General features: G+C 45.0%; 6 protein-coding genes across 9 annotated transcripts; 2 read left to right on the plus strand and 4 right to left on the minus strand.

Moving 5' to 3' along the window:
- Window positions 1-2,528: 2,528 nt before the first annotated feature.
- LOC129601622 (5-hydroxytryptamine receptor 6-like) lies at window positions 2,529-4,063 on the minus strand. The gene is made up of 2 exons (XM_055500482.1): window positions 3,341-4,063; window positions 2,529-2,867 (listed from the first exon to the last, which is right to left on the minus strand). The coding sequence occupies exons 1-2, from the start codon at window positions 4,061-4,063 to the stop codon at window positions 2,529-2,531; spliced, it is 1,062 nt and encodes a 353-aa protein (XP_055356457.1).
- Window positions 4,064-11,804: 7,741 nt separating this feature from the next.
- Window positions 11,805-14,105, minus strand: LOC129601623 (uncharacterized). The gene is made up of 2 exons (XM_055500483.1): window positions 13,894-14,105; window positions 11,805-12,372 (listed from the first exon to the last, which is right to left on the minus strand). The coding sequence occupies exons 1-2, from the start codon at window positions 14,103-14,105 to the stop codon at window positions 11,805-11,807; spliced, it is 780 nt and encodes a 259-aa protein (XP_055356458.1).
- A 14,179-nt stretch (window positions 14,106-28,284) lies between these two features.
- On the plus strand, window positions 28,285-29,202 carry LOC129601624 (5-hydroxytryptamine receptor 6-like). Its single transcript, XM_055500484.1, has 2 exons — window positions 28,285-28,725; window positions 29,194-29,202. Exons 1-2 carry the CDS (start codon window positions 28,285-28,287, stop codon window positions 29,200-29,202), a joined length of 450 nt encoding a protein of 149 aa, XP_055356459.1.
- A 5,848-nt stretch (window positions 29,203-35,050) lies between these two features.
- On the minus strand, window positions 35,051-37,670 carry LOC129601627 (uncharacterized). Of its 3 annotated transcripts, none has more exons than XM_055500491.1 (3): window positions 37,578-37,670; window positions 36,625-36,830; window positions 35,051-35,928 (listed from the first exon to the last, which is right to left on the minus strand). In XM_055500491.1, the coding sequence occupies exons 2-3, from the start codon at window positions 36,660-36,662 to the stop codon at window positions 35,406-35,408; spliced, it is 561 nt and encodes a 186-aa protein (XP_055356466.1). In that variant the 5' UTR covers window positions 36,663-36,830; window positions 37,578-37,670; the 3' UTR covers window positions 35,051-35,405. The 3 variants fall into 3 exon arrangements, with proteins under 3 accessions (XP_055356466.1, XP_055356465.1, XP_055356464.1); XM_055500490.1 differs by lacking the exon at window positions 37,578-37,670 and adding an exon at window positions 36,990-37,083; XM_055500489.1 differs by lacking the exon at window positions 37,578-37,670 and having other exon boundaries at window positions 36,625-37,017.
- A 341-nt stretch (window positions 37,671-38,011) lies between these two features.
- Window positions 38,012-43,413, plus strand: LOC129601625 (high-affinity choline transporter 1-like). Of its 2 annotated transcripts, XM_055500486.1 has the most exons (9): window positions 38,012-38,298; window positions 38,354-38,473; window positions 38,821-38,976; window positions 39,318-39,466; window positions 39,539-39,688; window positions 40,587-40,716; window positions 41,274-41,497; window positions 41,557-41,767; window positions 42,788-43,413. In XM_055500486.1, exons 1-9 carry the CDS (start codon window positions 38,121-38,123, stop codon window positions 43,219-43,221), a joined length of 1,752 nt encoding a protein of 583 aa, XP_055356461.1. In that variant the 5' UTR covers window positions 38,012-38,120; the 3' UTR covers window positions 43,222-43,413. The 2 variants fall into 2 exon arrangements, with proteins under 2 accessions (XP_055356461.1, XP_055356462.1); XM_055500487.1 differs by lacking the exon at window positions 38,012-38,298 and having other exon boundaries at window positions 38,370-38,473; window positions 38,813-38,976.
- A 393-nt stretch (window positions 43,414-43,806) lies between these two features.
- Window positions 43,807-49,125, minus strand: LOC129601626 (JNK1/MAPK8-associated membrane protein-like). The gene is made up of 7 exons (XM_055500488.1): window positions 48,231-49,125; window positions 47,817-47,977; window positions 47,263-47,359; window positions 46,376-46,485; window positions 45,602-45,771; window positions 45,035-45,111; window positions 43,807-44,271 (listed from the first exon to the last, which is right to left on the minus strand). Exons 1-7 carry the CDS (start codon window positions 48,381-48,383, stop codon window positions 44,050-44,052), a joined length of 990 nt encoding a protein of 329 aa, XP_055356463.1. The 5' UTR covers window positions 48,384-49,125; the 3' UTR covers window positions 43,807-44,049.
- Between the last annotated feature and the right edge of the window lie 12,782 nt (window positions 49,126-61,907).

Consider the following 61,907-nt stretch of genomic DNA (forward strand, 5'->3'; position numbering starts at 1 on the left):
AATCAAGGGAATATGACAGAATCATCTGGCGGCTTGCATCCGAACTCATACATATACGTAAGATATGTAGGGCGAATAATGAAACATACGATGAACATCGGTACACGTTCGGCACGAAGCCGCACGATACTGTTTTTTTCACGTTTTATGCGCTAGAAGGCACTTGTTCAAGGAACCCGTGCGTTGTTCTATTCGCAGTTTGATGCTGATAAGTACATACCGCTGTCGAACAGGTATAGTAATTAACGGGGAAAATGGATACACTGTTGCGCTTATTTAAAGTGCCCAAATTTTCCGATCACTTTGAAAAGGTCTACAGTGTCAGATCATGCGGCTAACGTTCCGAGAAAGTTTTAGTATAGACCCACTTCTTTGCTTGCGTTCATCCCGGTAGTCCAATGCTGTCGGCAACACATCACGAAAAACCATTAGTTATTGCGTTATCCAAATCTATTTGTATTACCAGTTGAGGGTTTCCGCCGCGGGGCATAACCGCACACGGGCGCTATCACATTTCGTTTTGTGATTGTTTCTTTGTGATTTTGTGCCGCAGTACGTCCGTTCGCGGACAATCGGTGTTGACTCATGGAACTCTCGAGTCGTGCGATCAACAATTTACCGCGAACGATTTTGGCGGATGTTCATGGAAAACCTTAGCAAAGAAAATCTTTAAACCTGGACACCTTGTTGAATTTCGTTCTGCTGATTTTCTTTAGTTTTCCTACTTTTCTTAATTTTCCGAGTTTTCTTTGTATCATGACGTACCTCATATTTTTTTCCAACTTTCGTAAGTTTATCCATTTTCGACCGAAGCGTAGCGAAGGTCCTCTATGTTCAGCGTTCATGAAAAATGTGGTGTCTGTCGATCACCGCCACCTAATGCACACATGCGCGGTCTTCCTACTATCACATGCACACATGCGCGCTGGCCGTATATACTCAAAGCGCTTGCAAACTGTGGTGTCTGTCGGTCACCACCACGTAATGCACACATGAGCGGCCTCCCTACTATCAGATGCACCCATGCGCGCATACAGACATACTCAGGGCGCTTGCAGACCGCGGTGTCCGTCGGTGAACGCCACGAACGTCGGTGTAAAATGTGATATGTGGCATCCATAGGCCACCGTCCCTCTTTATAAAGTGTCCGAAGGCGCGGTAGCTGTATGCAGATGCAATTGCTGTTTTGCCTATTGACGTTTCAGAGATATATTTCTCTGAAATATGTAATTCTAAGTTTTCATTTTGCGTTCCTGTTTTTACACCATACCGGTCCATACGTAAACGATTGCATTGGCTCATCGGTCACCACCACCCTACTTGAAAACCTTAAAGGTGCAAGTCAGTTTATACTTGTGGCTTGCGACAACCATGAGTTCTTTTTTTGGTTACCTATACAGCAGTATCCTTCTACCATTACACAATTTGCTGCTAAAATAACTCTGAATGCTTGAACCGCTCCATGAATTTGAATACACAGCCCGGAAGTACGTAACAACTGCTCAGTGGCACAAGCGCAATACCGGCATGGGCAAGCTATCAAACCGCATTACAATCACTTGGTGTAGAAAACTAGCTGTGGTTGTTAACCACATTATGGCACGAGCGCGGGCGCCAATACCACTGATTAGTGGTACTGGGTTTGTGGAATTGGAAAAGTAAGCCGTGACGCTCTTCGTGGCGTCAGACAAATTTATGCTCTTGACGATCAGTTAATTGCAGCAACTCGCGCTTCGCGCTCGGTGCAAACGAGCAAGTATTTCGTCGGGAAGTTACCGTCATCTACTCGAATGGTAACCGGGTAAAACAAACAATACTTGAAGATACCCGATTCGTCAAAGGTGAAATTTGGAAACTGCATTAAACGTCTAGAAAACGTCTACAGAAAACGTTGTCAAGAAAACGGCTACAGATGGTGAACTCATGCATCCGTCGGCAGTTGCCGTAACTGAGACAGCAATAATTTTCCTCGAAGTAGGCTTTGGAGAAATTTTTCAATAAGCCCGGCAAAAATGACTCTTCCAAAATTTTTGCCATGTTCCGAGAACAGCGGATTATTTATATGTCAGGGAGACCTCACCGTGACTTATCTTTGCATACTTCATAATCGTATAAATTTGCCGCTACGCTTCGGTCATGCAGTGCCCGCCAGAAGCGAGTGCACTTTCCTAGTTCTTACTTTTTTTGTTTCTTTGTCTTCTTAAGCTTCTTAGTGCGTTTCTTAGAGATTTTTCAACACAACTGCGACTACTTGCCTTACATGTAGAGATTTTTTGTGATACTGTATACAGATACTTATATATCGACGACACTTACACCAATATGAACGATATACGTAATATATGCTTTTTATAACAGTTTTCAGTTTTCCGGTTTTCATTACCAATCTTTCAAAAACTTAAGCTAAAGCAAATGTAGTAAACCTTTCCATATAGTCAAATCCGTCATGGTACAACATGCACAAGAAACCAGCGAGCCAAGAGAAAATCTTTCCGCGCCGATATTTCGTGCCAATATTGGGAGTGTCTTTAAGGAGCCATAAGAGCACGCCCCCTCGGGGCGGCACTTTTATCCCACCACTTTAGAATGACAGAACGAAGATTGCTTAATGACAGCGCAAAAACAATGGGATCCAAGATAGCCTGCATCGGATACAAAAACAGGGCTGCTTTCTTCAACTGGATTAAACTGGAGCTGACGCTCATAAAACCGGCCTCCATAAAACCGTCCAGTGTAAAGTATAGTTGAGCAGGGGCCCAGCATATCGCTATACTACACGTCAGCAGCGTCAGGATCAGGAAAGGGCGAACGGAGCCGTCGTTCTTGTGGCTGGTAGCGGTTGTTGGCTGGCTGCTTGCTGGTGCTATCTGTAGAATAGTAACCTTTGTATATTGCCTTTGTAAGTATAGCTGCTTCACAAAATGTGCTGAAGTCTGTACTGTAAGTTCAACACCGCGCTCACGCAAAACTGAACGTACAAATTTGTCAGGAAATATTTTGCGCGCATCAAAACAGCGAAAACCACTAACGCCGCACACCATACTACGGCGCGCCACGCCACGCTGTTCACTCTTTACATGAATCAGGCATGGCTAGTACACCCCAAATCTGGGTTTAAAAATGAATATCGAGAGAATTCTATCGATTACAACAATAATTGTAAAAATAGTTAAAAACTGTAAAGTATAATATTGGAGGTGGAATATACAGCATTGCAATACAAAGCATAATTATTCATCGTTCTTGTAATGTAGTGGCCACCATTCAACTGCCAACGGTACACACAGTATGCACTAGCTGTAGCTTTACGTGTTACATTTCCGGACAGCCTTGTACGTACTTTGTTAGAGTTAGCCTGGTTATGGGATCCGTCGATCGGCATCGGCGATGCTGTAGATGCTGCAGTTCTCGCCCGCCGCCGGCGAAGAAATTTGTACAGAATGTAGGGATAAGAAAACAGTACTATTACCACGGGCAAATTAAACGCCACCATGTCAGTTGCAAGTGCATACACCGTCTGTTCAGCCGCGTTTAAATAGCAGCCAAACTCTCCCGGTGCCGGCCGATAGTACAATTCGTCGATTAGGAAAATGGGAAAGCATACGATATGCACATACGCTACCATGCCGACCGCAAGCAGACACGCCACTTTAGTGTTGTGCCGATTCCGGTAAGACAACGGAAAGGTCAGCGCCCACAGACGATTGACGGTGATGAGAACGTGCATGTGCATTGCCACGCCGGCCATCACCCAGATACAGTAAATGAATAAACTGCAGGTCCCTCTGGGCATCCACCAGCGCCCGTACAGCGCCTCCAGAATCTCCGATGGATATACCCCAACAGCGAAGAATACATTTGTTGACAGAAGCCCAATGAGATACACGTTAAATCCGGTGCGCAACGTTTTGTGTCGAACAAGGAAAAGCAGCATGGACACATTGAGAACAAGTTGCAGAATGAACCAGATCAAGCTGGAAACCGCCGGGTAATTCCAGTCGGCAGTCGACGGGACGGCGGCAACGGAAGCGTTTGTCGTGATATTATTTAACGTAGCGTTCATGTTGCAACTCAAAACTGATATACGTACTTGGCTTCAAAAATGCGGTGAACTGGAGTCTGGAGCGACGGTGCACTCGTTGGCTGCTTCAGCTTTACTCGCGATTGTGACGCCAAAGTGAAACTGACCGTTAATACTGTATACACACGAGTTTATGAGACCGAAGTTAATGATCCTGTGCCGTCGCATGTTGGCTGGCACTCATCCAACGGCACAGTCACAGGAATTCAAGAAAGTTCCACAATCAATTTAAACGAGAGTCGGAGACAGCATCAGCTGGGGCTTTCTTCATGAGATTACAGTTTCCGCTTGCCGAGTGAGATAGATGTCCGGTGGCGGAGCAACATACACTTTCCCCCAGGCGGTATATATGGAACGTTTCGTACCAAAGAAAAAAACTGGAACGTTTTTTTCCTTCTTGTAGTCACTGTAGTCATCTGTAGGCAACCTTTAGACACCCTGTAAAGAACCTGTATACATCCTAAGAAAACCTAAGAAACCAGGTGACTACAGTATGTCTACAGGGTGTTCTACGGGCTGTCTACAGATGACTACCGGTGTATACAGACAGAGCATCGAGCTGAATTTAAGAAAGGCTACCTGTATACAGCGATAGACATCCGTAGACAACCTGTAGACACGTTGTAGACACGCTGTATACATCCTAAGAAACCATGTGACTACCGATAGGTCTACAGGGTGTCTACAGCTTGTATACAGATGTCTACTGTGACTACAAGAAGAGAAAAAAACGATTCACTTTTTTTCTTTGGTACGAAACGTGCCACAGGTGTATACAGGCGGATAAATACACCTGAAGAATGCCGGTAATTGGACCTTGTTAAAAGCTATCTGCTTGAGACACGAACAGATTATGGAAGCAGGTGCAATGCTGCAGACTGTTATAAACGAAAATCCTCTACACTAAAAATTTGGGTATTTAAATAATTAGAAAATTATGATGACAGTTTAGTACTGTATCTCGCTTGCAGGTTTAAGTATAACAAGTATCTTTAACTGTCATAGGTAGTGCAACAGTTGCACTACCTATGACAGTTAAAGATACTTGTTATACCTAAACCTGCACTGCAACAGCTCTGTAATCTGCAGCAAAGAAACCAAAATTCGCGTCGCCCGAAATGTAATGTGGCCGAAATAATCGGCGTCCGAGCTGAACGAATGCCGAAAAGCTTTGGCCGAAATGAACGGGAAAACGGCCAAAGTGATCGGTAGCCACAAACAGCAAAGACTGGAGTAGAATAAGCCTTGTGGAATTAATAATTGACGTCGACTGTCTCTGTTGTGCTGCTTCGATTTTATAATAAAGTATTTTCGTCATTATTATTGCGCATAAGCAGTGTGGCGCGGCGCGCCGTGGTATAGAGTTTTGTGTAGCCAACGCATTTATATTTTTCACTGTACCGATACGCAGAAAATTATTAGACAGGATTGTATTTTCCGCTATAAGTGCCAACGGGAAGTGGGTCGGAGACATTCGTTTCTGCGCAGGTGGCTTCCGCTCGGAATTGTAGCATTATTTTCAATAAAATTCCGCACCCGGGCGTAAGTGTCGGGTCATATTCAAGGAAATCAGATTCTGCCCTTGTTAAAACCCCAGGTTACGTTGATTCGAGCGCCCCCTGGATCAACCGGCTTAATGCGGACTTACGGCGCACCTCCATCATTAACGCAAGATTATGTTCGGGTGGCAATGGCTATCCGGTAAACAACTGGAAGGATGTCCGGCTTATTCTTCGAATACCTCAAGGCGTAAAATGTCCCAATGTTCAACATCTTATTTCCATCCAACTACAAACGGTAATTGCGTACGACCATAACAAAATTGCTCAGTAGTTAATATGACCTATCAAGGTTTTAAAGCAAAGGCTGATGTAGGGTACGCTTAATTATAATGTCGCATTTTGATTCTGACACGTCGCATGATGGACAGCAGAGAGCGGCCATTTCCGCTTTCTCCATATCCCATCCATCTCTTATCCTTTAAGTTTTTAACCGTTTTTTAAACTACCGTTTTTTGTTAGTCCACATTCACTCCACATGTACAAATTTGGGCTCAATACAAAGCTCCTTACTGTTAGCAGCTACCCTACCGGAACAGCGCCAGTCTCAGTATTCCGTAAATTACTTATGCACTAATATGCAGAATGGATTTCAGTTTTCAAAGTAAACGGTTAGACTGAAAATATATGCAAGCGGAAAAAAATTCGGCTTTGTGATTAGTGCATTAACACTTCGTTGACTACGAGTTTTCAGCAACGAGGCTGACTTTCTTGGTGGAAGCCACCAGAAGCATACCATTGGTCAGTAAAATCTGCTAGCCAGTCGTTTTCTCTATTTTAATGACGTTTGACCAATTGCAGAAGTTGATAAGACAAAAGAAACAGTGTAGCGAGACATGAGGCATGTGCGCCAGATTTACTTGCGATGAAAGAAAGACAGGCACTAATCAAGCAGTAAATGCAACGAAATGCAATAAACTACTGTGTTGTCGAGTCAACTTTGCACCTTTTCGCACAGTGAGTTATATGCTAATCGGATACGACTCACTGTACAAAAAGGTTCCAAGTTGACTCAACAACACAGTATTCATTCCATGCAATCAGGGCACACGTTGAACAAGTGATCGTAACAACAGGGCGTCTGGCAAACTTTGCAGCGCTTCTTCGTTTTGTTGTCTCTCTTCTTTTCCGCATTCAAGCAGGGCAGACAGCGCTGGGAACTGTTGACTTGAACATCTGCGTCTACTGCCAGTGTCCCATTGTCCAGTGGTCCAATAATTTGATTTACCACCTCTCGATAACGCGGCAGAATTTTATTTTGAGCTCTTTTTGCCGCCAAATGCCGACTTACAAGGGAATACGCCAAAGTCTTCAAAAATTCCCTGCGTGGTGATTTGGCAAATTGTGGCATTTCTGAATACACGACGAAAGCGTTGATGGCTGAGATGTCGATAATGTTGTAGTAAACACTCATTGGCCATCGTCTGGTGATTCTTTTTGAGAAAGATTTGTCTGTCCAGACAAATCTGCTTATAACCGACAGAGAATGCCATGTCCTGATTGCTGTTCTGTCACATCCTTGCTCGACAATGGATGACCCAACATTCGGAGATGGCCATACCGGACATAACCCACTATATATAACTTGCATGTATCTTTCATTAGCTGCTGTGTTTAATTCAATGTCTGCGTGCACTCTAAAATTTTCTTGAATTTATCTAAGATTTTGTCAGGTGACCTTTCGGTTTTCACTGTCGTAATGGATCGGAATCAGTTGAAAGCACTCACCATTCCTAAACGTAAAGAGAGGTTAATCTTTTTGGAAAAGCGAAGCGATGGCCTTAAAGATGCCCTTGTCGACCGCTTGTTTTCTGCGTTGAAAGCAAATCCAGATTGTCTTAAAGACTTCACCGAAGTTCCCACAGCTACCGTCGCATCGGAAGAAACCACCAAAAAAGTGGATGATGACACCGTGCCACGGCTAGAGTTGTCCTGTGGGGATATCGACGACATTACCACTACCGTTTCCATTACACCGGAAACCATTGCGGAACTAAAGAAACAGGGAGTCCGAACCATTGAAGATTTGGATTATTTGAGCCAGGATGATCTGCGCACCATCGTGAAACCGATCGTGGACTACAACAAGCTCCGCGCCCACTTATTTGGAAAAGCAGATGAGAAGAAATTAGCTGATAAGCCACACCGTCGAAATGTGACCATTCCTGAAGAGGATGCCTCATGCGTCGTGGAGATCCAGGAACGACCAGCAGCATTCGACCGGAGCCGCTTAGATTTCACCGGGCGCCAGGCAGCACCAACTGGACGTACGGGATATCCACCAAGTCCTTCACCGGATTTCAACCGCGCCCCCTTCCGCCCGCAATCCCGAGGTGAGTCAGTTGAGCAGGATATTACGCCAGATTTTTCGGCACAAAAACCGGCAAGATGTTTACCTCGACCGCATACTTTCGTATATTGTAAAGGTCAGTCAGGCGAAGACAAATCGAAGATAGACCCATTAGAGATGAATTTTGATGATTTTTTGTACGGTTGCATCCAGACGATTCGCGAACTTGCTGCTAATCCAGAAAGCTATCCTATCCTGGCTGAATATTCAGAATATGTGGAATTTTTGGTTGCGAAAAAGAGAGATTATTTTCCTAGAAATATTCTAGAATTTGACAGTGAATTCGTATTCATGCGGCAAGGCATAAATGGCGGCTCAATGATTTCAACGCTTGCTTAAGCATGATTCATCGCCATTTTCACTCGGGCGCAATGGTTCCAGGCAATGTTCGGAACCGCCCGTACGACGGGCAGAGCCGTTTTCGTCCCCAGCAAAACCGGACCTTTGTTGCAGGCCAGCCGGCATTTCGCGACCCCCTTGGACCACCGGGATCTCACCAGGTCGCTTGCTGGCGCTACAATAACCACGAATGTGACGCAAATCCTTGCACCCTCCCACACATTTGCCGGTGGTGCTACGGAAGAAACCACCGATGGTCAGTGTGCCGCAAGAATCCCAACCGACCAATCGGACCGCCGCACCATGCCTACAACGGAGGCGGCCCACCACAGCACGGTTATAATGGCGGCACCGGCCTGCGTAACGGCAACGGATGAATCCGCCTCGTGGAATGATGCAAAAGCTGTTCAACATTTTAACAATAATTCACTTTTTATTAATCATGATTTAAATGTTTCGTGTATGAAATCAAGTGATTCTAACTGCGATCCTGATCTGTTTTTACGCTGCAGTCTTACGCGGCATGAAAAGGAATGGGAAAATGAATCAGTTGATGATTTTGATAAGGATTTCAAATTAAAAGGTGTTCGTTACGGGTTCGAGATTGTTCCGGATCTAAATGTAGTGAGAGACAGCGATTCGAAAAACTATTCAAGCGCAATAACAGGATGTGCTAAACAACAATTAGATAACCTTTTCCTAGAAGAACTTGCTGCGGGAAAAATTTCTAAACAAACTGCGAAGCCGAAACGGATACAGTCGATTGGTGCAGTTCCAAAGAAAGGGTCTGACAATTTTCGGCCAATAACAGACTGTAGCAGACCAGCTGATAATTCTTTAAATTCTTACATGTCACCAGAGCAGTTTTCGTTTCAAACGATTGACGATGCCCTGCAGTTGTCGTGCGCAGGATGCTTTTATTCAGTGGTTGACCTGAAAGCCGCATATCGCAGCGTGCCGGTGTATCCACCTCACCGGCAGCTGCAAGGTTTCCGATGGCAGTTTAACGAAAAAGAAGAGTATTTTGTTGATAATTTTTTGTGTTTCGGACTGGCGTGCGCGCCTTCAATTTTCAACCGCATTCCTAATGCCATAGTGAGAATAATGAGGCGGAAGGGGTACATGATTATTTCGTATCTCGATGATTTTCTCGTTATTGGTATTAGTTACGTAAAATGTTTGGAAGCTCAGCATTTCTTAATTGATCTGATTGGACGACTAGGATTTCTTGTCAGTTGGGACAAAGTAATGGGTCCATGTCAAAGCATACAGTTTCTAGGGTTGATTATAGATTCTGTAGGTATGAAAGTTAGGCTTCCGGAAGATAAATTACTAGCAATTGTTCAAATTTGTGAAAATTTGCTTTCAAAGGAAAAATGTTCAAAGAAGCAATTACAACAGCTAGTAGGCCACTTGTGTTTTGCTGCTAGGGCTGTTCATGGCGCAAGAATGTTTTCGCGCCTGTTTATTGACGTGATGAACTCACTGGTAGACGTAAGTCATCGAACCCGACTTACAATTCTAATCAAGCATGAACTATTATGGTGGAAGAGAATTGCTCAACATTTGAACGGTATTACTGTATATCGCTTTGGGTATACAAGACCAAAAATTTTCATTCGGACTGACGCGTCGTTGTCAGGGTTTGGGGGATATTTCGGGAGTACATGGCTGTCCGGAACTTGGAATTCATGTGACTTTTCAGATATCCTTAAAACACTGTATAACTTGGCTCCCTCTTCGAATGTTGACGTTTCACTTTTAGAAAATATAAATTACCTGGAACTGATTTCTGCATGTCTACCTGTTCTGATTTGGGCTCCAGACTTTTGCGGAGCGGAAGTATGCATTGAAAGCGATAATAGCACTACAGTGTCAATTTTTAATCGTGGCACGACAAAAAACCTGCAAGCACTGAAGTGGCTAAAGTTACTGTTTTTTACTGCAATCAAATTCATTATTAAAGTGCGCGCCATACATGTTCCGGGCGAAGATAATCACATCGCCGATGCCCTGAGTCGTTTGCCAGGAGACCAGTATGTACACTTGCTGGAAAGTGTGCTCGAAAAGCGACAGAGTGAGTTGAAAATTACAGAATGCTGCCTTTCCAGGTATCCGAACGGAAGGTCTGCAAAAAGTGTTGAGGACACTGCGATATACGTCGCTTGCGACAAGTACGTTACGGACACGAAACTGCCAATGGAACCGTTTTTTGAATCTCTGCAGAAAATGTAAGCTGAGGGCGATTCCAGCCAGCGTAAATACAATCTGCCTGTTTATTGCGGAATTGTCATTCGAATTAGAATTTTTGTCCATTCAGAATTACGTGGCAAGTCTTTCCAGCTTGCATCATTTCCATAACTTTCATGCGCCGGACTTAAATCATTTCGCAGTCAGGCAGGCAATTGATGGTGTTCGTCGTATAAGGCAGGAAGTGCCGAACCGGAAGTCACCCATCACTTTGACACACATTCGCGCCATTCGGCAGCACCTTAATTTAGTAGCTACAGATATGGGTAGCGCCTTCTGGTTGGCATGCTTGTTCGCCTTCTATTCCTTGCTGAGAAGTTCGAATTTGTTCCCCCTGCTCAAAGGTCGTCAAATCCGTTGTTTTTGCGTTTGTCTGACATAAGGTGTGCAGGCAGTTTAATATACGTAACTTTTCCAGTTTTAAAAACTGAGCGTCACATTGGGAAAACCATCACAATTCCTATAAGCGCGAACCAAGATCCAGGATTGTGTCCTATGAAGGCCTTAAAAGATCACGTCAGAACCCACTCAGTGGTTCCGGCAGAATCGTTGTTTTCGTACAGCTCTCACCGTGGAACGAGGGCAACGCTTACATCCTGCCAGTTTACGAAATTACTTCGTCTGACTCCGGATCACGCCGGTATCCCAAGTAGTGACATTTCGATCCATTCCTTCCGACGAGGTGGTGCAACCCACGCTGCAAGCATTGGCGTGGATGAACAAAAAATTAAAGCACAAGGAAACTGGCGCAGTGAATGTTACAAACGTTATGTCCAGCGTGATGCGGATCTACGGAAGTCTTAGGCTTATGCCCGGGATGTCGCAAAGCATGTTGGTTTGGGTGTTTTGGGGCCGCTCTGACGCTGTGCGCCCTCGCGTTGTGACATTTTTCCTGTTTGTTTGAGTCATGCTCTTCCTCATGGATGTGTGTTTGTTGTTCCAATATGGATGTTTGGTATGGTATCGAAGATGCCCGAAATAATAAACTCCAGCTTGTACCTGCCTTCCGTTTCGTCTGTAGCGTTATGAGAAAGATTTGTCTGTCCAGACAAATCTGCTTATAACCGACAGAGAATGCCATGTCCTGATTGCTGTTCTGTCACATCCTTGCTCGACAATGGATGACCCAACATTTGGAGATGGCCATACCGGACATAACCCACTATATATAACTTGCATGTATCTTTCATTAGCTGCTGTGTTTAATTCAATGTCTGCGTGCACTCTAAAATTTTCTTCCCGCCCACCACTCCTCTTTCTTCCAGGGGTGGGGCCGCTCTAACGCTGTGCGCCCTCGGTTGTGACCTTTTTCCTGTTTGTGCGCCCTCGCGAACAAGGGAATACGCTGTGCTTTTTCGCGAACAAGGGAATACGCCAAAGTCTTCAAAAATTCCCTGCGTGGTGATTTGGCAAATTGTGGCATTTCTGAATACACGACGAAAGCGTTGATGGCTGAGATGTCGATAATGTTGTAGTAAGCACTCATTGGCCATCGTCTGGTGATTCTTTTTACGGTGTAATATTGAACAAGCTGATCAACAGTATCAACGCCGGCTTTCGTTGCGTTATACGTCAGTATAATTTCGGGCTTTTGCTCTGCAGTTTCTGCTGTTGCGTCTGAATGGTGAAAACTGCTCAGCAGCATTACGGCTTTTCCTTTTTTCGGCACATAGGACACCAGAGTCAAATCTTTTGTAAATCCAAGGCGGCTAGAATACTGCTCCCTTTCCCTGTGAGGCAGAAACTGTGGCGGAATCTCCCTTTTGTTGCGTTTTGCGGAACCCCCCAGTCCCCTATGTCAACCCCTAAAACTGTTGTCACTCCCCCATGTTTTGATATCCCCACTCCCAATTCGTCGGATATGAGGAGCTCTTGGGCAACCGTCGTAAGAAAATAAGTGGTTCGCGGTACTCGGGACTCCGGTTCAGTAAGCGGTGAGGACATCGTTATGTCGACATTGCGGGCTAAACGCGCCAGTAAAGCTGACAAAGAGAAAGTGAAGAAGGACTACTGTCTTCATGGCATACTCCCTTTGGATCCGTCCCGACATCAGACACTGGATGACTACAGCAAGGATCTCCAGAGCGCCATTGAATCAAACGGAATCTCTGTCAGATTTCTGTCGACTTACTCTGCTAAAAAAGGCCGTAAGAATAGCCTGTTTGCACGTGTTGGTTCTTATGCTCCTGAGTCTGATAAAATGTTTACTCCTGAAAACTGGCCTCCTAATATTGGGGTGGCGAGTGGTTGTTCGCCCCCAAGGATGCTCAGTGATTCCTACTCTCTAATTACGCATTTTCCCCTCATAAATTTCAGTTCGATTTGACCAATAAAAATTACATATATAGCAGATAGTAGTAGCATATAGTATAGCATATAGTAGTAGACTTTGGTAGTAGTATGCGCTATGCATTGTATTAGTATAGTAGTACATTATAGTACTTACTTATTACTAAACGAAATAACCTTTAATAAGTATCATATTCCGGACACAAACTAAGTAGTAAGTACCAATAACATAATTAAATTTTTACAACAGAAACACTTCCTCTATGCTATCCTGGCCAGGGATTGTTCCCATTACAGATACTGCGTTTCCACGTTGTATTTGGATAGATAGTCGCTGCTTAAAAAACTCTTTCGACCGTTTCTGGCCGGTGGAAGCTGCTATGCCGTTTCCAATCTTATCCACTAGCTTTTTAGCTCCGTCTCCAGAGGGTCCGTAAATTTCGAAGGCTGCAGCTACGAAATCGTATCTTGATTGTAGCCAAGCATGTTTTGTCAGTTTCTCCCTTTCGGCGTGTTCAGCGGCTGCTCCGGGGTTCACACGGGTACGGTTTAGGTACTTATTACTTATTTTGTTATTATTACACACTTATTATTACTTATTTACTACTAATAGTAATTATGTTAGATAAGGTACAACAATTGTGTATGTAGGTGCGTCTATAATATTTAGCGCGAGAACAATGATAATAATGATTTTTACAATGATTCATGAAAATAACAATGATCCATAAAAATAACAATGATTTATAAAAATAAGTAACTACTTTACTTATAAAAATAAATTACCGTGAAATGCATCCAACTCGGCTCCGTCAATATTCGTCCAGTTTTTTTTGAATCGGCGTCTACCCTCGAGATTTGTGTTGTTGATTATGATTAGCCGCATCTGGTTAGTCATAAAAACACCGAAAGCTTCTTGTGGACAGTCAAATTGTGGATCGCGAACATAAGCAACAGGTCCGGGCCGTTTGGCCAGTATATCCGCCGCACGAGTTTTTAAAGTGCCAGTATATTTACGGTCCCACTGCGTAATCCCGTCTTTTGTCAGATATGGTTCATCGTTGACGGTATACAAAACATCGTCGTCATCGCTGTCAGATAAAATATCAGATTGATAATCCTCAAGTTCCGCCTCACTGTTCGGTTCTTCTAGCAGTTCTTCATCGTTATCTGCGATATCTTCATCAGGTTCACAAATATCGGGTTCGGGAGTAGGTGACCTTTTCCTCTTCGGCATGTTATGGGACGTTTCATAACGGACGTAACATAATTATTATACTGCACCTGACGGCCACAGGACTCCTTTGCGTTTCAATATACTAGCGGGATAAAACTGCAGGTTACTAACTTGCAACTGATTTTGTTTGAGCAATGTATACTGGTGCATCGCGATCTGTCTGGTTAGTTGGAAACTTTTTGGGAACAACACCTATTCATTGCGATTCTTACGTATCTGTTAATTGATCATCACCATTGTCTTTGATCATCTCAGCTGACCCGAAGCAAACCTTTGATGAGAACGCCTTTTACTGCCTTGCGGTATGCGCGTTTGAGTTGCGTTTTGCTTCTCGGCTGCATTGGTTGTCTTCCATGTACTGCTTCCTGATGGCCTGCGGAATCATTGGGCTGCCACCTGAAACTTCCCAATGCGTCCGATTTTTTTGTAGGCCACCAGCAGTACTTGTATTAGCAAGAATGGAGCTAATCAGGCCATGTACGGAACAGCATGCTAATGCTGTTCCGTACATGGCCTGATTTTTTGGAAATCTTCCATTCACGCTGTTTGGCGCTATGAGCGTTTGACTGTGCATACCCCAAAAGGATGGTGACTTCCACCATCTGCGGTTCTGGACTTCCGGCTGGACCGAGTGTGTTGAAAACAACATCACCAAAAACTAGACGCTTTTTCACTCACACAGCCCAAAAATTGTTGTACAATTATTTTTTTGAAATTAGTTATTGTATTAACAAGGTCACGTCTGGTGTGAGTAACCACGGAGGTCAACGAAAGTAGGGTAGAATGCCAGATAGAAAAAAGATGGTAAACCACCTAGAATGAAATTGCAGAAAACAAACGGCACGATGTACTTGGAACCGCCTTTTTGTATTACGGGATTTTTGTAACCGAATGAGTCGTATCTAAAGTATTTTCAGTACATTGCACATCCGTGGCTTTGCCGTGATGAAGCACAAATGTCATAGAATCTAAACGCTTTTTGTCTGTTTACAACCTTTTTTCTTAACAGCGACGGGCATATACGAATTTGCTAACATGTACAAATACAAAACTAGTTCCCCAATTACGCTTTATAAATCCATTTTTCAGGAGCGCCTTGGATTTTTTCTTTGCAGTTGATTCATATTAACTGGGGTCTTCCCATGGAATGATAGTTTCCACTTGCCAATTAAGAGAGATGTCCCGTTTGGCAGAGCAATATACGCTGTCACCGTGGCGGATGGATACCCCTGACCAATTCCGGTAAATTTGTTAATTGATCCCAGACTCCCAGTTAAAGGTCATTTGCGTGCTCATCCAGATGCACGAAGAAATTATGGGAACAAGTGTAATGCTGCAGCATGTGTGATAACCGAATAATTCTAATCATTTGCATATTTATTATATTCATAGTGATGGTAGTTAGCATCTCGCGGCGAAATACTAATTAACACAAAGCTTGAATCTGGACTCAAACATATAAATGATGCCCTTAAATTCATTGAAATTGTTAGCAGCAAATAAATAACCTCATTTGCACACGATGTACAGGAAGTTCAGCGGCACCATACTGCTAACTTTTACATTTTGGACGCTGGAAAACCTTTGTCCATGGTACCCGTGCGCTTCATCGTTTGGTAGTTTAATGTTGGCACACACTTACCGTTGTCGAGCAGGTAACAGGGAAATAAGTTTCCGTTTAGCAGATATTATCTTTATAAAGTGCTCACATATCCGTTCTCGCTTTTATTAAGGTGATATCCGCTGGAATGAAGTTCAGACGATACTGTGGTCTCTTGGTAGTGTGAAGCTGGGTAAGCAGAACGTCAGTGAATTATTGGACCAGTTATTTCCGGCGCTGCTTCCTTGCTTTTCACCCCGTCAGTGTCAAGTCACGCGGCAAATGTTTTGGGAACGTTTACGTAACTTACGCACTTCATGGCTTACGTCCGTCCCAGTAGTCCGATGCTGTCGGAAACAAATCATGACGATTGCTTACCCTAGTTTTTGTCGTACGTATCATGTTTTATTATCAATCTAAGACTTTTCGCAGAAGCGCACACGGACACTATAACATTCCGTTTTGAGCCTTGCTATTTTGAGACTTTGTTTCTAATTTACTGGCATTGTGCCGCATGACGTCCGGTCGCGGACAATCGTTCTGGACTCGTGGGACTCTCAGGTCATGGGACAATGCACCCCGAACGATTTCGACACGCTTTCTTTCGCGCGCGTATGGCGCTTTCTTTCGCACGCGTATGACGTTATCATTCTCAGCAGGGCGCCATCCGAGGGAAACCGAGAAACGGCTGAAAAAGGCGCCGATGGGGGAATCGAACCCCGGCTACGTCGTTAGATCCGCGTAGGCAGTACCACTGCACCACGGCGCAATACGTTGAAGTCCTTTGAAAGATTTTGTCGCTGTACATGAGCCGCTTCACTCCTCACATCATGATTCACCACGAGCGAATAATTTGGACGTTTTTGACAGAAATGTTTTCTGCGTTCCCACGTTTAAACAGTACGGTTTTGCATGAAAAAGTTTATTAAAGAAAGTCTGACAGCCTTCTTGAACTCGATTTCCTGGTTTCCTATTTTTTGTTTGCGTACTTACGTTAATTAGTTTAGATTTCGTGTTGTTTTTAGCTTCCTATGTTTTCTTAAGTTTTCTTAGTAAATTTCTTGAAATTTTCGCGACACAACTGCGACTACGGTATTTGCCTTACATGCAGAGATTTTGGTGGTACTGTACAGAGTATATTCCATCTAAAAATGAAAATTACACCAATGTGAAGGACGTACTACTTCTTCTTATATGTACTTCTTATAACAATTTTTAATTTCCAGTACTCATTACCAGTCTTCTATGAAGTCAAGCTAAAGCAAGTATGGAACAATGTTCGATATAGTGAAATCGTCATGGTGCAACATTTAAAAGAAACCAGCGAGCCACCAGAAAATGCGTCTGTGCCAGTATTTTGTAACCAATATTTTGAATGTCCTTAAGGAGTCACATGAGTGCGCCCCTGGGAAGCGACACGTGCTTTCCATAAGTTTACAATGGCCGAGCGAAGATTGCTTAAGGACAGCGCAAAAACGATGGGATCCAAAAGAGCCTGAAGCGGATACAAAACCATGGCAGCTTTCTTCAGCAGGATTAAAACATAAAAACCCTCCATAAAACTGCGATCCATAAAACCGTCCAGAGTCCAGTATAGTTGAGCAGGCGTCCAGCATATCGCTATACTGCACGTCAGCAGCGTTAGGATCAGGAACGGGCGAACGGTGCCGTCGTTCTTCTGGCTGGTAGCGGTTGTTGCCGTTACTTTCTGTATAATAATAACCTCTGTAAATTGCCTTTGTAACTACAGCACGTGAATTGCGAGTAGGAATGGCTAGTGCACGCCAGATATACTTTGTAGATTTACAAAGGAATACTGAGAGAATTAAATAATCAAGGAAAATACACTTTGGCGTGCATTGGCAGACCGGAGCGCAGCCTATAGTCGCTTAATTAAGATGTTTCAACTGCTTTTATTATTTTTTTTTTGTCAACAGTACTAATTACTGTTTATTGGGCAATAGCCGCCCAAACAACAAACAGTGCAAGCGCGGGAACACTACTTTACAGCTAAAATTTAAACAATAAAAAAGAACAAAAAAAAAAGTTTAAACATTTATTATCTTTTTAGTTGTTTTGAAAAACATTCGTCTTTTGATGAAAGGTTCTCACAGTAAATCAAAACTTTTGTAATGTCTCTATAGCTTCAGAAATTATTCGTAGTGATGCTACATGTCCAAATCTCAAAACCTGGTTTTTCAAGGAAAAAACGTAATTTCTAACTGGTGCCTAATTTTAGCTGGTAATTTCTAACGTAGTTTCTAACTGGTAAGCTGTGGAGGAGCTAAAGTATGTTGGAGGTGCTAATTTCGTCATGGTTGTAACGTAGTGACCACCATCTTACTGTTAACACAGCGCACAGTATGCCGTAGCTGCCGCTTTACGTGTTACATTTCCGGACAGACTTGCACTTGCCTTGTTCGAGTTTGTTTGGTTATTGCCTCCTTCGATGGGCATCGGCGGTGCTGTAGCCGCAGTTCTCGTTCGTCGCCGGCGGAAAAATTTGTACAGAAGGTAGGGATAGGAAAAAAGCACTACTACAACGGGCAAATTAAACGCTACCATGCTGACTGTATCTGCATACACCGGCTGTTTAGCCGCGTTTAAATAGCAGCGTGATTTTTGCGGTGCCGGCCGATAGTACAATTCGTCGATAAGAAAAATGGGAAAACATACGATGTGCACGTACGCTACCATGCCGACCGTAAGCAGACACGCCACTTTCGTGTTGTGCCGATCCCGGTAGGACAACGGAAAGGTCAACGCCCACAGGCGATTAACGGTGATCAGAACGTGCATGTGCATTGCGACACTGGCCAACACCCAGATATTGTATAGGTAGAGACTGCAGGTGCCTCTGGGCATCCACCAGCGCCCGTACAGCGACTCTAGAATCTCCAATGGATATTCCCCAACAGCGTAGAATACATTTGCAGACAGAAGCCCAATGAGATACACGTTAAATCCGGTGCGCAACGTTTTGTGTCGGACAAGGAAAAGCAGCATGGAAACATTGAGAACAAGTTGCAGAATGAACCAGATCAAGCGGGACACTGCAGAGTAATTCCAGTCGGCAATCGACGGGATAGCGGCAACGGAACCGTTCGTCGTGGTATTATAGAAAGTAACGTTCATCGTGCTGCTCACAACTATCACACTTGGCTGTGACAATGCCGTGCATTGGAGAGGTAAACGTTGGCTGCTGCAGCTTTACTGACGTTTTTGGCGCCAAAGGATTTTGCCCGGTTTTATATATGTGTGACTGAAGCAACTGATCCTATGCTGTCACAAGTTGACAACCGTTCATCCAACGGCGCAGGCACAGGGATTCAAGAACGTTCTGCGAACGGTTTTAAGCGAGACACAGGAATTCAAGAAATTTTCTGGAAGTTCAGTATTAACTGAGGCAGCATTAACTAGTATGGAAACAAGTGTAATGCTGCAGATTATGATACGTAGAACCGGAAAACTCTAATAACTTGGATATTTAAAGTAATCATGATGACAGTAATTAGTAAGTACGGCTCTCAATAGGTTTCTATAAAACACTACACCTATGGCACACTTCGAACATGGTTATTTTTTGGATCAACATTCTGGGCTTGTAGTCCGGTTGGCCACCGTAGTCAAATGTAGCCTCCGTCGTTACCACCAATACTTCCTGTAAACGGTAGTCCATTTCGTCTCATGTAGCCGCTGATGTTTTGTGTAGTCTATGTAGTTTGCGTAGCCACCAGTAGTTAATGTAGTCTTATGTAGCCGCTGAACTTTTGGGTAGTCTGTAATTTGTGTAGACAGTAGACACTAGACTAGACACCAGTAGTCCATGTAGTCTTTCGTAGCCGCTGGAATTTCGGGTAGTCTCTGCAGTTTGTGTAGCCACCAGTAGTCCATGTATGTAGTCTTATGTAACCGCTGAACTTTTCGGTGGTCTCTGTCTAAGTTTGTGTAGCCACCAATAGTCCATGAGTCTTATATAGCCAAGAAAGTTTTGTGTAGTAAGTATTAGGGCATACTTCCTATACGACTATTTTTTGGGTCCACATTATTACTCTTAAATTTCTTAGATTTCTTAGATTTCTTAGATTTCTTAGATTTCTTAGATTTCTTAGATTTCTTAGATTTCTTAGATTTCTTAGATTTCTTAGATTTCTTAGATTTCTTAGATTTCTTAGATTTCTTAGATTTCTTAGATTTCTTAGATTTCTTAGATGTCTTAGGTTTCTTAGATTGCTTAGATTGCTTAGATTGCTTAGATTGCTTAGATTGCTTAGATTGCTTAGATTGCTTAGATTTCTTAGATTTTTTAGATTTTTTAGATTTTTTAGATTTCTTAGATTTCTTAGAATGTTTTTGAATTTATTGGTTTTTTTGATTTCTTGAATTTCGTGGGGTTTGAAGGTTTTTTTAAAATTTTTGAAAATTTTTGAAATACTGTGCCGACAAAGGACCCTAATACTAGCAAATACATAACATGATCACCCATATTACGGGAAAACATGGATAATGCATTGCAGAGAACTTCGCTGACCTACAAGAAACTGCAGAAAACTACGCAAACTACCGAGACTACAGGAAACTACAAAAACTACGCAAATTACTGAGACTACAGGAAACTGCAGGAAACTACGCAACCTACCGAGACTACTGGAAACTACAGATTTCTACCCAGACTAGGAGTGACTACTCAGACTGTGGGAAGCCGACAAACAGAATCCGAAGACTACAGGTAACTACGGTGGCTACTGGACTACGACCTGGAATTGTGGCCATAAAAAATGTTGTGTTCGAAGTGTGCCATATCTACTATAAAAAGCCAACCTAAATGAGAATACAAGAGCAGATGCAGACGCCTGCACGATCGGTGTTTTCTCAAGTAACGCTTTACACGGGTGATCACCGGTGAACAATTTATGAAAAGTAAACTCAGAGTGAGCAAAATATGAGGAAATCGAAGTACTAAGACAGCCACAGAGAAGTAGTTAATAATGTAAGAAGTAGTACAAAGCTACTTACAACATTTCCGCAATACAGCAGCATTTTCGGTGATTTGAGCTATCGCCAGTACTTTATGATCTGCTGAATAATTGCGTTGCAATGCTATTTAAATTAAATGGAAAAGAACTCATTATATTTTAAACAATTCAACGTTTTTAAATTCAATTAAACTTTTGAAAAGCAAATTTACTATCGAAATTTAAATTTGAAATGCAATTAAAATTCCAGTATTTTACAGAGTACATGAAAATCGGCCTCCTTGTCACGTACACTTGTTCAAATTGAATAGGTAAATTACGCTGCAGTATTCGCTGGAATGCGTACTGCATAGCACTTTCTCGAGCCAATAAACGGCTGTTGTATGACAGAAAGAAACAAAACTAAACAGGAAACACTCTTACGCTGTAATTTCCTGTACCGCGACGGCAGGCGTTACATTTCTTAATGGATCATGAACGAAGTTGTTCGCAATGGCAGTTTTCAAATGTTCCTGTATCATCCCTTCGCCTCCTGTTATTGTTATTTTAACTTTCCCAGCCTACTGAGTAGCCTTGGACATCGAGAAAATAAACGTCAGAAATTCCAAATCAATAACAACGCTGACTGCAGTAATGCTTAAGCGACGCTGACCAATAAACAGGCAAAGTCATGATAACTCCCCGGTCAATATACATATTATGTATTAGAGACTTAACGCTGGGGAAAAGAATAACATTCAGCAAAGAGATATATCCTACTGTTCCCATTTATATTCGCCCATTTACAGGATCATAAGCTCCAGCAGAAAATATGTTTTTTAATGAGTAGCAGATATCTCCGGTTTTCAACGTGATATTCGCCGAAGCGAAACGATGAAACGGACAAATTTAGGCTGCAGCTGATGATTCAAGTCTAAAAAGAACCTGGAACCGTCGGAAATTAAGTGTCACGCTGCACCCTGCTGGCAGTGCCGCTCCATACGCTTCCATACTAATTAAAAAATGATTACGTTTCAAAGGTTAAGCAATTTTAATTAAGTTTATGGCTCGCTGGTAAATATTTCATTGATGATTTGCTGTAGAGAGAAGTGGCACGGTATCTCAAATAGCAAAGACTGGAGTAGAATAAGTGCGAACGAAGTCGACTGTCTCTGTTGTGCTGTTTCGAATTTATAATAAAGTATTTTCGTCATTATTATTGCTTTCTGTTTTATTAATAATTGTTTCGATGCTGCAAACTCTCGTTATGCTGTCGGCCAGTGCCGCTGGTAAGCATCTTGCTGGGCATTATTTGATCGCGCAGTAGGGAAGAGGCCGAAGAGCGTATTAGTGCGATACGTGCGTGAGGGGCTAGGTTTATTTAATTAAAGCTAAACCATGGGCAGTAAGCTTTTACCAGTTGGGCAGAGCGACGTATGCACAACATGTCACAAAACACGGCAATCCGATCAGACGGGCCGAAAGGTCTTCTCCCAAGCCCCCCAAGCAAGTGCTGTTGCAGATGCCTAGTATCGCGGAGCATCTTTTTTTCCGCAGCATCAACGGGAACTTAACTTTCGAGCGGTTCTGCAACAAAAATGGCCGAGCAGGAAGCGAATTAATGTGGTAAAGCATGTTCCAGTGAAGCAAGCGAGGCTGAACAAGAGCCAAAACAAAGAACAATAATGTCATTAAATGTAGTGTGGTGGTTACGCGCCATATTAGCGCGTAGCAACCCACATGGGTGCGTTGACTCTAGAGGACGCATTTTAGGTATTTACATTTATGTGGTACTCTTTCATTATGATCGTTACTAGTATCTATCCGGCCAAAGTGGCACAATAAATACCTGTGCCAAGACGGGACAAAGGTCATCACAATTTATATCGGTGGCATTCAAGTTCTTCTTGAAGCGCGCTCTACTTCAGGGGTTAATGAACTCGTGGCTGAATAGTTATAAGCTTCAAGGGTAATTCGAAAATGCCGCTTTGGCTTTCTCTAGATGACTCACCGCCGTCACTGTCCGCCTGGTGGTCTCAACGTCATTAACTGGAGTGGCTATCCGAGTTGCGGCTTCGGTGGCGCTGGCGCTGGTCGCGTAATGGCGGATTCGCCCTTTCATCTGGCTAGCGGGGCTGAATGGGCGGAGAAATTTCTCCAGTTTCTAAAAGTCAACTCGCGTTTGAAGCCAACAATATTGTCTGGGAAGCGGTCCGATTCGCCCATAATTTGACGTGGGCGACTATAGCAAAATCTTTATCCCTCAACGCTTTTACACCGTTCTGTGACAGGGAAATGTGGATGGCAAGACCGTTGAGACATCCGTCATGACGGAGAGACCAGTACGATAGAATAAATACCGTAATATCAACCCTACCGACCTAACTCAATGACAGAGAATGAGCTGATATCTCAAGGTGGCATAACTACAGATAAATGATATGTGCAAGCTACGATCTACGCGAAGCGAGAATCAGCACTGCATTCCGACGATATATTTTCAATAGTAAACTCCGACACTGCCAAAAGTCAGAAAGAGAACAGAACTGATGCCAAAATACTGTTATATACGCGCAAGGCGCATCCGGTTAGATAAGCCAAAAAGTAAATCCGAAGGGAAAAAGAAACTGCTAGCAAATGCAAATACTGCCGCAAAAGTACGAGTACTGATATAAAAGTATGTATTACGCTGCTACCATGTACTATATTCCGTCAGTCAAAGCAGGAGGCAGTCCGCTACTTACTTTTAGCATATAATCGAAATAGCGCTGGCCAAGGTCTGCTTTTTCTGCACCGTAGGCGGGCAGCTTGGCCGCAATCAGCAGTTGTTCCAAGTCTGCGCGGGGCAGCTTCTTGAGGTTGTCCACGTGCGCCGAGAAAGCCATAATACTCGTACACGCAACAAGCGACACGAGCGAAAAATAGCAAGTAAGCGGAAGCGTTAGATTGTTTCGTTTCATTTTGCAAAATATGGGTTATTGTTTTTGTTGCCTTTTTCTAATGTGGTACTGCAGTCCGCCGACCCTTCTAGTGATAAAGATTTCTCCAGAAACCCAATGACTAAGAAGTACTGGTACGTTTTGTACACGATAAAAGTGGAACTGGCCAGTGGGCTTGCAGGTAAAAAACTTTCATAAAATAAATTAAATACATTTACCAAAACTGTTATAGTAATATGTACATAAACGCGTACTTACGTATATTTAACTGCGTATCGGCTCATCACTGACTGTGATTTCTGATGCTGAAGCGCCTATGTGCGCAATACGCGTTAAACTGAAACATAAAAAGTACGAGACAAGCGGCAACTCTTTCCCATCGCTTTAGTAAATTACATCACTTTCCCTGCTGCATTTTACCCGTATGCAGGCGCTCACGTGATCCTCAATGCTATCGTGTTCGTTTTCATCAGAGCTTACCTGTGAGCCGCTGATAAAATCTCGGCTACCGTACTCTTCTCTGTAATCAGTCGCGTAATCAGCTATAGCCGCAAAGCGGTCTATAAGTGAAACGGCTGAAATCAAGAATCACGTGTGCGCCCACACACGGTGAAGATGCAGCAGGGAAAGTGATGTAATTTACTAAAGCGATGGGAAAGAGTTGCCGCTTGCCTCGTACACCTCTTTTTATTCCATTATTTTGTACTTCAAAATCGACCATCAGCCCGACACGATAGTATGTACATGCTGCACTGGAACGAGTACTTCATTTGAGTTGTCAACAATAGAAACCTCGGCAAACAAGGTCGGCAAAACATTTACGAAATGTCGGATAGAATGCCAGATAGAAGAAAAACGGTAAGATATCTAGAATGAAATTGCAGAAAACGAACGGCACGATGTACTCGGAACCGCCTCCTCGGCGCATTCCAAAGTAATACAAGGCGCGCGCGGCCGCTTGGCAGAACACACTGACCACTACAATCGCGGCTCCCGCCAGCACGTTCTTGGCCATGTCGCGCAGGGTGTCTTTCTTCTCGTCAGTATCATTGCGCAAAAGGTCACCTGGGCGAATCTTTCGATGCCGATAAATCTGCCACCTCATCCGCAATGCCACATAGGTTAATCTCACTTGGGGCAGTCCCATCACCAACAGCGCCCCGAAATACTCAATGTTGTAGAACACGATCCAGTGCGGATCCATGAAGGCCATGTAGGCGCCGCGATTGCACGGCACAATCAGAATTTCATGGCCCAACATAGTGAATAAGATGGTGTAGAAGATAAAAATGCTGCCGCACAGAATCACGTGACTGCTAATGATCACCGGTTTGGTGATGCGGCGCCGATAAAACAGCGGGTACTCCACCGATAGCCACCGGTCAATACTGATGATCATCAGGGTGGCGTTGACCCACGGACGTAGCATGTTCCCGCCCGCGAGGGTCACTCGTCCCGGCCAGGCGTATGGCACGGTAGGATCAATCAGCCGATAAATGGGGCCAAATATCCCGAAGAATCCCCGCAGAAGTTCCCCACCGGACAAGAAAATATGGTGGATGAGGAAGAGAGGTTTGTTGCGCCACATGGCAAAGACTAGCAGATTGATCACCGCGGCCAGGATGATGAGGATCATGGGGATCACCTGGGTGTAGAGTTGTACGCGAAATTCCCAGGATGAGTTCCAGGACCAACATTTTTCCCGGGTCAACAGGGAATTATTTCTTAAATTTGTCGAGTTGAAGGGATGCATGGTTATGGTAGTAGCCAGATACTGTAATAGCAAAAAATGTAAAAGCCAACGCCGGTAGCGGGTACAGTTTTCCTTCTCTGAGTGTCGCTGGGCGAGAGAAAGTAAGACACATTTCTGGAGCTTCCTTCTGCATGCGCATTACCGTGGAGTAAATTGGCTACTTGCGATCTCGAAAATACCTAAAAATTAAAGAGCGGCGAGACTAATTTCCGGGGGAACGCTAATGTAATTACTGGATCGAGGAAGCCCGGTAGTGGACCATCAACAGTGTCACGCAGCCAGCGCCAATCTAGACTGCCTACCAGGTGCTAGCCGCCATCTGTCTTCTCTGTATGCACCAATGGATTAGCAACCATGTCTGACGCGTCGATACCGTACGAGTGAAAGCGGCACCGCTGGACGACGATAGTGCATAATAATTAAGATTGTGCCCGTGTTGTGTGCAGCTAAAGCGGCATCATCCATGGCAAAGGGGTGCATTACAGTTTTTCATCGCCAGAACACCGCAGATCTTTCCTGAATTTTCTGCGCTGACTGCCAGCAGACGTTGGCGGATGATCCATCAGGAGCGGCTGAACTATTCTTCGCGCAGAGCGTGACTGCAGCGGCACGACCGGTTCGCAGCAGGTAACCCTTTGTGCCAGCACAAAACCCTATTGCATTCAAGTGAAATGCACAAAAATGCGCCATCCAGACTTTATTGCCAAAATAGCATAGGGGAATTCCTTATTACGATAGGGGAATTAAGGTTTTCTGACGAGGAACTGCGCGAAATCGTTCAGTTTCATGCCAGCGTTTAATGCCCTGGTATGTTTTTGTTGGTGCTGCGAGATCTTTCTACTGTATCTTTTTCTGGACGGCTTCTGCCTTCACTTAAGCGAATCAATTGCTGAGTTTTTATGTGGAAAGTGTTGCGTTTTTTTATACGTATTTATTTAAGCGGGGTTCCTTAACATCACTATTTGGGTAACTGTTTATGAGGTTAACTCGTAGGTGTTAAAAAGACAATAATACACAACCACTCAACATGTTTCACTGACATCTTAATATGTTCGACCAACCACGCTCGCTCGCTGTTTTTTCTTTATAGAAGCACTAGTTGGAGATTTGGTTGATACTTAAAGGATTCTCTTTTATGAGCTGAAATTTGTATGTAGTGTACCTACTGTAAAGTTACGATCCACACTCACAGTACATGCACTACAGTAGTGTATGTAACTGAATGAATAGGAAAGTCGAGAACCGTAGCTAGTAGAGAAGAGAAGATAGTTGCTTAAAGAAGGTAGAAAGTATGTAAAGAAAGGAAATCACGAGAACCAGAAGAACAGATTCTCTTTTATGAGCTGAAATTCTGACTGTTTCGATGTCGATATTCGTGTTTCTTGCGAAAGACTCTCAAAGGGTACAAATTTGAGGCACAGCATTCCTTATAAAAAACAGTATTTTTCTCTCGCTTTGAAGATAACATGTACGCAGTACCAGACGTACCACCTAGGCTTCCTACCAAGTCTGCCATTTGGTAAGCAGTACAAAAAGTTCTGTAATGCACACTGTTGACGGTAATACTCAGTGTTGACGGCGTCGGCTTTTTTAAATTTGTTTTCCGAATGGTCGATCTGTCAAAATGTTAAAAGTGTTTTGTCGCTTTCGTACCGACCAGACGTCTATCTCAAGTCTCGTTATGCGGGTTGTCTGCTCTTGACGTAATAATAATACTAATAACAAATTAATTAGAGCTGTGAATCGTATTATCTCGTCGACGAACGCCATCCCTCCGGATCACACCTTCCGATCATCCGGCGTCTAACTATGGCAATTAGCGCGGTATCACGGACCATCTAAATTACTATGTAGTTTCCGCGTAACCGTAACGTCAACATTCGATACAGTGCTGGTGTTATTTGCAGCAACTCCAGTGCGCGGTCGGCACTCTACATGCATGTAGAACAAAAACAACTATAAGTAGAACCCGATGTAGAGTCTAAATTTGCGCCGGTTGCGTGACCCTGTTTACTAGTCCTTCTCCATAAAATAATTACACTACCGTTCCCTGGTACTTGTTGCGCCGCTTCAAAATGTTCCATTATTACCGAGATTGTCCGCGAGGCGAAGCACCCGATTTAGAGTGCGTTATTAGAGGTTACGTGTTTGATGTCTGTCTGTTGGGGATGCAAATACGCAGCACCAGGGGATGCAAATAAAATCACCGCTATGACGATACTTCGTTTCATTTTGTTATTTAGTTACCTCTGTCAAGGTTCCCAGTTATACCTAAACCCTTAGGCGAGATACTACAGGTAAACTGTCATCATAATTATTGTAGCCGCGCGAAGACTGCACCTGCACCACTTTTCGATCCGGGCGCTGCCTGCCTCTAGAACGTGCTGCAGCGTGTGCGATGATTTCCGTATACTGTACGAGACTCTGTGGTGCAAACTTATCGCGCGGCTACAGTATACTAAGGTCTAATACCCAAGTTCTTAGTGTCGAGAATTTTCCGTTTATTCCAATCTGCAGCATAACACCTGCTTCTATAATCTCTTCGTGCCTCCGCATGACCAGACGCAGATGACCTTTAACTGGGATTGAATATCAATTTACCGGCATTATTCAGATGTATCCACCCGCCTCGGTGTCAGTGTAGATTGCTCCGCCACCGGACATCTTTCTTAATTGACATGCGGAAGCTGTAATTTTATCGGGCTAATGCTGTCTCGGTTAAACGATATCGCCGAACTTTCTTGAATTCCTGTGCGTCCGCGGGGGTCGTCAACTTGTGACAGCACAGGATCAATAGCTTCAGTCTCCCATATTATATTTACGGTCAACTTCTCAGAGACGCCATAAACGTGAGTCAAGCTGCAGCAGCCAACGTCTGCCGCTACATTGTACCGCACTTTCGAAGCCAAGTGCACTCGTCGTGGGTATCACGATGAACGCTACTTGTTATAATATCACGGCGAACGCTTCCGTGGCCGCTGTCCCGTCGAGTGCCGACTGGAATTTCTCGGCGATCTCCCGCTTGGTCTGGTTCATTCTGCTACTGGTTCTCAATGATTCCATGCTACTATTTCTTGTCCTCCACAAAACACTGCGCACCGGATTCAACGTGTATCTCATTGGGCTTTTGTCTACGAATGTGTTCTACGGTGTTTTGCAATATCCATCAGAAATTCTGGAGGCGCTGTACATGCACTGGTGGATGTCCAGAGGCGCCTGTAGCTTGTCCCTGTACAATCTCTGGGTGTTGGATAGTGTGACCAAGCACATGCACGTTCTCATCACCGTCAATCGCCTGTGGGCGTTGACCTTTCCCTTGTCATACCGCAATCAGCACAACACTAAAGTGGCGTGTCTGCTGACCGTCGGCATGGTAGCGTATGTGCATATCATATGCTTTCCCATTTTTCTTATCGACGAACTGTACTATCGACAGGCACCGGAACAGTTTGGCTGCTATTTAAAGCAGCCGGTGTATGCAGTTACATCTAACATGGTAGCGTATAATTTGCCTGTGATAATAGTGCTATTTTCTTATCCCTACATTCTGTACAAATTTCTTCGCCGGCGGCGGACGAGGACTGCAGCTAGAGTGCCTATAGCGCCGATGCCCGTTGACGGAGCCAGTGACCAAGCTAACTTGAACCAGGCACTTACTGTACAAGCCTGCCCGGAAATATAGCAAGTACAGCTATAGCTGGTGCATACTGTGCTATGACGTGTGTAGTTAAATGATGGTCACTATGTACGTTACAACAATGAAGAATTTAATATTTGATACCTCCAATATACTTTACAGTTTTTTATTGTTTTTATAATTAATATATTGTAATTTATTTAGTTCTCCTAATATTCATTTTTAAACCCATATTTGGCATGTACTAGCCATGCCTAATTCAAATAACGAGTACGCAGTGAAGCGTGGCGCGCCGCAGTATGGAGTCTGGCGTAAGTGGTTTTGATGCGCGCTAAACATCCGGACATCCGGCTTGTACGTTGACTGTCAGCCTGAACGCAGCTTTGCCATTGTAGACTTCGCATATTATGCGAACGCAGCGTAGTTACAAAGGTGATGTACGATAGCTGTTATTATACAGATAGCAAGAGCAACAAGCGCTACCAGCCAAAAAAACGACGGCACCGTTCGCCCGTTCCTGATCCTATCACTGCTGACGTGCAGTATAGCGATATGCTGGGCGCCTGCTCAACTATACTGGACACTGGACGGTTTTATGGATGCCAGTTTCATGGATCAATTTTATGGTTTAATCCAGCTGAAGAGATTTACCATGGTTGTGTATCCGCTGCAGGCTATTCTGGATCCCATTGTGTTTGCGCTGTCATTAAGCAATCTTCGCTCTGCCATTCGAAAGTTGTGGAATACAAGTGCCGCTTTAAGGGGACGTGCTCGTGTGATTCCTTTATGATGCTCAAATATTGCTGCAAAGCATTTGCGCAGACGGGTTTTTCTTGGCCTGCTGGTTTCTTGAGGATGCTGTACGATGACGGTTTCACAAGAAGCATATGGAGCGTTTCTCTATACTTGTTCGATCTTTAATTTATCAAAAACTGGTAATGAACCACCGGAAAATTAAAAACTGATATAAAAAGTACATAATATATCTCCTTCGCATTGGTACAAGCTTCATTGACAGCTGCTGTGTCGAGAAAACTTTAAGAAATTTACTAAAAAAACTCAGGAATACTAAGAAGCTAAAAAAAGAGACCTTGTTCAACTAACGTAAGTAAAAAATAAAAACCACAAGGAACGCCATGATACAAAGAAAACTCGAAAAACTAAGAGTAATAAGTAAACCAGCAAATTGAAATTCAGTAAGGTTGCCAGGTTTGAAGATTTTTTTTACTGACGCAAAATTTTCCATGCACAACTGTATTGTTTAAGCGTGGGAGTGCAGAAAATGTTTCTGCCGAAAAGGGTCAACTATTCGCTTTTGGCGAATCATACTAACTTAATACGGGAAAGCGCGGCGAAATCGTTCGCGGTAAATTATCGCACGACCCGAACAGTCCCATGGGTCAAGACCGATCGTCCGGGACCCGCGACCCGTCTTGCGGCACTGTGACTGAATTGTCGCGGGTACGCCTGGTTGAAGTACAGTTTGTGTGGATAGTCATACTGTGATGTGGTCTGCAACGGAAGGAAGTGGCCAAAAAGTATTAGCCAGATAAGTGTATTTTGATCTATCATACAACAGTCAATAAATGTAATCTCATGGTGTGTCTGTGAGTGCTTCTGAGTTGAAGGCGTGTTTTCTCATCCTTCATATATGTGGTTTGGAAATCACTGGTGAGTGCTTAAGGGAGAAGAACTCTTGTGAATGAATTAACGCAATCTTGCTTGGCCAGCTAGTGCTCTGAGATGTCTGGGTTTGGGACAGTGTTTTTTGGAATATCTTCCCAGCTCTGAAGTTGTTACAGTAATAACTCCTTTGAGCTTTACATAAAGGTCATCCATCGTCAGCAGAACAATTGGGTTAGCGTCATATCTGAGTTAGCTATTTAGCAAAGGTCATTCATGACCTTAAACCATCAGTAGCTTAACGCTATCTGGCAGAATCAAAAAATGCCTCAAAATAGCATGTCTTAAATCGAAATGACATAGCGTCCGTATGCGGTTATGCCCCGAGGCGTAAGGTCGTAACTGGAAATAAAGCTGGATAAGACAATAATGCCACGAGAGGAAGGTCTTTCACCCCTTCGAAATAACAGACAAATAGGGAGGTGGGCGAACGCTCCCACCTCCAGGGTCTCCCATATAAAACGAAGAGTTTATTACCTGAAAGAGAAAAACAGAAATACCAGAAAAAGAAATAAACTGAGCATTTCCATAGAATGCAGGAAATCCACACCTGCAGCCATATACGTATTAAGCAGACGGCGTGACACACTGACGGTAACAACAAAATCGAATTGCATGATGCGTTTGCAACACTGATAGCATCGGACTACCGGGATGGACGCAAGCCAAGAAGCGCGTCTGTTACTAAGATTTTCCCGGAACGTCAGCCGGCTGACGTTAAACAGGATGAATAACAAGAAAGCTGTGCCGGAATTAAGCGGTGATCTGGGATCGCCGAATCCTGCCACGATAATTCAGTGATGTTCCGCCTAACGCACCTTTACACTGTCAAGAAACCACAGAATTGTCTGAATTTCATTCCAGCAAATATGTACTACCTTTATAAAAAGAGAAGGGTGTGAGCACTTTATATTCTCTGGAACGAAATTATTTTATTCCCCGCTACTTGCAGGAAACGGTAAGTGCTTGCTAACATTCAACGGCAATGCGAAAAACGCACGGGGACCATGAAAAAACCGTTATCTAGCGCTTAAAATGCGAAAGTTAGCAGTATAGTACCAAACGTGTGCCACTGTACATCCGAATCGGCCGTTTTGAACTGGAAGCCAAATTAAAGGCTCCATGCAGGTTCAACTTCGAAACTGGCAAAGTGGACTCGTACGGTGGTTGTACGGTTCAAAACAGGTGTTTTCCAAGGCGATACAATGAGTTGCGCTTTGTTGTTGGTTGTTTTTAACGCAGTTTTGGAAGTACTGAATGAAAATAAAAAAATTATAATATTGCTTTTGCTTCGCAGACGAATGAGAAAATCCCGGATTTAGCTTTTCCAGACGACCTTTCGTTAATTACTAATAATACAACTGATATGAGCCGACTGCTGCGTGAAATGAAGAGCCGTATGACTTCGATGAGTTTAAGCTGCAGCCTGCTAAATGTCGGTGTTTTTTGCTTTCCAAAAGCGTTTTCGCAGCAACTGACTTTTCAAAATTCCTTGGGTCGCCGACGCCGACAGGATTTCTTTCAGTTCCTGACGTGATGCCGTGGCATCTAGCCGTATAACTATGCGGCTTATCCTGACTGTGAATGGTTGCAAACTGCTTCCATCCAGTATCCAGTTGCGGTTACGATGGATTCAAGACGGGTAAAACTACAGCCACTGTCAGGTTGGTTGTATGCTCTGACCAGGAGCGCCGTTTGTTATTGGTAGTGCTACATGTATTCCATAAATCCCTAATATATATGAGAAAACCTGGGGTGTCCTTAATTAATAGCTTTTATTCATAAAAAGGGATAAAGGGGAGAAAATAGATAAAATTGTTAAAAATGGACAAATCAAGATCAGAACCCTGATATCCCTGTAGAACGACAAACAAGGTTGACAAAACATTTACGGAATGTCGGGTAGAATGCCATATAAAAGAAAAACGGCAAGAAGTCCTTGACAAAATTGCAGAGAAAATACGGCACTGTGTACTCGGCGCCGCCTCCACGGCGCAGTCCGAAATAATACAGCGCTCTGGCGGCCGCCTGACAGAACACACTGGCCACCACAATCGTGGTTCCCGCTAAAACATTCTTGACAATGTTCTGCAGCGTCTCTTTCTTGTCGTCTTGTGAAAGGTCACCCGGACGAATCTTTCGATGTCGATAAATCTGCCATTTCATCCGCAATGCTACATAAGTCAGTCGGACCTGCGGCAGGCCCATCACCAGCAGCGCCCCGAAGAACTCAATGTTGTAGAAAATGATCCAGTGGGGATCCATCCAGGCCATGAAGGCACCCCGATTGCACGGCACAATAAGGATCTGATTGCCCAGGATACTGAAGACGATGGTGTAGAAGAGAAAGATGCTGCCGCAGAGGATCACGTGACTGCTGATAATCACTGGTTTGGTGACGCGGCGTCGGTAGAACAACGGATACTCCACCGATAACCAACGGTCGATACTGATGATCATCAGGGTCCCGTTGACCCAGGGACTGAGCATGACCCCACCCCCAAGGGACACCTGTCCCGGCCAGGAGTAGGGCACTGTGGGATCGATCAGGCGATAGATTGGCCCGATTGTCCCGGTGAAACCACGCAAAAGTTCCCCGCCGGACAAGAAAATATGATGGATGAGGAAGAGCGGTTTATTGCGCCACATGGCGAAAACGTGCAGGTTGATCAGAGCGGCCAGGACAATGAGGATCGTGGGGATCACCTGGGTGAAGAGCTGAGCCCGGAATTCCCAGGATGTGCTCCAGGCCCAACATTTTTCTCGCACCAATAGGGAGATATTCCGTAAATTTGTAGCATTGAAGGGATACATTGATATCGTGAGTGATATAGAAAACAAGTAATTTCGTTTCAGTGCCTACGTAGAAAAAGCTCCTTTAGATTTTATGCCAGAAATCTTGCGAGGTGTAATGTAATACTAAAATTAATTGAGGAAGTATCGCCTTAGCGGTGATGTTATTTTCCTCCCCTGTTGTTGCCTGAATAGAGACAAAAATAAAACAGGTACCTTCTAATAATGCAATCCAAATCGGATACTCTGCCTCACGGGCAATCCCGGTAATGATGGAGCGCTAAGGAGCGGCCCAACAAATTCCCAGGAGACGGCAGTGTAATTAGTGGTGGAGGACCGATTGCCAACTAACACATAGTCACGCAACCGGCACAGATTTAGACTGCACACCAGGTTCTTGCTATGATCGTGCTTTGTTCTTTATGCATGTACCGTAGATTACCATCGCATCCTTTTAGCTGAAATAACTCCAGGAGTGCCTACGGTTTCGGGAAATCACTTAGAAATTAAGCTGGTCCGCGTTACTGATTGCCATAGTTATACCTAGACACCGGTTGATCGGAAGCTTTCATCGGACTCGGACGCCGGGATGATTTTCATCGACGAAACACGAGACACAGTTATAATCATTACCCAATGGCAGGATGTTTGGATACTGCGTCCGATACGGCGAACTGGTTAACTTCAGACTGAGAGATAAATTATTATTTTCTCTCAGCATGCATAGCCTTTTCCGCTTTCGCGAAACGGAAGCAAATGTTCTGCGCCCAGTTTGTGGCATACCTGCATTAGGTAAGTGAGTGAAATTTTAGAGAAATACTCAGTTTCCGGCACATAGTATTAAGTGATGCTTAAACGCAACCAAGTAAAAAATTATTTTGTGTTCACACTTCACAGTAAATTTCAAAATGGATAAAGAACATACCGGCACGCTTAAATGCCGAATCAGTGAGACATACAGTACGTACCGCCCAGTTGCAAATTGTGTACAATTAGTACAGAACAATTTGTACAATGAGTACAATTAGTACCGTTGCAAATTGTGTACAATTAGTACGTTAGTACTGTATTTTCACAAGTTTAAGGAACATGGTGGGGGCGTGGCCAGCGTAGCCGGACCGTCGGTCGGCTTTGATCTCAAAGGGGCCGACAACTCGTGTGCGGCCCGGCCCCTGGAGCGTTCCTTAAACTTGTGAAAATACAGTACAAATCCCTGCATAACTGAATTCTTTAAGGTCCGCTCTTTCGGGAACTCTCGTACACTTAATTTACAGATTTTGTCTTGTGCTGTTCATTTTTTCTAGTGCTACAGAAATGTTAATTACATAAGAACATTCTAGAAACATTTGGCGAATATATCGGGAGTTCCGGCACCAGACAAGATCCAGTCTGTAATACAACTGGGAGGACATGCAAACAGAAATATACAACCAAGGAAAAGTTGTCAGTGATTCTGGAAAAGGTGTTTATGATGTTTATGATCTAATTTCTTATGGTGGCGCGATGGCACGCTCACGATAACAGAAGAGTGAAATACAAATGTGGAATTCATTATTGAAGAGTGCACGGAGCTAAATAAGGCGTATTCACGAACATTTACACACATACATTAAAAATTACTTGAACGTCTATGTGATTAATGACCGTTACAGTATCTTCCAGATTAGCGACTTGTCTGTAGCTCAGATATGATGCTAGGGGCGGTGATGTAGTGCAGCGGCATTCAAAAATAAAACATCTGCTGTGCAGAATATATGAATACATCCATAGAAGTTTGCACACTGCACACATTATACTTTATTATTATTATTACGGCTAAAGAGCAGACAATCCCAAGGGGACTTCAAGTGTGGTCGAACGTACTTCAAGTTTGCACGATTTGATTTCCGGTGCGTGAGCGATGGAAGCCTTCTCGTGGCTTCCATTTCTTTTGATTTTTTTTACAGATTACGCGTGATTGTCTTGGTGAAACAAGCTGCTTTCTGCACGTTGACCCAAACGGCCTGCATCATAGGGTTTGCCTCGCTTAATTCGTATCGTATCACGAGGAGTACAAGCGAAGAGCGCAACTGGATTTCCCCGCCAAAGATAGCCAATAACCGCCAGCCGCTTTCCCCGATGCACATAGGTACTTTTGTGAAATGGCGGAAGCCTGCTGTTCCGGTAATATGTGGTGCTGACGTCATCGTCGCCAATGGCTTTGTGTTGGCCGTATTTTCTTCACGATCCGCAGCCGTCCCGCATGATACCGGTTCCCTCCGGGTCAAGGATGTCGAGACGGACGAGAAAGATCCCGTCCGACTGCGCAGTATGGAACGCCGTGGGGATAGACGGAAACGGTTAATTGCACGCATTTCGTCAGGTAAATTGGTACTGGCGTTTAAGCAGTACGCCATGCAGAATTCGCGGCGCACTTGTGGTTTTATGGTGACGTCCGGTTTATAGTACCAGAGTGATGTAAACCTACGATACATATTGGTAAATTTAAATGTATTTTTGGTATTTAGTCTGTTTACGAAACATTCAAGAATAAGTCTGGTCCGATACGAACTCTATAAAAAAGTGCGTAGACAAACCGCTACAAGCAAGGTCGTTTGCATAAATGCATAAATAAGTGCCGCTGTGCTTAAATGTACAAATGCGCAAACGTAAATGTGCGGATGCACAAGCGTAGATTAATAAATGTATGAACGCTTTAACGCAGAAATGTATGAGCGCATGAACTGAATAAATGCGTGTAAATATGCAAAAACCGTAAAGGCATGAATGCATAAATGTACAATTCAAAATGCGTACAGGCACACATGCGAAAAGCGCAAACGAATGAATAAATGCCTATGTACATGGAAAGATGCAATATACTTCCAGTTGTCCATAAGTAAGCAGGTGTATAAATCATTAAATTCACAATGCGTAAATAAAAAATATACGAGAAACACAAATTCATTAGCGCTTAAATGAGACCAGATGTTTGTAGTACATAACAATTTGCAATTACTTACTGAACGTCGCCGCTAATACATAAAGTTTAAAACTTATTAAAGCGGCAAATTATTCAATAATCATTTTGCCGCGAACTAGTTTCTTACAAATACGATAAATTCTAAATAACAGAAATATGACTCATTGCACGACTGCAGCACCAAATTCTGCACTTACCACTCCGACGAATCGTTTGTTTCCCGCAACCCGTCCATACTGGCTCCGCATGTACAGTACCTACAACTTCGACCACGATAGTAATGGGAACTCCAGATAAATTTTCGCTGAAACGACTTCCTTGACGATGCTCAGGAAAAGCGTAATCCAACAGAAATTCTTTCCGCAGAACCGTTAAAACGTTTTCTATAGAAGTATTTCACTCCCTAGAATTATACAAGTCGTAATAAATCTGAATGCCTTGTTACCCTGTACTGACTGGTTCGCCGTATTTTTTCTGCTATGAACGTAAACCACCGAAAAGAAAGAGAGGTCACTAAGTCTTATGAGACTGGCATGTCCTCTCACTAGGGTAGATCTCTTACTGGATTTTCGAACTATGGTACTAGTAAAAGTCCGTGCACATGCAGAATAAACCGGTATTGTGTACCGCCGTCTGCATGTTGCATAGAAATATAGTATACGACTACATAAATCAATAGATCAGCCACGCTCTACCGCATGAATTGGGGAAGCAGGTATTTATGCAAGTACGCAGTTTCTGGCTTTCTGTACTTGAGAATTATGAGCACAAGGTCTTTTATGCAAATGCAGTAAACTAGGTGAAGCTTTCTCTCTCTATTTATGCCGCGTGTTTATGCAACTACGCACTTGTGCAATTACGAGTATTTATGGAAGACATAATACACATTTATCTGCGGACTGCATGTACACATGTATTTATGAATTTATGCAGCCATCGTATGAGTCTGCTTATGCCCAATTAATTGAACAGTACTTCTTTATGGTAATCACAAAATTATTCGTGTCTATAAATTAAACATTTATTTATGCAGTTCGTGATGGCCTTACAAGGGCGTAAAAACAACCAGGCTTTCCGAACAAAGACTTATACAGTAAATCATAGAAAACTGATATTAATATGAAGTCGTTAACTTGTAAATCGGCTTTACCATTGAAATTCTGATCAGTTGATATCGAATGCAACAAAAAATATTTTACGTATGTTAAAATAACCGTATCCTAGGAGCGGCGATACAAATCGGCGCCAAAATTGTAATTTACTGCGGTGGCCGAACAAACGTTTACCCGGATAAAAAGAATTTTTTTCGGAATTGTCGGCAGAAAAGCGTCTAATAAATTTATTTACAATATGATTACAGAATCTGATAGCCAAATCGTTATCACTGTACTATGTTGAGCAACTCATGTGTGGACCTGTTCGGGAAGTATGCGGAAGAAGCGAGCCTCAGCTGGTCTTATCTTCTGTTTGCCAATATTAAAAGCCATCATAAAAGCGTAATTTTACCCGGAGCCGACTGTTCCGGTAGATTTTATGGACTTCATGGTAAGTCTTACCGACCAATGCAGAACCCAACAGCGCAACACAAATCGTCTTTTTGATAGAATACATGTATTGTTGTAACGCGGAAACCAAAGAAGAGATCTCATAATTTAGCGTCACCAATTAGCGCTTATTACGTTGCGACTAAATCATGGTAGATGTTCTGGGTTTAGCGGCCGTTATCGTTTTTTATCTGCTCATCCTGGGAGTGGGCATATGGGCGGGCCGGAAGAATAAATCGCCCAGCGGACAAACGTCCAGTAACAGTGAGGATGTTATGTTAGCCGGGCGGAGTATCGGCATGTTCGTCGGCGTATTCACCATGATCGGTAACAGTGGAATTTATGCACAAACTCCAGCGATTATGCGAAAATTTTGTTGCAGCCACCTGGGTGGGCGGCGGTCTTATTAACGGGACAGCGGAGATTGTATTTCGTGGCGGTGAAGGCGGTGGGCTGGTGTGGTGTCAAGGACCGTTCGGATACGCCATTTCACTCTTAATCGGTATTTTATATACATATAAGCGCATGACCTTTTCGGCAGACCACATACATAAGAATATTTTAAAATTTTGCCACGGGATTCCGTAAGTTATACTTATAGGGGGAAAAAGCAGTTCAGCCGAACCAATTCACGGCACTGCTGCCGTCACCCGGCTGGAGCGTGACGTTACGACAATACATATGGTTAAATCAGGCGCGGTACATAAGCGCCATGTTTAGCCACAACGTAAAACTCCAGCCGGCTGACGGCAGCAGTACAGGGAGTCGGTTCGGGTGGAATAATTTTGCCCCCTATATTGATGTATGCAGTTTGTGATTCAGTACATTATGTATATTTGAGATAATCAGCCGGGAAGTTCTTCATTAAGCCGATGCGAGCCGAGGGCTACGTGACCATGCTGGATCCCTTCCAGCTGAAATTCGGTCGACGGATGGGCGCGCTGCTGTTCCTTCCGGCGTTGTTGGGTGATATTTTCTGGTCAGCGGCTATTCTTTCCGCTTTAGGTACAATATATGTTCGTTAATTAGCGATAATCCTTCTACGTAATGTGACACGGTTAATTTCGCCTTGGAAGATTTCGAATTATGGTGAACCGTGACCATTGTTGCACATTAATTATCGTAGATTATTGATCCTAAATATTCCATCCGTCTAAAACAAATTCTGGCAACAAAACTATGTGGATATGTAATTATTACAACAGCATTAAACAAGTGAAGTATAGCAATGCATACACGTGGCCGTGCTACTAAAAAATTAATAACCTGCCGTAAATTTTAATATAATTTCATATCACAAGGTCAACAACCGGTGAAAGGATAGGATTTAACGGCTGTTGATTCAGGCTCAACATTAACGGTTATTGTCGGCCTGAACGATATCCTGTCTATCGTGCTGTCGGCCTGCATCGCCATCGTATACACCATGTTCGGCGGTCTGTACAGTGTGGCCTACACCGACGTCATCCAGCTCATCTGTATCTTTGTTGGTCTGGTACGTTCCTTGTCGTAACGCTTTCAGCACGGTACCTTATGCAATCCACAACGCTTTTAATTGTAATTGCAGTGGATCTGTGTGCCCTTTGCGTTGACCCATGAAAAGGTCATCCCCATCAGCTCCAGCAAGGCGCAGTGGCTGGGGACGCTGACCGGCCGGTATGCCGGCGTGTATATCGACACGTACATGGTGCTGCTGTTGGGCGGTATTCCTTGGCAGGTTGAGTACTGATGTAACTAAATAAGGAAAATTAGTGATAAACAGATAAGTAGCGGATAATATTAAGCAGGTAAATAATTAACTGGTTAAATCAATAATAATAAGGTAATAATGAGCTTTAGTCTTGTGCAGACGGGCTTGGCAAATTCCCTGTACGACACTTGCGCGGCTGATATTTCAGAGTCAGATTTAGAGATTTTACATAGGCGTAGGTAGTGGTACAAGCCTTTTGCGCTCCTACTGCGTTTTCTGGAGCCATTTTACCTGCTCACTTCATACCAAGATGTAGGAAATTAATTTCTCTACAATTTGGTATTCAAAGTGTCCAAGAAAGGCTGAGGCAAGCGTTTCAGGGAGAGCTTACCAAAACAATCCAAATCCCAAATCTCCTATTATATGGGCACCACCCTCGTTTGGCAGTACGATGCAGTAGAGCAAAACAAGACTATTTCCTTCAAACGCATTTTAAAATCGTTCCATAAGGTTAGACTTGACTCATTATATATCAGAATGTAGAGAAATTAATTCTCTACGTTCTGCTCTTTGTCTGACAGTCATAAACTCTTCGCAACGCGGTATAGCAAACGCAAAATTAACTCCGGCATTGAAGCCCATGCAATTAATGACCCTGAAATATTCTGTGCACATGTGCACTGCAGTGCCCGCATGCACAAGTCTGAACTTCATTATTAACGAAATTAATGGATAGCTGCAAGTAACTGATCAGTTCACCTGCTTAAATAGTAAGCAATTAATGAATTAATTATACACTATTTATTCTAGCAATCCGCCCGTGTGGTAGTAAATTTGCCGGTGCATCTGCTTAAAATCCGCAACGCGTATATCATTTTTCACACGATGCATACTCGTATACAAAGTTGTTGAAATGTTTTTCCAGGAATTTTTCCAGCGGGTGTTGGCAGCCAAAACCACACGCAACGCCCAGATGCTGAGCTACGTGGGCACGGTGGGGTGTGCCGTGATGGCCATACCGTCCATTCTCATTGGCGCAGTGGCCCGTTCCGCCGGTACAGATTTAAGCACTTTCCTGGTATAAATACAGTTCCACGCAAAAGTTTCTGTAGCATTCTTCCAAACATTTTCCAAAATATTATGTCACAGTATTTAAGCACTGACGTACCGACCACACCTACTGTACGCTTTAATTTATAATATTTAAAAAAAATAAATCATCTTCCTCAATTCAAATTTCGCTAATTTAAAGCGTTTCTGATGCTTATCTGACTCACGAATGTTCTCAAAACGGCAACCAGCCACCGTTCTACGATCTGTTCCTCAGTTAAACAGAGATCCAGAACGGTACATTTTGCCGGATCGTGCCATTTTGCCTTTACAAGCCTGTCGCGAGAAATTGAGTATATAATAAAGTTACAAGTAGAGCAAAATAAGCGATTAGACTTATTGCCACTGCACTCTCGTATATTGGCGCAATTGGCAAATTTGCGCTGTATTTACTTATACTCAGTTTGTCGACAGGTTGTATACATACAGAAAATTAATTATAAATCAATTTTGCCCTTTCATTCAACGATAAGTTGTATGATCCATGTGTTTCTTACTCCAGACTGGACCAATACGACGATCGGCCACAGCCCCGGCACCAACGGCTCCGACCACGAATTCCGCATGGTCCTCCCCTTAGTTCTGCAGAACTTCACGCCCACCGCCGTGGCCTTCATCGGGCTGGGCGCCGTCTCGGCCGCCGTGATGTCGTCGGCCGATTCGGCCATTCTAGCGGCCGGTACGCTGTTTGCGCGCAATATCTACAAATTCCTAATCAGAGAAAAGGTCAGCATAAATCGCTTTTTTAATTAATTTTCCGTTGAAGGTCAGCGTTAATTATACAGGCTACTGAACGGGAAATCCTCATCGTCATGAAGTTGACCGTGGTGGCGGTGGGCGCGATGGCCACCGGTCTGGCCATCTGTATCCGCTCGGTGTACGGGCTGTGGTTCCTCTGCTCGGATCTGGTCTATGTCATCCTCTTCCCGCAGTTGGTGCTGGTGTTGTACTACCGGAATGCCAACACGTACGGATCGCTGGCTGGTTATGTCATCGGTAAATTTTTACCCCATTAATCTGCCTATTCATAATCATTTGATATGTAATTGTTTATGGGTAATTAACATAGTTTACTAGCTAAGCGGATTTTATTTAGTGGCTAGCGTTTTGTATTATGTTATCTAAGAAATGAAATGTTATCATGTTATCTAAAACATTTAATCACGATTTATAGCACTGTGACTTAACATGTGACCAGTATCAAAATATGCCAGCTGTGTAATTAGGTGAGTCACCTTCCCACAGAGCCGAAGTTCTAAGATTTGTCCTGTCTGCAATGAGCCCCTGTTTCACTGGTAATTAAAATTCAGAACTAATTAAAAAGTGTGTAAGAGGAGAATCCTCTTTACACACAGCAGCCGCCCATCCGCCGCCTACCTGGTTGGCTCAAGCTCAAGCACAAATATCTTGATCTTCGCCAACAGCGGCGATGGCACAGTGGCTGTGCTACGTGGATCTCACTCGGTAGCCAGCGGTTCGATTCCGCTCCATCGCCATTTTTCGGAATTTCCTCAACAGACAGGATCTTCATCTGACCGCCCTCCCTCGCTGAGATCATCACGGACAGCCGACTTATGGCTGCCTCTGTTATAAGTGCTACGTCAGAAAAAAGCTTATTTCAAAAAGGAGCTGCTGCATCCATTCTCGATAATATTTCAGGGATCAGAAAAACTTAATGAAGCTTGGTTGTCATAAAAATGTATTTTAACTGAGTATGGATGTCGTAAACGAGGCTCATAAAATATGAAAACAAATATTATAGTTTTCGGAGAAAACGAAGTTTAAATATGACAATCAGCTGATAACCTTTATCAAAATGTTAATACACTGTAGGCTTTATTACTTATTGTATCTCCTATTCCATATCCTCGTCTTTAACCCTAAGTAATCAATCATTTTTCAGCTTAATTTTTTAGCTACTTTGTATAATATAGCTTTTACATAGTCTTTTTTAGCTATATAGCTTTTATACATAGTAAGTCCGTGACCTTCTGTATAAGAATCCACTTATTATAGGCATGCTGCTGCGGCTGCTGGGCGGTGAACCAATCATCGGTCTACCTCCCATAATTCCCTATTTCAACCTCCTGGACAACGACGACACACAGCTCTTCCCGTTCCGCACCTTCGCGATGCTGGTCAGCCTCGCGACCATCGTCGCGACGAGCGAACTGACCCGCCACCTTTTTATCACCAAAGAACTACTGGACTTGAGATGGGACGTGTTTCACTGTTTCCATAAAGACGACGACCCGCCCGTCAAGGTGGCCACCATCCACTTCCGGAAACCGGAAGTCCCGTTGCCCGTCAACGGGGAGTCCATGTTTACTAAAAAACGCCGACGCCCATCGCTGTCGAAACGCGGCAGTGATGCCGGGGAGAATTTCAGTGAGAAGGGCGTGGCGGGAGTGTATAATGCAGCTTTTGACGTATCAGAAACGACTTTGTAATTTTAATCCTTCCAACACCGGGGAACGCAATGGCTGTACAGCATTTGTTGCACAGCCACTTTTTCAGTTTTTTCTCTACGAATTTACAAATGTCTCCGGTTCAGAAATTACATTTTCTCCAAGTTTCTCTCTAATCTTTACAAATGCGTATTTTCATAATATTTCTAACGACCTTGAATTGTGTAAATAAAAAATAACAAATGCCAGAAACTTTGTTGCGCTGACGTGTTTCTGATTTTTAACATACGTACACATTTTGACTTTTTTCCGATTATATACAATTTAGATTTCCAAAAAACTGCCTGGTTATTATAAAACGAACTTTGAATCCTAGCAAAAATTTATAGAACCAAAGAATGCCAATTAATTTTATTTGGTGCACAAAAAAGTATTTTGTATCATGTTTTCATTTTTATCTAGGAATTTGCAAAATTTTCGGATTATAAAAATTATTTTGCCAAATAACCTGTTTGATCTTTATAAAACGCACAGTTTGTATTTTATCGAGCTTAAAATTCCTAACCCAAAAAAGTAATAAAAAATGCCGGTAAAAAATTGAGTTTATTATTTTCGATTAATCCCATATTTTTTTCTTCCAACAGAAATCACACCCGTGTAAACTAATACAAAAGCAGCAAAAAAATAATTAAAAAAATCAATCACAACATAAACAGTATCCCCCGATATCACTGTGGTGTACGGTGTACCCACGCTGCTAACCCGTGCAGAAAATCCCATGAGATCGTCGCAATTCAGAGGCCAAACCAAAACACATCAACAAAAAAATGCAAATTCCACACACTCAACGAAAAAATTAAAAAATTTGTCCTACTCAAAGTGATCGTAATATTTCTTCGGATCCGTCAAGCGGAAGGTGACCAGGTAGATGATGAGCGGTGCCAGGACGCTGGGGGCGATTTTCAGAATATCCACGACGGAGTCCTTGTAATAAATGGCCAACACACCGAATCCCAATAAAATCCAGTGCGCCACAACGACGATGACGCTGTGGATGGAGGAGAAGAGGCCCTTGAGGATCTCCCATAATGTCTATACGGAAAAATTGGAAAATGCAAATTTTACTTGTCAAAATTTCTGGATTTAAATTATTTAATAAAATCCACATGTCGACTATTGAATAAGTGCAAGAGTAAATTATTTACTATATTTATTTGTTAATCGCAATTAAAAATAAATTCAGCCGTTTAGTTTCGCCAGTTTAAACTGGCTATACGAAACAAAAAAATCCAATCTTTTTAAAAAGCCAAGTTTATTTATACGACAGCATAAATTTTTCAGCATTTCAGCAGTGCTTTCCCTAAATAACGGTCGAATACAGGCAAATCCCGGCGTACCAACTGTTAATTCAAAAGTGCATACATTCTGGTTTTTTAATTTACTCCACTGCAGCCATGAATAAAAAAAGGAATTTTTAGTTAGTTGATCGCAGAAAAAAATCATTTTTAACTAGCGTTTAGTATCCTCTATAACCCTAGTCAATTACACATAACCATTGAAAACACACACAGCCACTGCACTACGATCTTGCCTTACTCCTATAGATTTCACACATCCATAGAAGTAAAAATCAGCTTGCTGGTGTTTTAACTCCATTATTTTGCCGCAGAAAATGCTAATAAAATATTCAATATGCAAAAAATGCAAAAACAATCATTTCTACAATAATAATTCATTTATTATATCTAAAAATTTATAAGACATTTATTTTATACAGTATACACCGCTGCTGAAACGCCGACGATTTCCTGCAGGCGGATTTCTTTCTAATCCGATTTATCATTGTACGACGTACCTGCTTTTTGATGAGGGAGCAGTGCATGGCCGATGTCACGGACGCCGCGATGATCGTCACGTAGGGAAAAATGAAATCTGCACAACAACATTCCACAACCAGAGGTCAATAAGCAATAAACACTTCAGAAATTACGATGTTAAATTAATAAAATGTAACCCACACCTATAATCAATACTTATAATTCACACGTTTAAGAATCATGTAAACATTTATAAATTTAAAAAATTATTTACAGATACTTTAACAAATCAGCAACAATTTACGCATTGATTAACTGCAGTAAATATATATATTTACATTATAAACAGCGTAATAATCATATGTTAACGTAGTTGCTAAATATACAAATTTATATTAAATACGAAATATTATGCTACATAATTAACCATAAATTAATTGTAATGAACACTAACCAGCACTACTGAAATTTCTTTTTATTTTTCTAATAATAATTATCATTATTACGCTAAAATTTACTGTTATTCCAATTAATACTATTACTAATAATCATTATTAATTAAAGTAGTCAATGTACATAATTCACGCGTACACAAAATTACGTACATAGCAGTCCAGCGCAGCCGGCGTGGACCGCCAACAGAACCGGATACTGGTATAATCCCCCTAACAGGGCGTTCCGCGCCATGCCGTTCCATGACCATTTGGCCGATACACCGCGACATATCAGCATCAGCAGCAGAGAGAGAAAATAGTACACAAACACCACGGAATATCTGCAACAAACCGCCCACGGTCAGCGGACGCGATTTCTTTAAGACATTGTCAATTTCAGGCAAAGGAAACATCAGTTTAATCCACCCACGATCAAATTCCTTACATTCTACACATTTACAGGCGTTTTGCGTAAAATAAATCAAGCCGTAAAATTAGCGGTGTAAGTGTACTCTAGAAACCACCAAAAATTGTTGTGCAAATTCTCAACAAAATTCTGAAAATTCCATTTGTACATGGAAGATTTGAACAGAAAGCCGCCCGGCATACGCCACCGTACTACGATACACCGACAACAACATACGACGTGAAAATGGTTAATTTTGCTTCCACAACGTCAAGCGTTACGAATTACGAACTGTCTGTTCGTTAACGTGCAATTTACAGTCCAAACTGAAGACCAAAAACAAAAAATATTGCGACGGCTATAATTCATAAGAAAATTTACTGAGGGCTTCAGAATAAAATTTTAAAAAAATCTTGTTAACATAAAATAAATTACTGTAACCAAATAGAATACAATATCATAACAGAAAAAATGATTATTCTATTAAGACCTCATATAAATAATGCATTAACTGTGTAGAAATGACCGTAAATACGTACAAGGGATAGACGACCTCCTGTGAGCAGTTGAGGGTGTGGATATAATCCGGTTTGGGATTGTGGAAGACGCTGTACCAGTCCGCCAGCCGGTCCGCGCCGCAAAATCGCATCTGTCACCGTAACACACATGATGGCCAAATAATTATATAAATATTGTACGAAGAATGCTGCCAACGTAAAACAGCTGCTCAAATCGAACCACCGCCAATACGAATCAAAAAGACACCGGTAAGAATAAAAAACACAAGCAGGGAAATTCATATCAATCGATTTTCGTCAGGTTGTAGATACTGTCAAGTAATTTGTTTTAATTGGAACCTTGTTTCTTTTCTTTACTTTACTTCGTCATAAAATAAATTTTCACTATATGACGAATGTATATGCATAAAGACATCCTTTACAAAGAAATCAACCAGTGTTTGTTACAAGAATGCTAATATTGTAATAATTAACTTTTTATTTGCACATTATACGTTGTAAACTATAATTAAGCATTAAAGAATTAATTAAGAACTTCACAAGGAAGAAAACCAGTAGACTTAACGGGATTATTATAAAACCTATAATAAAATTTAAATTAATCAAACCAGAATTACTAGGACATGATTATTATTATTTTTATTATTATTATTATTATCGTACTACAGTAGCCAAACTCCATTACGGAGACTTATTACCCTCAGGTGAAAACCGTTGGGCAAACCAGGCTATTGGAAAATTTTTTTTTGTTTATTTTGAAAATTTTATACTTTTTTTGGTTTGATTTTATGAGATAAAAGTTACTGAGATAAAAGATGAGATAAAAGTTATGAGATAAAAGTTTTATGAGATAATTAAACAACAGGCATGAGCGCCATGGTTGGCAACAGTTGGCACTGTGTACGCACCCGAAACTGATCATCCTTCCGGAAAAACGCCATAGTTATCACCGCTGATGCGGCGGCCTCCAGCAGCGCCGACAGCTGCAGTATCACATAGCTCTTCCTACCAAAAGAATTGTTATTTTAAAAAATTCCGGTTTATGAGAAACATAAATGGCAATGTAATAGTCATGGATTGAATAAGCTAAAAATCATTTCAATTAAATTATCCCGATTAATATCAGTTTAGTCTGCATGACAAGGGCAACCAAAGGTCGAAAACTGTGCCACTTCACTACGCTTCCCGGACGCTGTTCTACATCGGCCAAACATTAGGGGATGTCTAAAAAAACATTACACCGGGCGAATAAAAATCGCTATATTGAAGTAGCGAAACTTTCCGCCACTGACTGATGAATCACAATGTGTATTATCGTGAAATAAATTTCCTAACATGAATCATTTTTAAATTATGCAGTAGGGGGGGTGGGGGGGAATTTTATTTTTTTTTATTGCAAAAATAAATGAATTTTATTTTTGCAATAAACATCCCTTTGGTCTGGTTGTGACTGTGCGTTTACCTTCGCCATTTGCGGAAGATCATATCGATGACGGTGAGGTGGAAGATGAGGGGCAGGGCGGCCATAAAGGCCAGATACATCCAGGCGTAGGGGGTCAGGAAGTCCTGGCAGGGCTCACACAGGGAATTCTTCTGGCTGGCGCGGGTACCGCGCGGACAAGCCTATCGACACACGGACATCACCATATACAACGTTCAAAGACCCTAGCACCATAGTTAACCAGAGGATCCCAGCAGTAATTCCCCGCGTTTGCAAATTCTGTTACATATCTCTGTCGACAGGCCAACCGCCCCACGTTCCAGAAGACAGTCGCCTTGTCGACATTGCAACCGCACGCGTCAACGGTGCTGCCAGTCTGAACGGAGAAATTTGGTTGCAGATCCAGCAACCCCCCACCCCCTTCCCAGTACCTACCATGCACTCGGAGAGGAGATTGTCGGGGGTAGCTATTCTCCCGCAGTATCCTGGACACAAGGTCAGTGTGCCGAGATACTGCAGCTGGACGAATTTCCTCTCCACGGTCGACGTCAGGTTGTGGTGGTTCATTGTGGGGTGTAGTGGATCCATCGTCTGATCATGGAGAGCGTGGTTGATGTCTGGCCGACTGACTGCTCGCTTAACCCGAAGCGATGGATGTCGACAGATGATCGTACAAAACACGGAGGATTAGTCACTCCGTGTGCGCCATCATTGGACACGCGATTATGATGAATTTGGTGTGCAAAGAGGGAATTGACGGTGGAGCTCGTAGATGGGGATCGATGCAGGCAGTGTATATGGGCAGGATCTGCTATCAGCTTGTCATTCAAACAAGGAGGATTATTCCGGAAAAAATAATGGAGAACTTTGGAGTGGTACTATAGATGATTTTTAAAATGTTCTTTAGTGTACATTCTAAAACGAATGAATGGAAAAACAATAATACATGTGGAGCAAAGAAGGAAAAGTGGAAAACAGTAAACTGGAAAATCGAAATGCAAGAAAGTCGTATTGGCGATCTGTTCTTCCGCCATCGGAGGGTAGTCAAAGGGTTCGAATCCGTTTCCGCCCGCTTTGTCACGATTTCATCGTCAGTTGACTTTCTGTTGACTTCCGCCCCACTTCCTGCCATATTGTCACTCACCACTTTCTAATTCTAAGCAGATTCATTACCACCTACCAGAGTACAGATACGATTCGGAAATTAACTAGGTACATTTAATTTGATTTAAAAATAATTTGTATAGCAAGTAGTACTCGTAAAACAGAGTAGCGCAATTAAACTAATCATGCGATAACGTTACTTACTTTTACTCTGCCAGCGTACCCGGCCTTGTGACTTTTCACTTTATCATAATTACACAATTACTATTATTATATTAATTAATATTATACAGCATTATTGTACAGTTCTTGGTACGTGCTGTGCTGTAGTAACAACACAGCGCTATACTTCTGTACTAACTTATTACACCAATGTACAGCCCAAGAGCTAAAGACGTACGTATAAAAGGTAAAATTGTACGAGTAAAATGGCGCACGTCAAGTACTTATTGTGTTGTAGCCGAGTCGTGTCTCTATTCCCTGTATGCGCTTTGCATGGATCTTGTTTCCGGACGGGCTTGTACGTTGAACAGTTTGTGTTTGTCACAAGTATGTGACAATATTAATTTAATGTACAGTACACTGTAACAGGCAAGCGCGAGGAGATCACGAGTGTGCTTTATTGACAAATAAAGGGAACAATGCTGCGTAATAGCAGGGAAAGCAAAACAAAGCACTGATGGCTAAGCAAGCAAGTGAATGCTAGAAAAGCTCTTGAGCGTTCGTCAAGGCGTGAAAGAAGCAACTGGCGGCAAGCACGTGCTGTGTGCCATCAGCTGTGTGATGATGCGCAGACTGGACTCAATCCAACGCGAGCGTACGCTGAGTCATACAGCGAGAGAGGGACGAGAGAGCAAGTATGCTCAGTGTGTGCGCCGCATATATCCGCTTCAGCGGATATGAGTGCAGTGCAGCAGCACACGTACGTACAGCGAGAGAGGCGATATGGCAAGCATGAGTGCAGTACGTCCATGGTGGGCCGTATGCACCAGGCGCAGTCATGTGCCTCTGACATGCCTCTGGGCGGGAATCCGAGCTCCTGCGAAGGATGCTCCGACTCAGTACCGCACCAGTACCGCACAACTCTCCAGTCGGACCCAATGTGGGGTCGCTGGTACGCGTCCTCTGGCAGTGGGAGTCCGGTGTCTGGTCGACCGTCCCTTCTTCACTTCCGAACCCATGAGTGGAAACCACTCACGGCCGAAAAATCCGGAAGCCGCTCGGGCGTTTCGTTGGACCGGTGTTGCTTCTGTTGGCTGGCTTCTTGCTTCTGTTGGCAACGGAGAACAATGTGAAAGAAAAGTGTAATGAAAGTTGTATACAGCGCGAAAGAAAGTATGAAATAAAGTTTAATCACAATTCCAGTGAGCAAAGGGGTTACAAAACAGATCTGTCAAAGAGATCGAACTAGAAAAAATACAATTCCGTTTGTTAGGAAAAATGCTAATAATAAAAAAAATTGCAAAAATCTGTCCGGGGGTCCTATTCCGACTAGGATGACGTCCACGGGGCAGTTGAGTCTCCACGGGGTCTCCTGTCCACTTTCATCCGGTAAGTTGGGTCTGGGGCATCGGTTCCCGGGTTACCCGTCGTAACCGGTTACATTCACCGAGGTCGGATAAGCACGGTTAAACACTTACTTCCGACTCGTATCCGTCCGTTCGGGATAGAGAGGCACTGTTGCAATTGCAAATACCGAGGCATCCTCTCTGAATGGGGAATAGGACCGAGGTCGGTTTGACCAAGGTCGGCCTACCGGTAAGTCGACCGGCGGCTGGGGAAATTCGGCTATGTTCCGAATTCTTAAAGTCCAGGTCGGAAAAGGCTGTATGTAAGTCATGCGGCCTGTGTGGTCGTCATGTACAGCAGTTCCGTTCAAAAGTGGTCGGTTACAACCGTTCAATCTGCTACCACGAGCCTGGTTTGTAGTAATCCGAGTCGAACTGGCTCGAAGGTCCGGTCGGAATTCATGAGTTTCATCGATGGAAGTGTCCAATCGACTTCCATCCAATCTGTTCCGTTGTTATCCGACCTTCTGTCGAGGTCGGTTATCCTATCCGTCAGTGGTCGACTAGGGTTAACCTGCAATAACATGCCCATGTGGGGCTAAACAAGTTCCTTCAAGTCGAATTCGTCCACCGCAGATATCTGTCGTTCTTCTTCCGTCATGTTGACTAAGTTGCCGACTTCCGACATGTGGTCGGTTATAGTCGACTTCGGAAGGTCGGATTTTTCCGTTAGGAGGTCGGTTCTCGACTTCTGGATGTCTTTGCCGACTTGTTGTCGTACCCTACCGACTTGTGTACGGTCACTTCCGACCTCGGCTTGAGGTCGGATATCCATGTCCGAGTTCGGAGGTCGGCTATTTTCCGACTTCCCAAGGTCGGATAAACTTTGTGTCTATCCGCCGGGAATGTAAGTTCTTCCACTGAGAGGTCGATTTCGTACTTCTGGTTGGTTTTCCGAGCTGTTGTCGCTTACTTCCGACCTCCATCTGGTGGTTGTTGACTTCACTTTAGGAGTTCTGTGCGTTCGGCTACAGTTGGCCGGGTCCGTAGTGTCAGGACATCCTTCGGTCAGTTCGGACTGGCAGAGGGATGTTCGGCAGCACAACTCCGTTCCTTCTGTGATCTCTGACGTGAACTCCAGGTCGGATCCGAGCTACTGTTGAGGTCGGTCAATCCGAATTGCTTGCTTCTGGGTCGCCCAGTCCTGCGAGGTAAGGTTTTCTTCCGGCATCTGTTGGCCGATTGACTGGCGTTTCATCACGCACTGCGCTCGCTCACAACGCTAAGGGTCTTTGTGGCCCCGGTTGCCGAGCCGAGCTCTTTGGTTTAAACTTCATGCACATGCAAGTCCCTGAGGTCGTCAGATCCGATTTTCCATTCTGTTTTGTCGCGAACCTGTGACGCCTAGCCGCTTCTGTTGGGGGTAGACGACTCATGTCCGCGGGGAAATCTTTCTTTGCCGCTGACAAGGGCAATGCTGCCACTAGTGTTGCGGCCGCATTGTCCTTGTCAACGGAGCTCGTTCAGGGGTGCAGATCTCGTATTCTAACGCGGTCCGCCTAGGATGTTCCATTTGAGACATGGGGAAGCACGGTCTCGTCGGCGGCGAGTCGTTGGTACGCCGTAGCCAAATCACCGTCGCTGTTCCTCTTCAGGGAATGGCAGCACGTTCGAAGACGCGCGTAGTCGTGGTCACCGGTGAATCGGCTGGTTTACCCGATGTCGTCCGGGGGAGACTGCGGTTGATCTCCAGGTACAGAGTCTGTAGGTCTGGATTCAAACGGAGAATCCAGTTAAGTTACCACGTTGCTACTGCCAGCTTCCGTCCATGGTCGACTTCTTGTTGGTCGGCTACATGCTCCAGTCGATCTGTGATCGTCATTTGAAGGTAGCGAGTCGTGGTTCTAACGATCTGCGTCGTTACAGGTCGAACAGTTTTCAAAACCGATCTTTGTGATCGGCACCGACCTTTGTGGTCGACTTGCGCAGCAGTATCCGTTATGTCTCCAGGTTATGGGCAAGTACGAAGTCGACCTTTGTGGTCGGCTCCGTACCTAGTCAAATCCGAGTCTTCCTGCACTGTTGGCGGCTCGGCCGAGGATTTCCGCTTTTTACAATGGTGAAGGCTGCTCGGCTACCCGGTTCCGAAGTTGGCCACGGGTGCTTGGCAAACATGGCGTGAAACGCGCGCAGTCACGTGTTTCGCGCCATGTTAGCGTAATCCTCTCGGTTTCTTCTCCGGAGTCGGTTGGCCGGAGTATCTATCTCCACGTAACGCGGGTTGGGGCTTCTGTTGGCTCCGATGGTCGCAGAACGTGGTTGACGATCTGCTTTGTTAGCAGATGTGGTTACGATCTGTCTTTGCCAAGCTGGTGAACTGGGGTCGATTGCCCAGTTCGTTCCAGGGGATTCCTTGGGGGACGTACCGGTACGGTGAAAGAGCCGAAATACCCGGGTCTAACCACGCGTTTCCGGGTCCGACCAAAGAATCCGGCCGACTTGTGCAGTCGGCTTTTCTGGCAAAATCGTCGTTGACGTCCGCCGCGTACATGGTTGGTCATTTTCCAAGAAAAGAACTGAAGTATAGTGTCCATTCCGAAGTCGGTTCTCGACGGCGCTGTTTCTCAGCTAGACTGTTTCTCAGTCGAAAGGTCGGTTCTCGGCCGTGCCGTTTCTCGGCAATGCCTCCTTAAAGTTATTCCAATGGGGGATCGAGTTCCAATGTGGGAACTCGATCTTAACTGAGTGGGACTTCGACGGGTTTGTCGCCGCCGAAGTAATCTTCTTCTTCATCATCGTCCGGGCCAGGTCGGTTATGTGGCCGTATGTTTGGGTCCCTAGGTTTACAAGTCGCCGGGCCGCTCCGTTGAGACATCTCGTCGGTCTCATCTGTTTCCTGGCCTGGGCGCTCCGCTCTGCTCTTCCTCGATTCCTTGGCCGCTTGTTTGCGGAGCCGCAGCGCGAACGGTCGTGCGCCGGGTGCTATGTCATCCGACATCCAAGGTTCGTAAGGCGACGAGTTGAATCCGCTAGGCAAAGTTTTCTTTCGCGGTACCAGCTGATGAATCGGGTTGCATCGTCGCTGGGATCTACGTGATCCTCACGAAAGGCATACTTTGTCGCATACCGTTCGTGGGTGTACAGCAAGTCACGCATCCAGACAGCTAGGATAACACTTCTCATTGGTGTGCCGAGTTGGGCTACGAGGGTTTCCACAGCTGCTGGTATCGCTTCATTGTGGTACAGTCCGTACAGGGTGTAATGGCAAAAGTAATTGCCGAGTCGAGCTGCGAAGATGAATCGCAGGAATGCCGTGGCTCCGTCTTGGGCCGTGTCGACTTCTCCTTCCGGAAGATACTGGGTTAAATCCAGTGCTGCCCGAGCCGCGGTGATTACAAAGGCTGGGTGTGCGTCCGTGATGACGAACTGGGCAACACTCTCCAACTCGTCATGGGAGTATTCACGAGCTCCTAGTTGGCTCGCACGTGTTCCGTCCGGGCTGTACAATGGTACGTTCAGCAAGACCGGGTCGGTCATCGACGGCAACGCATTCGATCTAGTGTACGGGTGTTCAACATTCGGCGCTGTGTGCGCGTTCATGTTGAAGTCGGACCGCCACTGATGTTGTTCGAACAGCGCCTGGTATCCGGATCGGACGAGGAATTGACGAAGGTTTCTACCATCCGCCAGATTTGTGGTCGGTTCCGTTCCTCGTAATTCATGACGTTCATAATGTGGTTCGTCCTTTCGGTAGGGTGTGGCATGACGACCTCAATTCCTTGTTGTCGAGCTCGGTCATAGCGAGGTCTTCTCGGATCGGCACTTCCACCTGCGGCAGTTGTGCCATCTGGTCGGCTACGTCGACGTCCATTTGCTCTTGTTGAGCTTCCGGTTCAACTGGGGCTTCGGCCGCCGGTTCCACTTGTTGGCCTTCCGGCTGCTGATCGGATGGGATGAAGTTACGTTTCGACTTATTTGTTAAGTCGACCGTAAGTCCGATTCCTGTTTCTCCAGATCCAGTTCGTTTCCCTGGTGGAGCTCTAGTTGGCTCCTTCCCAGCTTCACGGATAACGGTTCGTTGCGCTTCGATTCTGTCTCGAAGATCAACTGGGCCGATCCGGTGTCGAAGGTCGTGTCCTGCAAGATCCTTGCTGGGTCGGCGCTGCTGTTGTTGAGCCGCCGGTTGAGTCCGGTTTCCGGGCTGGGGATCTGCTGAGGAACAGTTGGACGAGCCTGGTGACTACTGGCGTTGCCCTGTGGGATTGCCATCAACTGTTCCTGGGTTGCCGGTGTGAGGTGACTGGCTGTTGAGTCCCGTCCGGCATATTCATCATCATTGTTAACGAGCGCCCGTCATTGGTCGGTGTGGGTCTCCGACGAAGACGTCGCGTATGGTGGGAATCAGTTCTCCGACCGTCGGGAGACACCCTGTGTGGGTGTCTGTACCCGAATCTTTATTTCTGGTTCATAATCGGTCGGTGGGGATGGACCTTCATCGAAGCGATTCGTTTGTCAACCTCTCTGATTCTTTTCTGGTCCTCTAGTTGACGATTAGCTTCTTGCAGCGGTACTCCACAGTCTATCTGTTAAGACTGGTGGTCGAGTTCCTTGCCAGCCCGGGTCCTGACTTCGTTGTCGTTGAATGACCGCTAAGTTGTCCTGTTCATGGGCCTGCAGCTGATCCACAGAATCTCGTTTCGGGCTATGTATCGGTACGCTCAGGTTTCCAGCGACAACATTAATGTAAGTGCTGCTGCCTGAGCTCGCATCTGCGCTCCAGTACCGGTAACTCGTTCGTTGGTGAAACGATGCATCCCGCGCATGGCAATCTGTTGTTGTCCCGTGTCGCGTTGTCCTGCACTGTCGGCAGTCCTCCGTATAAGCTTCCGTACGAGTCTGTCAAAAATAAAAAGTAGCGAACCGTTTCTCGGTTGCATCCTATAAGTTACACCCTACGATTACTACGGTCGGGCCAGGTCGGTTCTCGAACTGGTCCAGGACGCCTTTGTGGTCGTCCAATGAGGTAATTCGACTTCTGTTGGTCGATGACGCCTGCGTGGTGTCACTGGGAGGAGGTCGGTTATGCCTCTCTCCCAACGCGTTCCGCGTTTCCTCATTCCCGTGTAGGTGCTTCTGGCGACCCAAGCCGACTTGGTGCGAGTCGGCCAACTCGGTCGATTGTGCCGAGGTCGGTCGTTCCTTCGGTAAGTGTCCATGTCGGTGATTTGATGGATTTAAGGCGATAAACCGTTGACCGCCTTGGGCTTTATCGGTATTCGTGGCAAATTGTTGTTGGTAGAGTGCCTTCGATATGACGAATTCTAGTTCGTCGTCCAGGGAGTACTTTTCCGTCCGGCGATTGTGTCGGTTTGGGCTTGTATTTGGGATCGACCAACTGCGGTTCCAGTGATGTCCACTGGAACTCAAACCGCGCTATGAGTTGGTGGAGTATTTCTCCGCGGGTAAGTCCGTCAGGGTGCCAGGACATTTCCATGCACGCTTGGATAGCGTGTATCCATCCTTCATATGTTGAAGGAGCCGGGTCTTTCTTAGCCGGTGGGAACTCGTAATACATCCGCTTTCCGCTGGTGTATGTACGTATCAGCTTCCCAGCATGGTATCCGAGGTCGCAGTAATGTCGTACGTTGTTCTGACTAAGTTGTCGCCAATCGCCCGTTTCATCTACCTTCCAGTGTTGGAGGAGTTTGAAGGCGATTCTTGGTGTGGCGAACTTTGGTCCACGTGTGGCCAAGGCCTTCAGAGCGGCGAATGTGTACATCCATCCGGCGTCATATTCCGAGACACTCGGCTTGGTTTCGAAGCCGATTTAATGCCGGTATACTTCAACCTAACGTTGACCAGTGGGGAATATCGTCTGGTAGGACTTCTATCATATCCTCATGAAAGTCCGAACGAAGTGGCTGGTGGTCGGGTCGGGCGTCAGTGGTACTCGTTTACCGTACGAGGAACGTAAACTCCGCCGTCGTCTTCGTTACTCTTGGAATCGTCGGCCTTGTCGCCGCTATCCCTCTCTTCAGGTTGTTTAGCCGGTATCTCCGGTTCGGCCTGCTGTTGAGGTGCCGAGCTCGACGGTGGTGGAGGTTTACCGTTTCCATCGTGTCCTCGTCGTCGTCCTTCGGCGATCCATTTCCGGGTGTTCGGAAATCTTCGTCGTCGTCGTCATCGTCTTCGGTTTCTTCCTCGGATGACGAGATCAGCTCGGATGACTTCGGTTCCTTTTCTTAGCCGGCTTAGTCGACTTCGTTTTAGTCGACTTCGACTTTCCCTTCTGTTGGGTCGAGTCTTCTGGTTCCGGCGAAATTTCCATAGAGGACGGTGAAGTGACTGTACGTCCTTCGGTATAAACCGTCCTTCACTCCGAGTTGGTTTGGCTGTGCTTGCTCGTCCTTGGAGCCGATGCCGTGCCGACATATGTTGTCGGTTCGTGCGGTGCTCGAGGTCGGGTCAAGGCTTGGACTCGTCTTTGTGACGACTGTCCAGCCGTACGAGCTGTATGCAGCAGGTGTCTGCATCGTCCGACGATTGTTCGTTGGAGTCGCTGTACTCTCGGTAGGTTCCGTGCCGGCCGGAGGCTTGTCCTTGTTGACGTAAGACATCCGAGGTTGAATTCACGCCGATGTTGTTCCGGATGAAGTTCGGCACGGTATACCTCACCGGTACGTCGCGTTCCGCGTTCGTCGTCTGAAGAGTGTGTGCGGTGACCAGTTCTTCAATTCGGCCCTCTATATGGCTGATGATATCATCAATGTTGCCCTTCTTGTCCATGTACATCACGTTATATACGCGGGCAATTTTGGACCAAGTTCGATCCGCGAGGGTTCCGAATGTATCCGATGCACCGTGCAATTCTAGTCGGTGTATCGTCCGCGTTTCTTGCCGCTGCACTTTTAAGTGACTTTATGAGGTCCGGTTGGATCAGCTCAGCCATTCGTCCCCATTGTCGGTGAACGGCGACTGCTAATCCGTAGTCCAAAGTCCAGGCGACAATCTGCATCATGAGTTGATGCGTCAGCCATTTTCCGGTTTCGCCTTCGACCTGTACGTTGTTTGACAAGTCCTGTACCAAGGACTGGTAGATGTCCTTGCCGTTTTCCTTGGCGCTCCGTATACTACGGGTAACTTCGACGTGTACTCGAACTTTGCGGATTAATGTGTCGACCGGATCGTCCGGCTGTTCATCCGGGAGGCGTTCGCGTACATCGTCCGGGGCTGGCCACTGTGATTCATCCGTGTCCGCTCCGTGATCAAACATTTCCTTTAGGTCGCCTTTGTACCCTTCGTAGGGATCGCCGTCTCCATGGTCGGAGATCGAGTCCTTGTCTTCAATGTCCGAGACCTGATCGGATTCCACATCGGACTGTTGCTTCGATGTGGAAGGCTGAGGTTGTTCGGGCGGCGTCGGTGGTTTTGGTGGGTTTCGTAGCCGACCTCCTGAAGTCTTAGCCGGCTTTGTGCCGGTTCGTTCCATGACTTCCTTAAATTTCCGTTCGACCGCCTCCTTGTCGTGCGGTTCTTGAGCCTTCTCCTTCTGCTCGGTCCTTTGTGGGCCGGCGTCCGAAATATCCAAGTCGTCGGATGACTTATGCCGTTTGGCCGGATTGGGCTTCGGCGTTTTAACCGTGTAGTCCGACTTCGGTTTGGCCGGCTCCTTGGTTTCCGACTTGACTGGTTTCTTTTGGGTTTCCGTCGGCTGCGGCTTGGCAGACTGTTTTGCTGCTTCCTTCTTGGCCTTCCGTTTATCCTTGTGGGATTTTGCGGAATTGGCCGAGTTGATGACCCTTGCGTCAAGATCATCGTCAATTTGGACAGAAGGTTGTCTAATCGGAGGGGGAACTTTCATTTTGACGACGGGTGGTTGTACCGTCTTCTTAGTCGACTTGGGTTCCGGAGCGGTGGTTTTGCGTGGAGTCGGTGTAGCCGCTTGTAGGGCTTTAGGTCGACTCCTTTCCACTCGGTAGTGTTCTCCCATTTGTTTCATCACGTCGGCCATCTTCTCGGTAAGTCGGTCGTGGTCACGCCGAGCTTCCGTGGTGTTTCCGACTATGCTGGCACGTCGGATTCTCAGCGAGTGCCAGAGTTCCCTATCCTCTGGGTACGCCATGTCGATGCAGGCGTCCTGTTCCGACCTCGTTAAGTCCTTTACGTGTTGTAGGGCTAGGTCGTCATGAAATTCCCGCGACGAGTCTTGAGGTGGTTTCTCCTTGGCCGTACTCCGTTTGGTCGGTATGTTACCCGACTCGGTCGTCGACTCGTTTGTTCGAGACTCGTCTATTGTTAGACGTGGACCAGAGTGAACGGAGGTCGGTTCGTCCCTTTGTGGTGACGTTTCGACCGTGGTTCCGACTCGCGCTTCCGAAGGGGATGTTGTATCCATCGCTTCTTCGGTTTTCTTTGGTTTCGTTGGGGTGTTCCGAGGTGAGAACCTAGGTGGTTTCTCAGTCGTCGGTTGACTTGGCAGCTTAGTCGGCTGGGATGCTGATCGAGTCGGCGAAATCTGCTTTACTGGCGATCTACCTCGTTTCGGTATAGATCCCTTCGTTGGTGCCGCTGCCTTTTGGTGCATGGAGTCGTCGGAGTCGATGTTGTCCGCGTTCTCCTCATCTTCGCTGCTATCCGACATTGTTATCGGAATCTTCTCGGTAACCTCTTCTCCAGGCCGAGGTTGAATCTCCAATGTGTAGGCGCCCGGGTTGATGCTCGGGTTGCGGAGCCGCTGAATCGTCCGGATCATGTTCGTGTCCAGCGGGGAGTTGTCGTAACTCCTGCTTTCCGCATCTCAGAGTAACCAACCTTCTCAGGACTTTGTCTCTATCCTGGATGGTAGCATGGATCTTCTGGGCCATTTGGGTCTGTTGCTCTTCTGTCATGGTCCGATCTCGGATACCTCCTTGAAGTTGTGCTTCGTAGAGTATCCGTTGAAGGTCCAGCGTTTTGGCTTGTCCGACCAGTTTCTTATGGACGGCCGGGGTAAACAAAGCTTTTGCTCCCATCACTTTCCGCGACGGGCTCGGCTTCTCTTCGGCCGGTGGTAAGGTAGACGGAGTCGCCTTCAGGATTTCCAAGAGTTGTTCCTTGGTCCTGACTGGGACTGGTGATGGCGACTTCGACGGGAAGAGCCGCCTTCGTGGTCCGTGCTCTTCGATGTTACCCATCAGTTTCGGCTTCCGTGCGAACTTCGATGAGTTCGATCCGCCTGGTTGGAGGGTAAGTCGACCATCAGGTGTTCGTTCACTCTGTGGTTCTCTTTGTGAGAGCCTAGGTAACGTTGTAGGTCGTTCCAGGGGCTTAGGTCGGATTACTTCTGTTGTTCCGACTTCCTCCGACGTATCCATCGGTTCGTCATCGCCTTCAAGTGGAGGGACTGGCACTTCGTCCATCGGCTCGTCTGGGTGACTCACCGGTGGAACTACCTGTGTCGGTTTGACAGGTTGTACCTTTGGCTTTTTCGCGGATGGCGGTCTCCTCGATTTCTTCTGTTCTTCGGCTTCTTTCCGTTTGTAGAAGTCGTCTACAAAGGACTGAATCATGGCTACTAATGTTTGTAGCCGTTCCTGATTCTTGGCTGACCACACTGTTGTTGGTCGGAGAATAAATCGGGCTTCCTTGGTGTTGTTCTCCAAGTGTCCGAGGTTGATGTCGATCTGACAATACTGTGGACTCCGTTGGTCGGTTTCGTCCATCATTTTTCGGAGTTCGACTATAACAGCATCCGCTCGCAGTAACTGTGTGTTGACTGCTTTTATCCATTGAAGGTCGGGTTTGGCTGGTGGGGCTGGAGGCGGAAGTCGGACTGAGTCGAAACTCGGTTTCCGGGCCGTCTGGATCTTTGTGATCCTAGACGACCGACCTTCAGCCATGGCGTTTGTTGCCACGCTGGTCGACTTCTCTTCTTCGTCCCGTTGCTTTTCCTCCTCGTACTCGTTCACCCTAGTTTCCAACCATGATGTAGTTCGGATAAGGTGTTGTCGAGTCCTGGTCGTTTGGGGGGCGTCCGGATGACAAAGTCGTCGTATGAACCGAGCGTTATTTCCCCAGGCCAGGATGTCTCGATCCAAGTCGTTTGCTTCTTGACTGTTGTCGACGCAGAAGTTTCTGCGGGCTCTCATCTCTGTGATGAGTTCCACTACTCGAGTCAACAGTTTGACTATATGTGTGGCGCGACCGTACTCGGCAACTCGTCCGTGTCCGGTATGGCTTCCATGATCCGAGCTTCTGTAGCCGGAGACATGGGCCGGTCGGCCATTTCCATCGGTTTCGATTGAGCCAAACTCGTTGTTGAGGTCGGCTGGAGCTGAATCCGAGCTGTTGTCGAGCTCGGCTGGCTCGAGGTGTTCGGCTGTTGCGAACCGGATGCGCGTTGTGCTGCTTTCCGTTGTTCCTCGAGTTCCTTTCGCCGTAAGATTTCAAGGTCGGTTTGCACGTCCTGGATGTGCATCTGAGAGACTCTAATTTGGTCTTCGATTGCCGTCCGGATGTTGCGAATGGTCGGATCTGTTCCGTCCATGTTGTCAACTTGACGTTGCAAGCTGTCGGCAATCCTTTGTGTGCGAGCCAACTTGTCGTTGAGGGCTTCGCGCTTTTCTGCCAATGTGGGCTCGAGCGGTTGTTGTGAAGCAGTCGGCTGCGGCTGAGTGGAAGTCGGCTGGACCCTCTGTGGGTTAGCCTCTAAAATTTTCCACAAGTCTTCGACCCGCCTTGAGCAGATGCTATACTGCTGGTCCAAGGCGTCGCGCATTTGTTTCTCCATGGCGTTATTCGGGTCGAGTTCCCGGAGTTGTTTTCCGAGCTTCTCCATGACGTCGACCGCTTCTCGGTATTGATCTTCGACTTCACCGATATTGACTTCTTTTTGTTCCGTTGTTTCGGTGAGTGGAAGTTCGACGTCGAGTCCAACTGATGGGACTGGGGAAGGTGTTCTCTCCCGAGCTGGTGCTGGCGCTCCCGCTTTGTTCGGGTTTGCCAAGTACTGTTTGACGTAATCGATCACCGACTGGAGTGCTTCGACTAGCCGATCTCGGTTCGGACCTGGCGGTGGAATTTCCCATGAGCCTAGAGTATCGGCCCAATCCAACTCGAGTCGTAGTGCTCGGTCGATCCGGGTGAGGTCGGTTTCCTCTTGTTCCGTTAAGGTTCCACTAAGTCGGTGGAAGAAAATATCGGCTAAGTCCTGTCCAGCCTGGGTAATTATGTCCATGTTGGCAATTGGGTTTTCCATCGGTGTCGTGCCGACTAGAGTCATCACCGCTGTCGTAGTCGGTGCTGCTCGGCGAGGTGGCGATGGAGTCGGAATCCGCTTAGAGTATGCCGGTTCCGCGTCGAGGATCTCTGTGATCCGTTCTGACTACCGACAGGTTGCCGTTCGTCGGCCTCGGTTGGTTCACTTTACCCATGAGGATGTCCGCCTTTTTCAGGTAGGCCATCAGGTCGTTCATTTCTGTCTCGCCACTTTAGGGTTTCGGATCGGACGGTGTCTCGTTGA

The sequence above is a fragment of the Paramacrobiotus metropolitanus genome, unplaced genomic scaffold, assembly GCF_019649055.1.
Source record: "Paramacrobiotus metropolitanus isolate TYO unplaced genomic scaffold, Prichtersi_v1.0 Parri_scaffold0000257, whole genome shotgun sequence".
Lineage (NCBI taxonomy): Eukaryota > Metazoa > Tardigrada > Eutardigrada > Parachela > Macrobiotidae > Paramacrobiotus > Paramacrobiotus metropolitanus.

What these genes read in the sequence shown, in the direction of transcription:
- LOC129601625 (XM_055500486.1), top strand. Translation starts at nt 38,121, where the DNA reads ATGGTAGATGTTCTGGGTTTAGCGGCCGTTATCGTTTTTTATCTGCTC. An exon ending in CGGCGTATTCACCATGATCG is followed by an intron (nt 38,299 to 38,353) that starts GTAACAGTGGAA and finishes ATTTTGTTGCAG; the next exon opens with CCACCTGGGTGGGCGGCGGT. An exon ending in TGGGCGGTATTCCTTGGCAG is followed by an intron (nt 39,689 to 40,586) that starts GTTGAGTACTGA and finishes ATGTTTTTCCAG; the next exon opens with GAATTTTTCCAGCGGGTGTT.
- LOC129601624 (XM_055500484.1), top strand. Translation starts at nt 28,285, where the DNA reads ATGAACGCTACTTGTTATAATATCACGGCGAACGCTTCCGTGGCCGCT.
- LOC129601627 (XM_055500491.1), bottom strand. Translation starts at nt 36,662, where the DNA reads ATGGACGGGTTGCGGGAAACAAACGATTCGTCGGAGTG. An exon ending in ACAAACGATTCGTCGGAGTG is followed by an intron (nt 35,929 to 36,624) that starts GTAAGTGCAGAA and finishes TATGTATCGTAG; the next exon opens with GTTTACATCACTCTGGTACT.
- LOC129601623 (XM_055500483.1), bottom strand. Translation starts at nt 14,105, where the DNA reads ATGCCGAAGAGGAAAAGGTCACCTACTCCCGAACCCGATATTTGTGAA. An exon ending in ACAAAAGACGGGATTACGCA is followed by an intron (nt 12,373 to 13,893) that starts GTGGGACCGTAA and finishes GGGTTGACATAG; the next exon opens with GGGACTGGGGGGTTCCGCAA.
- LOC129601622 (XM_055500482.1), bottom strand. Translation starts at nt 4,063, where the DNA reads ATGAACGCTACGTTAAATAATATCACGACAAACGCTTCCGTTGCCGCC. An exon ending in ACCAGGCTAACTCTAACAAA is followed by an intron (nt 2,868 to 3,340) that starts GTACGTACAAGG and finishes ACTATTCTACAG; the next exon opens with ATAGCACCAGCAAGCAGCCA.
- LOC129601626 (XM_055500488.1), bottom strand. Translation starts at nt 48,383, where the DNA reads ATGGATCCACTACACCCCACAATGAACCACCACAACCTGACGTCGACC. An exon ending in GGAAGGATGATCAGTTTCGG is followed by an intron (nt 46,486 to 47,262) that starts GTGCGTACACAG and finishes TTACGGTGACAG; the next exon opens with ATGCGATTTTGCGGCGCGGA. An exon ending in CGGCTGCGCTGGACTGCTAT is followed by an intron (nt 45,112 to 45,601) that starts GTACGTAATTTT and finishes GTTGTTGTGCAG; the next exon opens with ATTTCATTTTTCCCTACGTG.